Source organism: Mytilus californianus, unplaced genomic scaffold, assembly GCF_021869535.1.
Source record: "Mytilus californianus isolate M0D057914Y unplaced genomic scaffold, xbMytCali1.0.p SCAF_9, whole genome shotgun sequence".
In the NCBI taxonomy this organism is placed as follows: domain Eukaryota; kingdom Metazoa; phylum Mollusca; class Bivalvia; order Mytilida; family Mytilidae; genus Mytilus; species Mytilus californianus.
Window position 1 is genome coordinate 21,266,048 of NW_026262745.1, and position 72,089 is coordinate 21,338,136.

Below are 72,089 nucleotides of genomic sequence, written 5' to 3' on the forward strand. Positions count from 1 at the left end.
GTCCCTTTGGTATCTTTCTTCTCTCTGTGTCAACAAAAACTGGTAAACTTTAAATTCCATGAGAGTGGATATCTTTAAATTTAATAGTGACCATGGTGACTATTATTCCAGTTATGTAAACTTCTGAACAAATTCGAAAGTTTTTTTTTAATTGCTAATTTACCGGTGAAAGTTATTTTCTATGCTTTTCAATCACCATTTTGGTGAATGTGTACTAATGTTGTTTAATAATGACTACCCAATACTATTATTTGGCATACCACAGTCATTTTCCTATCACTTGTCCACATCTCGACATCTTTTTATTGTGTACTTTAATATTAAGCTTCTTTACAGAAGGGATTTGCTAGAAGATATTACCTGGCCCTAAAATATGCAAACAAAACCGTAAAATTCCTCAATCCTTTCCGGTTATTGTCAGTTTAATTGATAAATGAATAAGCTAATATAATCTGGACTTAACAGAAATGTCAGTTGTGGTATCACTGTTATTGTATAAACATGTTGAAATTTTTACCTTAAGTTGCCATTTTAAACATAAGGTTTTGGAAATATTAGATATAAGCCCAGGCTGACCTAAAACGGTGTTATAACACAAATGACATCTCTGTATAAGACATCATGCAGCAAATTATTTATGATAAATCATATGCCCTGAAAATGGGACTGTCTTAGCGTACGATAAAGAAAAAAGGTTTCACGTTAATTTTTCCTTAAAATTTTGACCCAAAAAACGTTTAGTATACACGATCGCGCTATATGCAAAGACAAATATACCTTTATGACCTAATTTTTTAGATACTTCCGTTTGAAATTTGCATGTTTCATGAAAAAAAAAGTTAAAATTTTGAATACTTGTCCGAAAAAGATAACACAACTTTCAAACAGAAAGTGATATGTTTACCCGTTTTTTCCAAAGTTTAATTTACTTTATAGAACTTTACGGAAGCCCCTCTACATGAATACTGTTTGCTATAATCTTATTTTGAAATCATATAATAATTGTTGATAAAAGCTGTAAACATTTTTCTCACACATACAAATACATATAGAAAAAATTCTCTAGTTAATTGTGTAACAATTTCGATACAATAGTCGTTTGCAGAATAGACAAAATGGGGTCTATGTGCTCCTTCCTTTGGCTAGAAACAAAACTCGCAGTTTTATAAATGCGAGAGATCTCAATTCCCCTTTTTTCGTGGAACTGTATTTTCAAAGCGCAACTTCGTTATGCAGTTATTCCCACCGTACAAAAAAAAATGTTTTAAAAATTACTGACATATTCGGATATACTGACGATAAAAATGCACAGAGTCTTCATTTTTCTCGAATTTTATGCACCCGCAGTAGATTTCATGAACATTTACATTTGCAATCTACAACATTTTCGTTTTCCGGTGCAAATACATTCAAATTTACGTAACCAATTTGATGCTTATAATTAGAAACCAATGCGTTAAATTTCGATGAAGTATTAGCACTACAAAAGTCCAAAAGTCTGAAAAGACCAATTTTTGTCTTGATTTGCATGAACAATTACTCGACATTCTCCAAATGTATGACTTGTGTCTTAATTTTTCTTGACAAATTCTCATTTATATTAAATTTGTATGAAATTTACTCGACAAATTCTCGACATTCTGATTATGGTCTTAAAATTTCTTGACAAATTCTTGACATTTGAATGCTGTCTTGAAATTTCTCGATAGATTCTCGACATTCTTATTTTTTCTCAGTATGGCTTGACATATTATGAACATTTTTAATTGTGTCTTAAATTTACTTGACAATTCTGAGTTTTACAAATCATGACCAATATACATGATATAACTTTATCTTTATTTCTCTTTATATAATATGCTGTTGTTTCAGTCACACTTGTTACAACAAAAACAAAAGTTGGGCATGTAAAATAATTGAAAATTTGGGTGCATAAATATTTTTATAAATACAAATATGGCAATGAAATTTAAAGTATTAACAATACAAATGTGGGTATGTTGATAAAAACCAATTCAAATGTGGGTTTGTAAATAATTACAAATGTTGATTCCTAAATCTTATAAATAATTGCTAAATGATTAATACCAATCATACTGTAGACATATGTCATTCTACATGAATAATATTCAATGTTAATAGGGTAAATAAACAATTATTGTACCAAAATGTGGTTTTTATAAATAGCAAAGTATTATTGTATATCCTAATTCTTCCAAAGATTTGTATAGTCTTACTATATTAAACCTTGCATCAACAGAAGAAAATTTTTTTAAATGTCATCTGTTGCAATATATATTAAGTATTACACGTGGACAGGATGTTCCCCATACAATTAAGGTATTCCAAATAAGTTATACACACCCCAGGGTACACCCCACTGTCATATGGAAAATTACTGCTTTACCTGTAATCAGCCATGCAACTTATCAGTTGACTGACCATGCCACTACAATTTAAAAAGTTTGTTGATAGATAAAAATGAAAATCATCATTTTAATTTAAAAAATTTGAATTAAAATGGATTTTCTTCATCAGAAATTATGCAGCGAAATAATTTAACATAAAAACAAATTGGATAATTTCCCAAAGATTAAAAGAAAACTATTATCTACTCCAGGAATAATAGTAAACTGTATTTATAAAGGGTCCCATCAATGATTTCTCTAGAAATCATTGGTCTTATGAAATGGATCTCAAATAGACACGCATAATTAAGATCTAAACATTTTTTTTGTGCTATGATTTCTTAAGAAAAAAATCAGGAGGGAAGTATAACAAATATTTAGTTTTGATAAAAACATAAAAACAAATTGGATAATTTCCCAAAGATTAAAAGAAAACTATTATCTACTCCAGGAATAATAGTAAACTGTATTTATAAAGGGTCTCATTATGAAATGGATCTCAAATAGACACGCATAATTAAGATCTAAACATTTTGTTTGTGCTATGATTTCTTAAGAAAAAAATCAGGAGGGAAGTATAACAAATATTTAGTTTTGATAAAAACATAAAAACAAATTGGATAATTTCCCAAAGATTAAAAGAAAACTAATATCTAATCCAGGAATAATAGTAAACTGTATTTATAAAGGGTCTCATTATGAAATGGATCTCAAATAGACACGCATAATTAAGATCTAAACATTTTTTTTGTGCTATGATTTCTTGAGAAAAAAATCAGGAGGGAAGTATAACAAATATTTAGTTTTGATAAAAATTATGAAATTCAACACTCAATTTTGACTAAAAAATGTTTTTGGTTGTTCTAAAAAAAATGAATAAGTTTTTGAATCAAGATGGGAACAAATTCTTTGTCCCAAACGAAAGTCACCCCTTTTTTAGCCACACACACGCACAAGATGAATGATGGGGTCCAAAAGAGACACATGGTCACATTTTAAAACTGCCTCAAGTCACCCATTTCAGTAAAGCAAATTTTGACTGGCAGTTTTTTGACCGGCAAAAATCTCAAATGCTGTTTGTCAGTAACTTCGACATATATTCCAAATGAAAACAATTTAATTAACCATTTAATACAAAATTATTCAAAATTAAACTACATGGGGGGTCATTCGGGGTTTTCCACATAGGTGCACCCAAAGGGTATCTTACTTTACAAATCCTTGATTCTTCTAAGTTTAGTTTAGCGATAATAAAAATGAGTATATAACAGCAAAAGAAAGTGTTTAAACAGTGCGGAATGTGTCTATACACAATTCAAGCGAAATTTATACTGTTGAGATAGTGTCAAGACATCTTTAAGACCGTCAAGAATGTGTCGAGATATATTCAAACAGCTTTAAGACTGTCAAGAAAGTGTCAAGACATATTCAGACATTATTAAGAATGTCAAGAATATGTCAAGATATATTCAGACATTATTAAGAATGTCAAGAATATGTCAAGATTGATCGAGACAAATTTAAGACATCAAGAATTGGTCGAGACTAATCAAGACTCTTATCAGATGATAAAGAAAGTGTTGAGAAATTTTTAGACAATTTTAATACTGTCAAGACACTTGTCAAAAAAAATCAAGAACCTTATTAGACAAATTCATAATATGTTAAGATTTTTTTTAAATAATTCAGACAAAGAAAAAATATCGAGTAAGATCGTGCAAATTCAGACAGAAATTGGTCTTTTCAGACTTGTTGACTTTTGTAGTGTAGATATCCTTGCTATTGTATCGTTTGCCCTTAATAGCAGCTTGTTTGTATCCCGAAAGCAAATATTTAAAACGAACCTAGAACTGATATCTGAAAGGCTAATTATGTCTTGGGAACACCTGGAGAATGTTATTTGATATATATACCATATGTTTTACTTTTCATATTTAACGGACCAAAAAGGTGGCCTTATCATACCTTCTCCTTTATACAGATCATTTCAAATTACTTATTTATATACGTAGAATATTGTTTTAATTATATGAATGTTCTTTATATGACCATTAGACCTTTACTTTTCCGACGGACATTATACTTAAAAGCTAAAGTTTAGGTAAACTTTAATGACTTTTAAAACACAAAACCGTAAAAGGTGGTAATTCAAATTTTAATGAAATTACATAATGAATACATGGTTCCTCTTACAGGACGTTCGTCCCTAGGAATGGATTACCTTAGTTGAATTTGACAAACATACATACTTTTGAGTCCTCGAGGCTCTTCAAATTCGTATTTGATTTGGACTTTCAATTTTTTTATTCGAGCGTCACTGATTAGTCTTTTGTAGACGAAACGCGCGTCTGACGTACAAAATTATAAGCCTGGTATCTTTGATGAATTATTTAAGTAAATTATTACAAAATTAAACATTTTTCTCTCGAAACACTAGAAGTTATTCGTCACTGCTTTAACGCTAAAAATAAAGTGATGAAACATTACTGAACGTCATTGCACAATACTCATGATGCTGTAACACAGTGGTAAGAAAATGGTCGCTTTTATATATCAGACTCACTACACTCGTAATTAGGTTTTACTTTTTTCGAAATCTTTATCTATGATGATTGTCACATATTTAATAAGCAGTCTTACAAAATGCTTTTATTATCTTGTTCTGTATTAATAATATACAAATTATGTTTGCAAATTTACTGACCTGCAAGTTCACAACAATCTTATAGGTACTTACTGTTTCCTAGGATTTGATCAAAATTTACAAAGAAGAAAAATTCTAAAAGCCCTGCAAAAAAGAGGAAAGAAATAACACAGAGGGCAAACATAACTATAAGTTTAGAAAGGACAAACAACAGTTAATTAACAACTACTTGGAAAACCAAAATATTGCGCAAACTAATGAAAACCTGGTACAAAGCCATGTTTTCCGGAAAAAATAGATGAGACGCTATCCTTGCCACTAGAAGCACTTTTCGTTAAAGATAAGCTGTTTAAATCAAACATCCTTATTAGGTTAATATATAATCAAGGTATAAATTATAATTTTGAATTACTAAAATTGTCCATAAATTTCATGGAAAGGCGAAAAATACCAAAAGGATAATCAAACTCATAAGATGAAAATAAACTGGAAATGTGATGACAAGAAACGAAAAACGACATAAAGATAAACATCGGTATACAACACACAACAAACAAAGCTTTTAGACTGTGCAACTCGAACAAAACGGGGGTGATCTCAGGTTCTCTGGAAGGTTAAACAGATCCTGCTCTACATGGGGCACCTGTCGTGTTGTTCATGTAAGTACAAACCCGACGATAAGTCTAATTTGGTAGATCACATTCGACTACACAGTTTTTTTAATGTCCAAAATGATTGAAATTGACTACATCAACACTAAGAATAAGAGTTATTTATACCAGTACAAATATGTAAAGATTATCTATTTTCGAGACATAAACAAAGTTACAATAATATGATAAGCATTGATGAAAAAACTACTTTCGGTTTTCTTTTTTATCTGGCTATAAATGTGCTAGAAAAGAATTCATCCAAAACTTTGGTATTCCCTAGACAGCTAAGCTGCAGCTAATTATAATGCAGTTACTGGATTATCTTTGCAAGTTCTGTTCTGATTGTCTGTCAAATCGAAGCAAAGTCCAGCAGCTCCATACACAATCTTTTTTGAATTTTTAACACAACCATTAACTTAGAACAATATAATCATTCGAAGAAGCTCGTAAGGCTGCACACTGACAACATGACGTGTTTATGTACTGAAATGCAAATTCAGAAACATCGCTGAAAATACCGATTGAGTGCGACGTTTTAATGTTATCTTTTTTTTTCGAATGCTTTCACTTTCTTGTATTCAGATATTAAGGTGAAATAATGAGGTTTTTTTTTAATTTTCAATGCGGCCATTTTGGCTTTCTTTTGCGATGGCCATTTCAATAGGATTTTACATGCCCGAAAAAAATGCAATGTTCAAATTCGTAAGTCTCATCAACAATCCGTGTACAAGTGAATTTTTCACTTTTTAGTCTCCTTTTCACACATGAATGAAAATTGCGATCTTTGAAAACGTTCTGCCATTTTAGTTTTTATTTAACGGAAGCGTAGTCCTCTAACAATTGCAATATAAAATAATCTAAGTTCGTGAAAAATTCAGATACAAAATACGAATAAATATACAAGTAATATACGAAATTATTCATGATTTGTCTGCATGTAGGGAAATACCCTGGAGGTTGAAGTTTTAAGGTAGATAACTTTAATCTCAAAGGTATTCTTGAATTGAATTTTGTCGACCAAATCTTTTAAACACCTGACGATATCATGTTTTCCGTTGATTAAATATTCGAAATTTCCGCCAAAAAAATTATTTCTTAACTTATTTTAGATGAAAGACGGTGGATGAATTGCTTTATTATAAGTACAAGACATAAGGACAAAACGGCAAATTTGTGACCGAAAGCCTCCCTTTTATTAGAATACTTACGTCATATTTTCCACTTAATACTCAAATTTTTACTTATCCGTACAGAACCCAGTCAAAAACCTTTTCTATTTCGAATGTCACATTAATAAATACCAAGATATGAATGAACTGGCAAGTAGTTAATGGAAAAAGGCAAAATCATAATCTTATTATTTATTCATGTCATTGATCGAGAAACAAGAACAACCCATATTTATCTACTAAAATATATAAATATATGAATATTACAGGAACAGGAAGATCCGCGTTATATATTTTAGTATATTTGTTATTACTCTAAAAGGCTTCCAAATCAAAAATTTGATTTATTGCAAACGACAAAATTGCAGTTTTCCTCTTGTCAACTTCTCATTATTAAAATATCAATGTACAAACCTTTTTGTGTTTTTTTTTGTGTTTTAGCTGTTTCGGCATACGTAAATGTTCTAGTTAATGCGATTGCACTAACAAAGAAATACTTTAAACTCAAACACTATTTCAGCGAGCTTATGCAATTTTTATAACTCAAGTGTTATGTTTGCCATAACGAATTGTTTGATCTTTACATAATATATTTCTGCACTTACTATATGCATTTGTATTGATCGATTCATTTATTTCAAGTCACCGCCTAGCTGTTGATGAACCAAAATTCAAATTTTAATTTTGTTTTTCCAATTCATATTTGATATTCGCAATCATACTTTTTCGATTAAGTTCAATGAATATCTCCTTAAGAACACACAATATAAATGTCTTTTATTTATCAATGATTCACGAAATAGGTTAAAATCTGATTTAAGCTTTACTTAATATTAGCATGTTGAAATGGTAATCGTTTTCATTCAATCATGGCTATTTTTCAAATTTGAATTGATAGACATTAAACGATGATCTCAGCATGTATAGGTGACAATTTGCTACATTATTTGTACCTGTGTCAGATTAAGCTTCCTTTTTAAACTCCAATTTACCATGTTAAGTACATCTAATGATAAAATAACGATTGCATATTATCATAATTTATTGTTGCCTACCTGGATGCAGGTGCAAATTTTTGTATTTTTGTCATGTAATAAGACAATTTCAAAAGAAAGATCAACAGAACATATGATATATTGTATTCTGAGTATTTACTACCAGTCATTGTAAAAACAAGAAAGTCACTGTAGGTCTTGTTTTGCATCAGAGAAAAAAGAAAAATGATAGTTACATTGTTGCTATTACAGCTTGTGCTTAACTGTGAAACTGCAAATTTGACAAGGTAACTTTTGTTGATCTTTTTATTAAATTTGATAGGTTACTCTTTTTTTTATGAAATCTTAAATATAAGATATCATATGTTTTTTTTTACATTTATTTTATTTTATTTTATTTTATTTGTGTGTTTTATTCTATTCTATTTGTTTGTTTTTGTACATTTATTTTATTTCATTCTATTCTATTTGTTTTTTTATTATTTTTTTTAATATTTAGTGCCGACTAATTTTCAGTTTTAAATCGATTTTCCGAGCGAGGCTACGGTCAAAATTAAACCTAGCCGCAACCAAAACTTTATATGTGTTTGTTTTAAAAATAGAAAATGTCTGTTTACAGAGAAGAAACTTTGCGTGAACTGTTTAGGAATTATGACTCTACAATTCCACCAACATTTAACGATGGTAAGTTATCTGTTAACATACAAAAAAACATATTGTTTGTCGAAATAGTAAACTCAATTGTTGATTTTGGATAATATGAATGGCTACAATGTAATTCAACGCCAAGACTTCGAATAATTTCCAATATAGAGTCTTGATTATCTATAAGATATCTTCACCATTTCCCAAAAAAAAATTCTATGCGCGTTCACTTTTCTTGTGAAATGTATATTTGCAGATACCTCTTTCAAGGTGCCTTTATGATAATTACAAAATAACAGACCAACGACGTTTTCATGATAATATGCTTTATTATATACTTAGTAGTAAACACAGATAAATTGTATGTGTAATACGGTCAACATCAATCGAGCTGTATCAGCCATCCGTGATGATACGGATGTGATATTGAAAAAGCCATATGATATTCTCTATTTATGCTCTTTTTAACTGGTTTTGTCTCCTCTTATTAACTATTACATGAATGATATGATTTCAAACTTAAGTCTCATTTTTCGTGATATACTAATATTTCAGATGAACCGGTTAAAGCTCTCGTTCAGTTGTACATTCTAGGTATAGACTCTGTCAGTGATTCAGCAATGGTGAGTGGTTTACTTACATTCTAACCTGTGACAAATATATTTAATTGTAATGTAATTAATTCAATAACATTATAATTACAATGTTAAAAAAAATATGTTTCTTGTATAAATTATTGTGATTTCCCTTTAACTTAACAGTCTAAAATACATACAAACTATGTCGTCGTACAATTTTTTTTATCTAAACCCATGTCTGCTAGACGGAATTAAAAAAATAATTCTTATTTTGATAGAAATTACGAGTCAACTAGACATGATTGAGATGGGAGCTATCTCTGTGGGCCCCGCTGTGAATAACATGTGGTAAAACATTTATATCTTTACCATAGGACATGGGGTTGTCAACTGAAACCAAAGTTTTTGACCTTGACCTTTGACCTAGGAAAATGTACATACATTATGACACACCCTCTGGTGTTGGTTGATATACATGTCAAGTATAAACTTTGCAATCATAACGGTTCAAGATATAGAGCGGACACGATCTTTAACATAGGAAATGGGGTCGTCAACTGAAACCAAAGTTTTTAACCTTGAAATTTGACCTTGGAAGTTGTACAAACATTATGACACACAGTCAGGTGTTGGTTAATATACATGTCAAGTATAAAGTATGAAATTATAACGGTTCTCTATATATAGAGCGGACACAATTTGTTACGGACGGACGGACGGACAGACGGACGGACAGACTAATCAATATAGGGCGACGCGCCATTCGGCGGAGCCCTAAAAATTCCAATTTATGTATTTATCTATAAAGAAAAATAACAATATATTTATCAATTGTTTAGAAATCTTACAATTTGTCTTTTAAACGCGCTTTTAAACTAAGAGCCAATGTGTTAACTCAACATAGATATGTCCTTGCAACAGGTATGTTCATTAAAATTGTAGACATTTTGTTCGACACCATATTTAAGTTTGTAGGATTGATATTTCAATGACAACCGATATTCAGATGGGTTCTACTTGTACTCATATGAAGCAGAATTAATACAAAATTTCCTCAAATACAAAAAGAAAAACCATCTTTCTCAATTCTTTAATTTTAATTTCAAATACATTAATGATATTCCGTCAATCCAAGATTTTGACACAGACGGACAATTCAACTAAAATCTTTGACAATCGTGATGATTTCCAGTTCCCAACAACTCGCTTATTAAAAATTTGAAAAACAAATATATAATTGAGCTATTTTGTTTAAATGCACATGGACGTCTTATGAATTTGAGTCTTTTGAACTCCAGTATGACAGATAAAGATAAATTTAGCTGTTCACTTTCGTACTTTATTTGGCGTTTTTAAATTTTTTTATTCGATCGTCGACGAAACACGCGTCAGGCGTACAAAATGTTAAATCAGGTATCTATGATGAGTTCATTAAGAAACTGTGGTGTGCATACTGAAAGCATTATAACATAAATAAGATTACAAAGATTAAGTTATGTTCCCTGCAGCACTGGAATTATGTTCACAAATTTTCTTTGGATATTGCAAAAAATGACGCACGTGTGTACCCTTGTTTGTGTCGTCTGTTATATTTGTATTGAGCTTGTATTTACTGTTAGTGCCGCTATGTACTGTTTGGCATCCCACTGAAACCGATCATAAAGGATAGTGTTTGAAAACTGATTAAATCCCGCTTATGTAAATGTACACGTCATAAGTAGAAAACTCGTAATTGGTCTGGATTTTTTTTTAATTTATATCTCCGTGCTTCTTGTCCTTTTAAAAACATTTTTTGTGTTAATAGCATATTTTTTTAGTAATCTGTTAAATTAAACCATAATTTTATATAACCCCGGCCTGGACTTTTTAGAGCTTAGTACTAGTATTAATATAAAATTGAGAATGGAAATGGGGAATGTGTCAAAGAGACAACAACCCGACCATAGAACAGACAACAGCAGAAGGTCACCAACAGGTCTTCAATGCAGCGAGAAATTCCCGCACCCGGAGGCGTCCTTCAGCTGGCCCCTTGGTTACACTTGGTTACTGCAGTTGAAGTACATATTACCTTGTAGATATCATTTGCGATTTAATGTGTTCTAGGATCGATATCACGTTGACGTTTTTCAAAACGCCGTTCTTAGGTTCGTTGTTCTTTATTTATATATAAGTATATGATACACTTCATCGAGTTATATCAAATCAAAACTTTCGGATATTTTGGCTCTAGTGTGGCCAAAGAACAATGGATATAAGAATGGAAATTATGTCAATGAGACATCAATCCTACAACAGTAGTTTTGGCAGTATCCTTTACCCCGAGTTCACTTGAATATATGAAATGCAAGCACTCACTAGAATGTTTGTTACTGATTAACAGAACATCATCAAAACATCTTAAAGTCAAATTTCAGAACTGAGCAAGATTCTTTTGTTTGTCTATGAGGAAATTGTGTATGAATTCTGCGTTATATGAGTACAAAAACAATTCGGCAATCAGGGTAAAATAGTAAAATTGAGAATGGAAATGGGGAATGTGTCAAAGAAACAACAACCCGACCAAAGAACAGAAAACAGCCGAAGGCCACCCATGGGTCTTCAACACAGCGTTAATCCCGCACCCGGAGGCGGGCTTCAGCTGGCCCCTAAACAAAAATGTGTACTAGTTCAGTGAAAATGGACGTCACACTTAACTCCGAAACATATAAATGAACTAAAATTAAAAAAAACATACAAGACTAACAAAGGCCAGAGGCTCCTGACTTCGGACTGACAATGATACATAAATTAACAAAGGACTAGCAGTTACTGACATGCCAGCTCCAGACCTCAATTAAACTGATTGAAAAATTATGTCTTCGTCTTATGAAAATCAAGTACAATCCCTTCCGTTATTTGATGCGACTGTCATACAAGTGAGAAGTTTAGCGCTATAAAACCAGGTTCAATCCACCATTTTCTACATTTTAAAAATGCCTGTACCAAGTCAGGAATATGACAGTTGTTGTCCTTTCGTTTGATGTGTTTTATCATTTGATTTTGCCATTTGATTAGGGACTTTCCGTTTTGAATTTTCCTCGGAGTTCAGTATTTTTGTGATTTTACTTTTTAGGGGTTTAGTATCATACCAACATAAAATATATGAGAAGAAAATAACCCGTATCATGCCAACAACTGTTTTAGAATAAATGTGTTTATTTCCGATGCAAAGCCCCTATGAGTGAATCAATATTAATTCCAACATATGCAATTTTTAATGAAATTAATGACAACAGTAAGATAACTATATCCCTTCTGAATAAGTCTATTCAAAGGTTTGGTTAGCTTTTGAAGTGAATGACGAAATTTTTGTGATTTGTATAGAATATTACCATAAAAGACTGGATCTGAAATACCTGAACGTATAAGATGTGTGCATGTTGATTTATATTTACGAATGATGTCCTTGTACCGATGATGAAATTTAGTAAATGTTTTGACTACTTTGTGATATCAAAAGCCCTGGTGTAATAATTTTTCCGTTATACAGAGATTTGTTTTTGTTAAAATCAAATACGTTGTTAACTACACGAGCGAATCGAACAAGTTAAGATGTATAAACACCATAAGATGGTGACAAGGGAACGTCACCATCTAAAAATGGACCATTAACAATAGGAAATGAAAATTCATCTCTTTTATCGTAACTTTGGTATTAAGCTTTCCGTTAAATACATAGATATCAAGATCCAGGAAAGGGCAGTGTTCATTGTTAGTATTAGCTTTATTTAAAGTCAGATCAGCAGGATAAATCTCTTTAGTGTACATACTGAAGTCGTCATTATTGAGAGCCAATATATTATCCAAATATCTAAAAGTGTTCTTAAATTTTTGGATCAAATGTTGTTTCGATGGGTCTTTGCTGTTTTTGTCATAAAATGTAACTCAAAACAATACAGAAACAGGTCCGCAATAAGTGGTGCACAGTTAGTCCCCATTGGAATTCCGATAACTTGACGATATACGGAATCTCCATAGCAAACAAAAATGTCATCCAGTAAAAATTCAAGTGCAGTTATCGTATCAAAGCAGGTCCAATTGACATAGTTCTTTTGTTTGTTATTACTAAAAAATGACATAAAAGAGTTTGAATATATATATATTCGCATTCTGACTTTTTAAAAAGAAATAAGAAGATGTGGTATGAGTGCCAATGAGACAACTCTCCATCCAAGTCACAACGTGTAAAAAGTAAACAATTATGGGTCAAAGTACGGCCGTCAACACGGAGGCTTGGCTCAAACCGAACAGCAAGCAATAAAGGGCAAAAAAAATGACTAGTGTAAAACAATTCAAACAGGAAAACCAACGGTCTAATCTATATAAAAAAAAAACGAGAAGCACTTAAGAACCACATCAACAAACGACAAACACTATAACAGGTTCCTGACTTAGGACAGGTGCAAATAAATGCAGTGGATTTAAACAGGCGCCAACCTTCACCCTAACCTAAAATAGAAGTACTCAATCAAAAAGACATATCAACAAAAACAAGAAAACATACACTGAATGAATAAATTTGATCTATGACACAATATAAATACAATATTAAATAAAAAAGGGGGATGTAAAACAATGTCAAAAAGACAACTATAACCTTGGATAAAATTGCGTTAAATAAAATAACGTACACAGGTAAAGGAGAGGGTCCGGTAAGGGCTTATTTTGGCCTAAAATTTAAAGTACATCTGATGTAACATTTTTGACATTTTTGAAACACTTAAGTGTCTTCTTCAGTCAATTCAATTAGTTTATGTAAAAGAATTTATCGGATTGGGTTATTAAAGACGCCTAAATTCAGGCTTAAATATGAAAAATCTATCACATATGCCACAAACTGTCACTTTTCAGAAGGTTTTTGTCTTAAATGGAAGTGGCCGCATTCGTGTTCATTCTCAACCTTTATATATGTTAAATTTCATCATCAAATTCAACATACTGTGGATTCATTTATTTTCATGGGTACCAATTTTCGTGGATTGAAGAAAACTTACATGTTCGTGGATATTTAATTTCGTGGTTTTGCCGAAGTATGCATGCAAGCCTATAGAAAATTTGGTATTCGTTGAACATTTAATTTCGTGGTTCACTTGTTCCCACGAAATCCACGAAAATTGGTATCCAACGAATAATAATGAATCCACAGTATATTGAAATATTAAGACTGAACACAAGTGCGGCCACTTCCATTTTAGACAAAAACCGTCTAAAAATTAGCACAAATGCTGAAATTGTGAAGATTTCAGTAATTTTGCATGAATTAATGATGCTAGTTCCTGATAAATGTGCAGTGTAATGTCAAAAACAGTCCATATTTATGTAATAAAAGTATTTAACTTTCCAATAAATAGCTAAAAGTTTACATTTTTAACAAATTTTTGAAGTTATATATTTTGGGGCCAAAAAGGAGTCTTACCGGGCCTACTCCTTTATATATATTAATTTTGCTGTTAGTACGGAGATATTCTTTACAAAATAAATAAATTTGTTGTTCATAGTACGAGAACATCAGTGAAAATTTATCGTCATACTAAATACTTATCAAAGATTCTACATATTAAAAATAGTGAGACGAGATATAACACAAAACAAGTAAACATTGAATAACAAATATGTATTACAAATTGTATCAGCAGGTCAAATTAACACGAAAGTACGATTTGAGAGTACTCGCAGTAACTGAAAGCTAGTTAAATGCCAAAAACAATTGATAATAAAAAAATCATGCATCAGAGACTAAAATCAACTCAAACACATCCCAGGGATTTAGTGTTATAACGCCATGGACAGTCAAAGATTACATGACTTGTGCAATGCCAAAATAAAAGTATCGACAAGCAGAAGGATAGTTTGGATTTAACCTTATAATAAATATGTATAATGTTATATATAGATAATGAACGTGGATGTGTATTTATACATCCAAAAAAACATTTGAAAAGAATGCAAATTTAATTATGTTTTAGTTTGTTGATGACAAAATCGATATTTGTGCTAAATGCCAATTTAATTAGGTGTGTGATTTTTAGCTCACCTGACCTGAAAGGTCAAGTGAGCTTTTCTCATCACTTTGCGTCCGTCGTCCGTCGTCCTGCGTCCGTCGTCCGTCGTCCGTCGTCCGTCGTCCGTAAACTTTTACAAAAATCTTCTCCTCTGAAACTACTGGGCCAAATTTAACCAAACTTGGCCACAATCATCATTGGGGTATCTAGTTTTAAAAATGTGTGGCGTGACCCTGTCAACCAACCAAGATGGCCGCCACGGCTAAAAATAGAACATAGGGGTAAAATGCAGTTTTTAGCTTATAACTCAAAAACCAAAGCATTAAGAGCAAATCTGACATGGGGTAAAATTGTTCATCAGGTCAAGATCTATCTGCCCTGAAATTTTCAGATAAATCGGACAACCCGTTATTGGGTTGCTGCCCCTGAATTGGTAATTTTAAGGAAATTTTGCTGTTTTTGGTTATTATCTTGAATATTATTATAGATAGAGATAAACTGTAAACAGCAATAATGTTCAGCAAAGTAAGATTTACAAATAAGTCAATTTAACCGAAATGGTCAGTTGACCCCTTTAGGAGAAATTGCCCTTTATAGTCAATTTTTAACCATTTTTCGTAAATCTTAGTAATCTTTTACAAAAATCTTCTCCTCTGAAACAAGTGGGCCAAATTAAACCAAACTTGGCCACAATCATCATTGGGGTATCTAGTTTAAAAAATGTGTGGCGTGACCCGGCCAACCAACCAAGATGGCCGCCACAGCTAAAAATAAAACATAGTGGTAAAATGCAGTTTTTGGCTTATAACTCAAAAACCAAAGCATTTAGAGCAAATCTGACATGAAGTAAAATTGTTTATCAGGTCAAGATCTATCTGCCCTGAAATTTTCAGATGAATCGAACAACCTGTTGTTGGGTTGCTGCCCCTGAATTGGTAATTTTAAGGACATTTTGCTGTTTTTGGTTATTATCTTGAATATTATTATAGATAGAGATAAACTGTAAACAGCAATAATGTTCAGCAAAGTAAGATTAACAAATAAGTCAACATGACTGAAATGGTCAGTTGACCCCTTTAGGAGTTATTGCCCTTTATAGTCAATTTTTAACAATTTTTCGTAAATCTTAGTAATCTTTTACAAAAATCTTCTCCTCTGAAACTACGTGGCCAAATTAAACCAAACTTGGCAACAATCATCATTTGGTTATCTAGTTTTAAAAATGTGTGGCGTGACCTGGTCAACCAACCAAGATGGCCGCCACGGCTAAAAATAGAACATAGGGGTAAAATTCAGTTTTTGGCTTTTAACTCAAAAACCAAAGCATTTAAAGCAAATCTGACATGGGATAAAATTGTTCATCAGGTCAAGATCTATCTGCCCTGAAATTTTCAGATGAATCGGACAACCCGTTATTGGGTTGCTGCCCCTGAATTGGTAATTTTAAGGAAATTTTGCAGTTTTTGGTTATTATCTTGAATATTATTATAGATAGAGATAAACTGTAAACAGCAATAATGTTCAGCAAAGTAAGATCTACAAATAAGTAGCATGACCAAAATTGTCAGTCGACCCGTTTAGGAGTTATTGCCCTTTATAGTCAATTTTTAACAAATTTTCGTAAATTTTTGTAATCTTTTACAAAAATCTTCTTCTCTGAAACTACTGAGGCAAATTTAACCATACTTGGCCATAATCATTATTAGGGTATCTAGTTTAAAAAATGTGCCCGATGACCCCGCCTTTCAACCGTCATGGCCGACTTGGTTAAAAATAGAACATCGGGGTAAAATGCAGTTTTTGGTTTATATCTCTGAAACTAAATCATTTAGAGCAAATCTGACAGGTGGCAAAAATGTTCATCAGATTTAGATTTATCTGCCCTAAAATTTTCAGACGAATCCGACCACCCGTTGTTGGGTTGCTGCCCCGAGTTAGTAATTTTACAGAAATTTTGCAGTTTTTTGTTATTATCTTAGATATCATTATAATATCTAATATCTAATACTATTAATTATGATTTTAACCTTATTTTACATGATTTCCAAAGTATCAGTAAATACAGGTGAGCGACACAGGCTCTTGAGAGCCTCTAGTTTTCTTAACGAGATTATGAGGCAAAATGGTATATAGGGTAGAAAAATCAAAACTCTGAACGGATTCGAAATTCAATATGAGCATGCAACTTAATTCCAACGAATTTTTTGACACTCCAAAAAAAACTAGTTCCACTATTTTCAAAGGCATTATTTGAACAATTTATTACCAGGTTTTGTACCAAGTGTACTAGTAAGTAGAATAGACAGTTTAGTAGTGGAACAATGGCTTGAAGACGAAATAAATCTATATTTGTAAGGTGTTTTGTGCAGCTTCGGAAGCCAGTACATAGTTGGAACTTTCATTGTATTTGGTTCTGCTTGTAAAGAGGAAGCTAAAAGTTTATGTTTGTTACAGATGTCATTTTTTCGAAAATGGAGTCAGTTGGAATGTTGGTGAATTCGTGATTTCCTTTTGCAGAACCTCAATGTAAAATTTACGTCAAGCAATAATGATATTATTGGCAGCCTTATCAGCCGGGAAAAAACAAATTCCTTGGCGAGTTCTTTTAGCTTATGTTTGATATGAGAAATAGGGCTATTGTGGTTGTTGTTAGGAGTAAAATGTTCTTTAAAATGTTTAATACGAATGTCAACTATGTTCATTACTGAATTAAAAAAAGAATCTAAGGATTTTGTGTCAGCTTTTTCTCGTTTTATCCATTTCGTGCAGTAAGTACGTAGTGAGTCGTGGATGATGTTAAGACACTCATTCCAATTAATAACTGACGGGAAACGATATTTAGGTCCTTTACTGAGGAATAATATCAACTCTCGGTCCTGGACGATGTTAAGGTCTCCTGTTATAACATGGGAACTGGGGCCATAAATGTTTTCGGAATTACTGCAATTTGATGACAGGAATTTGTTCTTTTACGGAATGATCATTAAAAATACCGGCAATATTTAAAAAATCAAAACCTTTATTGAAATATTTGATTTTAATGAAATGTTTATTTATGGTCTTCGGGGCGATCAAATTTGGGAAACAGTTTAGAATAACAATATGCAATTATAATTTGGACGATATCATACTTAGGACTGCAATATGGAATTGTGTTGCAATCCTTTAAAATTGAATGTAATTTATTAACAGGTAAAGAACAGAGATTGGTTAACAGATAATGTCTGCCGTTGTTTTTTGAAATAGTAATTAGGTCCGAAATATTTGTATTGTTAGTACGAAATTTTGTCTGATTACGATTTATTCTACGTCCATGAGAACGGTTTTTGCGAACAGTTTTAGAAACTATATCCAAAATGTTAACAGAATCGGTTCTTGATACATTACCAATTCCCATGATATTATCATTAAGACCGAGAGGATAGAATGTCTGCAATTTTTTAATCCAATTTAATTCAATTATATTCCGTGATCGTACAAACTTTGTATGCGATTCCCCAGGCTGCTTATTTACTACTTCAAAACAAGGTTGAACTAGTGCTTTCTTACATATTGACGAAAGGTATACGAACGAACGTAAAGGTAGCATGTATTACATTTCCATGATAACACTTCGAGTTTTTTTGTATTCGGTTAAACATAATTCTTTTCTGAATCAAACGTATCTTTAAAAATTTAAGCATATCGCAAATAAAACACGCTCTTAATATCTGAATAAAGAAATATAGTTTCAAATACACTTACGTCCGATAAGTTACTTACAAATGTATGTTAACCACGATTACACACATTTGCGCGGGAATTGTTTAAGCATGCGTTTCACCATTAACATTTCAATGAAATTATTGAGTATGATACTCTAAATTTTACGGAAGCCGATAAGGGTCATACGAAAAAAATAATTTATGTCGTAATAACGACATCACTATGTCGTAATAACGACATCCTTATGTCGTTATAACGACATCGCTATATATATAAACAAAGAGTATGTATTATGATTGCCAAGAGACTAAATGACACAGAAATTAACAACTATAGGTCATCATAATGCCTTCAATAATGAGCAAAGCCCCCGCATAGTCAGCCATAAAAGGCCCCGAAATGACAAATGTTAAACAATTTAATTCAAACGAGAAAACTAACGGCTTTATTAATGTACAAAAAATGAAAAAAAAAACAAATATGTAACACAACAACCACTGAATTACAGGCTCCTGATCGCTTTGTCATAATTACGACAACCTTAGCGTTGTCACTTTTTGAGGCGATAGAAAATTCAAAATGGTCGTCAGTGAGGGCAAAGTTTGTAGCGTAAACAAATTCATCTTTTTTTGGAGAATAATGAACACTAAATGCAATCAAGCTTAGTTAAAATTATTTACTTGCACATACTAGAACTTTATTTTATAATCAAGTCAAATGAGACCCAGTTGAACAGGGGAGCGATTCAGGCTCCTTGGAGCCTCTAGTTATGTTTGGCATGTACAGATTCGTGTAAAATATGACTGCATTTCCATTGCAGATTCTGAAGAAGATGAATTTTAAGCTTTTCCAAATAAAGACTATGTTAAACTTTGGACTCCTAGTGCTCAGACCCATGGACCTATGTACCTTCATTTGTACACAATTGCATCTTAATGGCCTACTGATGCTTGATGCAAATTATAACTGCATTGCTACTGTTAGTTCTTAATGAGATTCTTACAGCGTCCTCCCCATTGAAGCCTGTATTAAACTTTGAACCCAAAGTTCTTTAAACCAATGTTCCCCAGGACAACTATTCCTACAAACTTAGGGGAGGGTTAGGATCCCGTTAACATGTTTAACCCCGCCACATTCTGTATCTCTGTGCCTGTCCCAAGTCAGGAGCCTGTAATTCAGTGGTTGTTGCTTGTTGATGTGTTACATATTTGTTTTTCGTTTGTTTTTTGTACATATAGTTGTTAATTTCTTTTGTCATTTGGTTTCTTGTGGCAATCATACCACATCTTCTTTTTTTATATTTAATCCTCATCATATAAGGATCATCCATTCTCTAAGATTGATCCAATATGGCCTGGTAGTTCTTAAGGAGAAGATTTTCAAAGCTTTTTCCATTGGGGCCTATGTTAAACTTTGGACCCCTTATAATCGAGCCTAATGGATCCCCTGACCTTCACCTATCACCTAAGGAAGTTGTGTCTCGTACTCGAAGTGGTATGCGAGCGATTGCCATCGTTTGTTGTCCGTCGTCGTCTGTCGTAAGCGTGTTTTAAAAATCTCCTTTGAAACTAATGTGTAAAATTCTTTAAAAGTTATAGTTTGATTTTTCCTTGTTAAATGCTTCCTTCACAAAAGACGTGCTTTGATTTTCGACTCCTTAAAACCCAGCCGCTGTTATTATCTTGAAAAAATAGGACATAATGGTCACACATTAGTTTTTTGATAATGTCTCGAATATCGTTACATTTATCCCAAATCTGTTGAGGATTCATCATGAAAAATGGACCTATGCTGAACATTTCAGAAAGATCAGTTTGACCCATACCTGAGTTGTGTCCTCTAAACATTTTTTGGGATAGCTACATGTATTGTCATCACTTGAAGTCCGTCCATTTTGACCGGCAACCAACAGCATGGACACTGTTACTAAATAAAGACAACAGTAGTATACCGGTGTTCAAAGGTCATGAATCGATTGAGAGAAAACAAATCCGGGTTACAAACTAAAACCGAGGGAAACATATCAACTGTAAGAGGAAAATAAACGAACAACAGGAACACTAAAGTGAACAAAAATAAACCCTTAAAATACATAGAACGAACTATTTGATAACAACTGTCATACTCCTGAATTGGTACAGGACATTTTAAGAACAAATGGTGGGTTGAACTTGGTTTAATGGCTAGCCAAACCTCCCGCTTTATGACAATGTTAAAAATGTCGCTGAAATGATAAAACTACGTGACAGAAATACAGATCAAACACACGCAAGAACATTCATCACAGAGAAACGCACAAACAAATAATATACTACAGTGTAGTAATAGTCGCAAAACATGTAAACTGCAGAACAACAACGAACATATTTCATCAACGACAAACACCACAGGATATAAAAAAAAGTTACGCGCTTACGTAACTCACCTGCAATCTCGAACTTTATGCAATTATTTCCACAATACTATACAAATAGACCACATAGCGAAATAACAGATGTTTGCCTTGCCTGCGATGAACGTCAAAAATAACAAAACAAAGGAATTGATTTTTCGGCGACGGTGGCTAAACTTTTATCAACATTTTGTGATTTTTGTAATCTTTAATAAAAGTTTAATGGTAACTACAGGAGACGACGGACGACAATCGATTGCAATAGCACACATAGTCCTTCGGGTACTAAACACATCTTCTTGATGTGATCTACATACATGCCAAATATAAATAGAGGCTCCAAGGAGCCTGAATCGTTCACCATTTCAATGGGTCTCATTAGACTTGATCATGAAATAAAGTTCTATTATGTGCAGACATATGGAGTAACTAACTTTAATATTAATTAAGCTTGATTAAATTCAGTGGTTATCATTCTCAAAAATGAATATGTTTACGATAGGTTTTTGATACAAACTTTGCCCTCACTGGTGGCCATTTTTAACTTTGGATCAGCTCAAAACGTAAAAACTCTTTTTAAGGACCTGGATACTAGGTACACATTGTATATTTATACTAAGTTTAAACTCAAGTCATTTCAGCGATCTTGAGAAGAAGATTTTGAACATCGATGTTTTCAAAGTCCCTTGGCGGTCATGTGTTTAAACCAATGGGTAACTAAGAAGCAACACTTGAATAGGACCATATAGTGCACACGCATATCAAGTTTGATTCAATTCTGATAAGTGGTTGTTAAAATAAAGATGCAAATGTTGTTTCCCATAGTGTGTCGATGCTCACAAAGTAGCAATTCTAAGGTTGTCGTTATAGATGATATAGCGATGTCGTAATTACGATATAGATGTCGTTATAACGACATAAGGATGTCGTTATTACGACATAAGGATGTCGTTATTTCCACATAATATGTCGTTATTACGACATAGCGATGTCGTTATTTCCACATAATATGTCGTTATTACGACATAGCGATGTCGTTATTTCCACATAATATGTCGTTATTACGACATAGCGATTTTTTTTTGAATGACCCTTATCGGCTTCCGTAAAATTTAACGACAAGATTCACAATTAATTTTATTTTCAATGAGTATGCTATCATCAAATTATCAACGTGGATCATCGAGATTTGCAAGAAAAGAATGCTGCAATGTTTTGAAAAAGTAATGTGAAATAAATCTTGGAAAAAAAGATTTTGCGATGAAGTTTTTTTTCTATTGATATTAAGGTTAAATGTGAAAAAAAGTAATGTGACACTTGCTATCGCAGGAAACAAATGTGAAACGGAACAAATACTATACCCCCCCCCCCCCCCCCCCCCTTTCGGGAAAATTAATGGTCGTTGCCTTAGTATTCCACAGATGATTTTCATGGTCTGTTTTTCAACTAGTAATATCTTCAATTAATGTTTGATACGCAACTGATTTGTGATCATTCTTTTACACGTCGTTAATTTGTTTTAATTAACTAATAATTGTAGATCAATCAGTTTTGCATTTAGTATTTACAGAAGATGTAAACGCGAACATGTGAAATCCAATGTCAATTCCATGGGGATTTGGGGGAGGGGGGGGCAATTAACACACACACACTCACACATACACCTCACAAACAGCTTTGATTTAACTACTAGTAATTAGCTATCGGATAAATGTCCACGAGACAACAGTAAGCCAACAAATAGTTGATAAATGATACTTTCAAATTTATGGGGTCTTTTAAAACGATAAAGATTTTCTTGTGTGCGTTTAGATAAATAGCGTCTGGTTTCACCTACGTACTGAATACCGAATCCCGATTTATTTCATGTAAGTAAATAGATAATACTGTTATTTTTTCAATTGATGTCAGTTTCAAAATTTAAGGAAATGTGCGACCATTAAACGTGGACCTTGCCGTATTGTTGGTTGAAAGACGGTGGCATGTAAGTCATTTTTTAGCATGACACTTATCGATAGAAGCGTAACCACGATTTTTATCATTAAAAATGTAAGCGATTGTGGTATTTTTAGATAAGCGATTTTGAAGATTGAGATGTGTAGATACCCTTTGAACGAGTTTGGTATTGAGTATTTTTTCTTTTCTGAGTTTCATTTTTTTGTTATCCCTATTTCCAATTGACAGGAGCAAAGACTGGCGTCCAGAATATGAACCAGCATACAGAAATTGAATCAAGTAAAAACAAAAAATGATAAAACTGTTCGGCTCAAGACGTCAAGCACTATCCGTAATCAAGTACCCGACAAAATATGTTTACTACAAAACTTGGGGACAAAAACAAAAGAAAGGGTATATAAGGGTAGCGCCTGACGTCTGACTCAATAAAAGAATAGGCTGAATAGTTAAATATGAGTTTTAGATAAATATTCTTAAAGTAATTTATTTAAGTTAGAGAAATTCTCGCTCGAACACTCACTCTATTATCTTGTATATATTAAGAGCATAAACCTGAAGTACACATTTGAATTCCGACTGTCATTGAAATATCAATCCTACAGACTTAGATATTATGATAGTGTAGATCAAAAAGTCTAGCATTTTGATAATATCTTTGTTGTATTTGTTGTTTAAATCAGTGTGGTTCTTCACAAAGTAAGATTGTTCATGACTTTTAAAAAACAAAAAATCTACAATTGCAATTTTTGTAGAAATGTTCTTTTGAATAATATGTAGTCTATATACTTGATCTGTCAATTGAGCATGTGGAATAGTAGTATAAAGCGTAGGGAAATTAAAAGTTTTGGTATTACCGCAAAATTGTAAATATTGTGGTTGAAAATCTTAGAATAGATCTAAAGGAAACGTCGTCACGAGATAAAAAATTAAGACCCATAAAAAGAAAAAAAGTTATCATTTCAACGCTGAATTAGTTGGACCAATAATTCAATATACATATTGAAAGGCTGGCAATACTTTTTATTATACTTCATGTCAAAATGCAAGATTTTGATTGGTTAATACGAGGGTGATAATTTACTATACTATCCATTCATTTCATTGGACACGCGGCATTTGTTAATTTCCACTAACCTTTCATAAGCCCCGCCCACCCATAGCAACATGTGATAATATTAGCAACGGGTGTTAAAGCCTAAAATTAACACCCGTCTGAGCCCGAAGTTTCCCGATTCGAAACAATTAACACCCGCTACGGCCGAGGTTTACCGATTCTTATTTCTACATCATTGCCGTCGTTTTGTTGTTGTTATTAGTAAACTATCTTAATGTATGACGTTATTTTTTTACAATTGTCCTTCAAATAACATAGTGCACACTTTTAAATCAAAAGGCATTCAGTACAATAAAAAACATACTGCCCTTGGATGAAGGTGATAAGGTGAACAAATACCGGACCAAGGTATTAATGACATATGAACTTATTACAGGAATACACTCTGTTTATGATACTGAGACAGAGATGGTATGATAAACGTCTTCAGTACAACAGAATTCCTGGTGTTCGGGCGCTTGAACTGGACCCGAAGGCAATGAATAGCGTATGGGTACCTGATCTCTATATGGTAAATGAGAAGAGAGCTAAGATCCATGATATCACGACACCAAACAAACTATTACATATCTACAGCGATGGTCAGATTGTTTATAGTATGAGGTGACTACATTTTTCACCCCTTTACCTAATTATAAGATATTTATTTTAAGCTTACTCGACAGTTTAGTTGATATTTTAGTATCAGAGACTTTTATTCATTTCATGGTAAATGAGTGATGTCGTAGGTTTTTATAATACAATGTTTAACTACCCTCCTTCTTCTCCCGGTTACAAGTCGGACTCTGTAATTGAGTGTACGATTTCTCGATCGTATTTAAAGCATACAGATAACAACTTAACTAACCGAAAGAAATTATCAATACTGGATGGTACATGTATGTACAGTACAATTAATATGTTCTGTACAATTAGATATCCTGATGTCTACTTGAGATGGATTTGTCCAGCTAGTGGTATTCACTTAGCCCTGAAGTGCTCCCGAGAACCGGAGTCCACTAGAGACTCTGGTAGTGTGTTCCATTTTCGCGTTGTTTTGTTGGATGAGGGAATAATAATAAAAATCACTGATCGTTCTAGTTTGTCTACATTTAGTACTGCTACGGTTTTACTGTCACCTAAATTATAGTTCTTGTGTCAATTGGAATCATCTGCTGTTGGTTGTTTTCATCGGCTGTGTTGCAGTAAATCCCACTGAATTTGGTCCAGTTAAAAGGGTAACATGTCCTGGAGAGTAGTCCTGTTATTAGTTGAAGACAAAAACGTGCGGCTAGTATATGTACTTGTTCTATTCTCTTGTTATGAGGTAAGGGGCGGGTCCAATAATCGAGAAGCGTATTCTAAGGCTTATATTACTATGACGGTGCATAATCTGCCAACTGTTACCGGTGTGCACCTACCTAGATTTCTCGGTAAAAAGCCACGTTTCTAAGAGGCATTACCAATGGTAGGGGTTGATACGCCTTGTCAAAGTTAGAAATTTGTTGATAGTGAGTCGTACGTATTTCTCACTATCTACTACGTCGAATGTGTGTCCATGAAGTGCGTTTGACTTCTGATGGTGATGAAATTTGTTTTCACTTATTAATAATCGATTGATGACTATTGAACAACGGTATACTACTGTTGCCTTTATTCCAAATAGATAGGATCTGTTTGCAACAATATTGCATCTTCGGTCTTTTCGATACGACGGAAATGAAGAAAAGTGTAAATGATATAATTATTTGGAAAGCAAATAGTTTAACAAAAATGTTATCTCATTTACTTAAATCTATTCAAAGAGCTGTAAATGGACATTGCAATAGATTTTGCACACAACTAGTATATGTTAAATGGTTTTGGAAGAATGAGGTTTCATACACACAATTCACATCTTAGTAAAACCACAGGTACAAGGCGAGATCTTTTTTATATCCGTATATATATTGAATACAGTGTATTTAATATATTCATGTATAAAAAAAATCTCGTCTTGTACCTGTGAGTAAAACTTGTCTATCCGTATTAAGAGATGAAACTAAAATTTGTTCAGTTTTATTCACTTTTAAGCCATTTCTTTCTCGCGTTTATTGATTTTGTTTTATGTAAAGAAGTAAAATGTCATGATAAGATTTACTATTTGCCAATTTTTCAGACTATCCGTAACTTTATCATGTCAGATGAACCTCCTAAAGTATCCTATGGATTTCCAGATTTGTTCTGTTGATTTAGAAAGCTGTAAGTAACATTAAGTTTTAACTTGTATGAGTTTTATGAAAATATATATAAAAATAAAGAGATGTGATATGATTGCCAATGAGATATCATTCACCAGAGACCTAAGTCCAAAGGTGTAAACAACAATAGCTATCATACGGCATCCAACAATGAACCCATCACATGCCGTACGTTGAGCTATACATTGTCTCGGGATGACAAAAGTGGAAATCAATGGCTTGGTTTATATTAAATTAGGCAAACATATTACAACTTATACGGGCTCCTGACTTGAGACAGGTATATATAAATATCGCAGGGCTAGACATGTTTGGTGGCGCTCAATTCTCCATTAACCAGGGACAGCAGTATAACGACACAACATTAAAATAGCTACTATAACAGTTACATGTATTAGGAAAAGGTGTTATTTTATATATGTATAGGGTCAAAACGTTAAAACTGCTTAAAAAATAAAATAAAAAGTTTAACGTGGGTGTTATCTTTTATGCAACATTGCCCCATTTAAAGAATTATATTCATTCAACATTAGTCAAATCAATTAATTCAATTCGATGTCTTATTTAAGAAACAGACTTCTGAAGTTCAGACGTCATAAACTATCCATATCTACTTATCACTGTGCTGGTTTTTTTTAGAGGTACGGCATTAGAGGTGGCAAAAAAACAATATTCAAGAAAAGTATACGTAATAGTTCATTTGCCAATTCTGAGTAATTAGAGATTTATTTTTACTTGTTGTTTCCCGTTGGAGGGACAAACATTTTCATTTACAATGAAGAGTTAGTGAAAAGAGCAAATTTATCAGTGCATAATGTGTGTAAAAAATGTTCAAATGTTTTAATTATATTTAATCTTTTGTTAAGCTAAATAAACTTCTGATACCAGTGGTTATTTTTTATTTCAAATTGGTGAAAACCCCCTGCATATCAATTTCAAAGTACTATGCTTTGAATGGACAGCAGCTTATTTTGTCCGGTTGAGAGTCTATAACTGACAATGTGTGCTAAAAGTGTTTCGTAGTGGAATCAAATCGGTAAATGGCAAAAAGACTATATATTGAACGATATTTCGAATGTTGATGAAATTGTGTACAATAATATTTAGAACTCGTTGAACTGAATATAAAAATTATATACTTATCATCTATAATTTCAGTGATACATTGAATCTGACATTTATAATTTAAACATAAATATATACAATGAAAGTAAAGATACGAATTTTATCACTTAAGATTTTGTTTTCTTGAAAATTATTAAAATCAATGGTATTGCTGTTAAAATTTCCGGTTTAATGGTATAAAAATATAACGGGGTTACCGGATTCGTTATTTCAGTAGAAATCAATTAAATGTCGAAATTTAGCGTGAAAAAAAACCAAAACGACAAATAATCGTAACGTCGTGACAGCATCGCGCTGCAAAATCGTATTTTAAAATGTATTTTCATACACAACTCATACTTTACTGATAAAGACAGTAAAAACGAATCCGGTTGCCCTATAATATTTTCATATCTGTAAAACGGAAAGATTTACAGTTACTAAACATATTTTTAAACAAAATTCTCCGGACGGATTTTTGAAAATCACATTTTTAAGTAAAAGCATACATTTTTCGCCGATATTTTTCAATTTACTGATTCTCTGGACGCATACGTATAAATACTACATTTATATGTTGTTTTTTTTTTATATTTAGATGCAGTTAAACGAGCCTTAAATGCATACAACTAGTATACATTATTGTCATTTAAATATCCTTTTCATATTTTATTCTTGGTTTATACTTGTCTGAATCATAATAAACAATAAGTTATTGTAACCAGAGACGTATATATGTTGTTTTTCTTTACTTTTTAAAACAAATTCTTTAAAAAAAGAAGATGTTGAACCTCCCAAAGAAGTTCAATATCACGAGTTTCGAGCCTTCTGTCTCATCCAAAGTACAACTTTAAACTAGACCATCTCTTACATTCGTTTATAGATGGTTACAGTACCGACAGGTTGATGTTGAGATGGAACAATGTACCTGTAGAATTGGCAGCCAATATGTCCTTACCACAGTTTATACTGGATGATATCAACACTGCTATCTGTGACAGGTTGTATGCTGGCAGTAAGTATCAATATATATATAGACTGGTACGCCTTCAAGTCTTTGAATTTTACTAACTTACAAGTAACATTGACACTAGTACAACATTTACCCGGATTGAATAGGAGAGAGAAATACAGGACCAAATGCAAAATTGTCTTTAAAGAGCGACACACATATTATGTAGTGTAATACTGAATTTCAAAGCTCCAATATATTCAAAACATACGAAATGAATAATACAATAAAACGTTTGAAACAACAAGGGTACTACATGTATCAGTACACATAAATCAAGGGACAGAACTGGTCATCACTGAAAGAAGAAAAACAGAAAAAAACAATGTGCCATAAAACAAAACATAGAAAAACATGATTTACTTGGATAGGTTGAGATTCCCATTGCAAATTAGGTAAACAGTTCTTGTGTCATTTATGGCACATTGAAGTCTTCCAAAATGGTGTTATATTTTTACTGTCACGCATACAGTGACCTGAAAATGACAAAACGATTATAAGAACAATGTATTTAACGAAAAAGGGATAAGCTCTGTTTTGCTATATATATATATAATATTTTCTGTCTGTTACAGTCAAATATACTTGTATCACAATGAAAATACACTTCACAAGAAAATATGGATACCATCTGATACAAGAGTTCATCCCAAGTGCTCTTATCGTCATGCTATCCTGGGTGTCGTTTTGGATCAGCTTAGAAGCAGTACCAGCAAGAATATCAATTGGACTGTTGTCTGTTCTCACTATGACAACACAGAGTTCAGGGTCACGTACAAAGTTACCAGAAGTATCGTATATCAAAGCTATAGATATTTGGATGAGTGTCTGCATGCTGTTCGTCTTTGCTGCACTGTTAGAATATGCTCTTGTTAATGTTTATGATAGGAAACAGAAGAGACGTGAAACATATGTCGAAACTAATGGAGTGGGGAAAGAGGTATGTACAATTGTAATGGCTTATTAGTTAGTGGAAAGATAGAGAAGATACCATGGGAGCAATCAAATACAGGACGTTGAAGACAACTAGGCAACATCATGATAAAAAAAAGAACGACAAACATATAAACAACGATCAACAAAAACACTTAACCGAAATCTTAAACTTCAAAACACAAATTCCACCAAAAATTAGGATGAACTCGAGTGCTCAAAGTCTAAAACAAACTTACAAAAGTGTGTAGAATAACTGATACTTGGGAGCAATCAAAATGAATAGGTCGTATAAAACCACAACACAACTCTCATGGCCTAAAAGAAACACGGCGAAATGACGAAAGACAATAACAAATCACTACACAGAAAACACGAATCACATCAAAACCAGGGATGAGGTCAGGTACTCCGGACGGGTAATCAGTTCCTGCTCCACAAGTGGCACCCGTTGTGTTACTTATTGCAAGTAAAAATACGGTGATAAGTCGCATCGGTAATTTCACAATCGAGAAATAGAGGACGGCATTGTGGTAATGAGAAGTACAACATATCTTTGGAGTTTTCTCAATTAAAGAAAAAAATATAAATAATATATAAACGATATGCACATTTGCTCTTATTTATACGGAAGCCGATAAGGGCCATTCAAAAAAAAAATATGTCGTAATTACGACATAGCATGTCGTAATAACGACATCGCTACGTCGTAATTTCGACATAACATGTCGTTATTACGACATCGATATGTCGTAATTTCGACATAACATGTCGTTATAATGACATCGCTATGTCGTAATTTCGACATAACATGTGGAAATAACGACATCGCTATTATCATTATAACAACCTTAGCCTTGTTACTTTGTGAGTAACCACTGAATTAAAAACTTGGGACAGACACATACAGAATGTGGTGGGTTTAAATATGTTAGCGGGATCCAAACCCTCCCCCTAAGTTTGTAGGAATAGTTGTCCTGGGGAACAGTGGTTAAGAGAACTTGGGGTACAAAGTTTTTATAAGGCTTCAATGGGGAGGACGCTTGAAGAATCTCATTTAAAACCAACAATAGCAATGCAGTTATAATTTGCATCAAGTCTCAGTAGTACATTAAGATTCAATTGTGTACAAAGGAAGGCACAGAGGTCACACTATGAGTCGCAACTTAACATAGTCTTTATTGGGAAAAGCTTAAAATTCATCTTATTCAGAACCTGCAATGGAAATGGAGGACTTCATAATTTCTGTACATGCCAAACGTAATTAGAGGCTCCAAGGAGCTTGAATTGCTCCCCTATTCAACTGGGTCTCATTTGACTTGATTATAAAATAAATTTCTAGTATGTGAAAGTCTTGAGGTGCAAGTAAATAACTTTAATTAAGCTTGATTGCATATAGTGTTCATTATTCTCTAAAAATAATATAAATTTGTTTACGCTACAAACTTTGCCTTTACTGACGACCATTTTGAATTTCCTATCGCTTCAAAAAGTGAAAAGTTGAACTCTAAGGTTGTCGTTATTATCACATAGCGGTCAGGAGTATGTAATTCAGTGGTTGTCGTTTGTTGCTGTGTTACATATTTATTTTCGGTCTTTGTTTGTACATTATTAAAACCGTTATTTTTCTCCTTTGAATTAAATTGTTAAACATCTGTCATTTTGGGGACTCTCCCTCTGGTATCTTTCATCCCCCTTTTATAGCTGACTATGCGGGTGCTTTTATCATTATTGAAGGCATTATGATGACCTATAGCTGTTAATTTCTGTGTCATTTAGTCTCTTGGCAATCATAATACATAATTTTATATATATATATATAGCGATGTCGTTATTACGACAATAGCGATGTTGTTATTACGACATAGTGGTGTCGTAATTACGACATGTTATGTCGAAATAACGACATGATATGTCGAAATTACGACATAGCGTTGTCGTTATCTAACGACATGTTATGTCGAAATTACGACATAGCGATGTCGTTATAATGACATGTTATGTCGAAATTACGACATAGTGATGTCGTTATAACGACATGCTATGTCGTAATTACGACATAATTTTTTTTTTGAATGGCCCTTATCCGCTTCCGTATATACACAATACCAGGTGTTATACTAAATGTTTTGAAACTTATAAAAGCCGTTGTTGTTAAAAGTATTCAAAAAAGCATTGTGAAATTTTTTTTCTTAATGTTTTTGTGTACACCTTGTTTTACATTTCTAGGGAATGTGTAGCCTGTTTTTACATTTTTAGGAAAAGACTGATAAAAGAAATTTTAGATGCTGTTGTCTGAAAGGAAGAGAAAGGGCCAGGATAATTGATAAGTTTTCCCGTGTCTTGTTTCCTACGACTTTTACTATTTTTAATATGTTTTATTGGTCTGTTTATCTGATTTGGGAACCAGTAGAAACACTTCAGCACTGAGAAAACAAATATTTACATTCAAAAGATCATTGTTATATTATATTGTAACAAACCTCGTGTAATAACATTTGTCCACAAGTACAATATGCCCACATCGTTGTCAATATCATGGTATGCCAACAGTTTACATTAAATGGAGAAGTTTGCAAAAAAATAAAAATGAATGTTTTTGTATAGCATATTTATTGTTGATAGTATTTTGCCATACAGCAAGATACTAAGTAATGTTTTGTTTGTTTATTTGTGAAGAGAGAATTTTAAGCCATTATGCAGATTTAAGAATTATTTAATTGTTATCAGGGACTATTATACTGTTGGTATAATAATCCTAGTTGTTATCATTATAGTGATATTTAATGCATAATTGTATATAATCATAATAATATAGTGCATTATACTTATTATTTAAACTGTTATTGGCAGAGTTATTATTTTTACCCTTAAAAAATATAGTTCCAGGCCGCCTTCCATTGAAGACGTGTCCGCGCATGTTACACACTTTATGTAGTAAATTAAAGAAAACATTACGTATCTAAGGAAATATTGTGTATACTTCAATAAGACAACAACCAAACGACAAAAATAAAAAAATTTGAGTTCAAAAAACGGCCTTAAAAGGAAAAAGATATTAATACAATATACTATAGTCAAGCTCTAGATCGACTGAAGTCTACAAAAACTATGCATAGTTTCAGCCGAGACTAGGCATGATCTGTCATAAAAAAAATCCTAAAAGCACAAAACAAAAATCCATTAATATATTTACTGACAAAGACACCCATGGACCACAGACGAGTTATTAACATGTGAGCACGCTCACAAATGTTTAAAGTAGATTTATTTAGCTTGCAGTAAGTCCTGACTCCTATTTTTAATGTCGATTAGTAAAATAACAATCGAATATATAAGAGCTTATTATCCAGAACCAGTTAAGGAGATGAAACATGTAGTTACTGAAAACAAGCTACACAAGAACATTTCGCCGTCTTATATCAATCTAATCATTAGCGGATTCACCTCTATACAGTAACGACATGAAAGGTGCAGTTGGGTATGACTGTCCTCATCTAACTCATCTGTACTAACTTGAAATTTATAGATAAATTGTTATTTTTTTTACTGAAGCAGTCAATTTTTTGAAAATATTTGAAAATATATATACATTTTTTTTAATGTTCGTGAAACAAAAAATTCTAAACAATTAATTTTTACGACAATTTGGTCGATGATATGCTCAATATACGAGGAACAACTCAGATATATTTCGTGAAATATGGAGTTTTTTCCATTCAGTTCTCGATTGCGGAAATAATATTGTTTTTGTTTTAAGGGTTTTTTTTTGCGGGCACACCATATTTGTCTTGTCTAATGCCGCGGCGATTCAGAGTTTGTCATAAGGTGTAGATATATTTGTTCATTGTCCATTGTTTTTGTGCTGTGTCCATAAATCATTCAATCCAGGCCAAACAGATAGCGTTTAAAAATACATTTGTTTGCATACTAATTAGAGGCATATCCGTAATTTTGTTTTTAGATAAATCAACTTTCTTGGAGTTTTTTCAGTTTGACAAAAGTTTCCAGTCTATCAGAAAGAAAGATTTACTTTTGTCATAATAATTGAGGCCCGTAAAAATTTGTGCAGAATTAAAGTGACGTTTTTTCCCCATCATTTTAGTGTTTGCAACCCAAAAGTTTCCCCATAATTCGCAATGATAATAAAACATCTGGTCTGATTAAAGTGAACTAGTTTTTTTTTTGTTGGAAAAAGTAAGCTCTACTTTGATTTACGTAGTACACTTAGGCCGAGGTATACGTTATTGGTAGGATTTACGAAATTACACGTATGTCTGCATTTAGACAAGGATTTCAAGAAATCCATGATTTAGAACTTGTAGAACTTATTCATATTGTAATGATAGGGTCTCTTCAAAAACAAAGTAAATCTGAAGGATTTTTTTTATCAATTTGTTAAACAGATCAATACAATGATGTAGCTTATTTGTATATTTCTGACAACATATATACAATAACTAGTAACTATCTAATTTCTTCTGGATCTGTTTTATTCAGTCATTGTCAAAATCTAAAAGTTGTCAAATCCTATACTGAAATTTGAATAAGAAATACTCTTAAATATACATCATAATTATACTTTAAAACATTTTCCAACAATTTTACATGTTTCCATAAATCAAAATGTTATTTAGCGCTATATATTGACGTTGACGGACTGGTGTTGTGGTATAATATTGAAAATCTTTCGTGTTTTTTTTTTCATTTTTTTATTGAAGCTGAGACAACTATAACGTGTGTTATATTAGTCTCAGATTGAAGAACGTCTCTAACAAAATGAATTTATATTTCATTTTTTTTTAAATTGGGTTTTCCCCGTTTGTTTTTGAATGACTTATATAAAGATGAGATCTAGTATAACAAGTTTTGCAACAGTACTCACTATTTGTAAAGTTTGATATAAGGTGCATGGGGCACGAGATAAGTTTTAACGGTTTATACGGGTGGAGTTAATGGTACTATATAAAGTTTTGACGGTTTATACGGGTGGAGTTTTATGGTACTATATAAAGTTTTGACGGTTTATACGGGTGGAGTTTTATGGTACTATATAAAGTTTTAACGGTTTATACGGGTGGAGTTTATGGTACTATATAAAGTTTTAACGGTTTATACGGGTGGAGTTTTATGGTACTATATAAAGTTTTGACGGTTTATACGGGTGGAGTTTATGGTACTATATAAAGTTTTGACGGTTTATACGGGTGGAGTTTATGGTACTATATAAAGTTTTGAAATAAGATGTATTAATATCGAAGGTGCTCGCAGTTACGTAGAAGTTAGTCACATAAGGATATTTATAGTTGCAGTTACGTTTATGATGTTCGTGATGATATGAGACCGTTAAATTACAAAGAGAAGAAATCTAGACTTAAGTATTGTCTACTGATGGTGCTGTATCGTTGTTTTCAACTGTTTTAACAAACGCTCTAGAACAGCAGAAAGTTAATTTAATCAGCCATGCATTTCGAAAGACATGTTGTACAACTAGTTAAGTCAATTGGTGTTTCGACTCCAGATTTCGTATTGAAAAGAAAGGGAACTTACCAATGGAGATATCCAAAAAATAGATCTGTGATACTGTGAATTTTAGTAAAGATTATAACATTTCTGAAAATGTCCCTGGTGTAAAATACATTCAATGTAAATTGACCATACATCTTTCTTTTCAAATGATAATGCCGGGCAGTCTTTCCTTTTGGATTTGTAATAAACTCTAAAGCTTTGTTAAGGTTACTAGTATTGAACAGCTTCTGTCAATCCTTGTTTTATCAGTTGTTTCTTGGGGATAATTTTAATTTATGTTAACATGAAAAGCTGACAAAAAAATTAGGAAAATAATGTCAATGGTTTATATGGAATCTACAGTAGCTGTATAAGCCAATCAGAGTTCTGAATTACAAGTATAAATTTCTTATCTGATTTGCATATCTACAAATACTTGAATCGGATAGGTCCGTTAGTAATTATGTAATATAAAATTTAGATTAAATAAAATTCTGCCCATAACATGAAAGATCTTGGCGCATTAAGATCGTGGCAAAACTTGAATTTAGTCTATGAGTTAATCACCACAGTTTATACATCAATAGCCTCTTGAAAAAAATGAGTTTAATCCAATAGTAACATTTCTTTTATAAGCATTTTTAATAGTTTGCTGATATTTAAGAGTCACCTGGTTGTTTACATTTATTATAAATTTGTAAAGGTTGTTTCGACTGAGATAGCTTTTGTCAGTGTAAAAATGTTGAATTAGCAACAGTCCTTTTATCAGTAAGATATGAAATAAAAAGTCAAAATCTTTTTTTTTTCTTCCGATGCTTTTTCTTTATCATGAAAATGCTTCTATCCAAGTTTTCAAACATTCCATAAAGCTTTAAGAGGCATTAGATATAAAAAAAATGATTTTTTTTTGTTCAATTATAAATGAAAGTGAAAAAGTGAAATAAGAATTCGCTTTTGGCAGCCAGTCTGGTTCAATTTTGTCAAAATAAAATATTGAGAAGCATCGCTGATGAATTATTCACTTGCAAGTGAATAATATAATTCGACCTCATTGAATCCGTATTAATGTGACCTTCATCGTAAACCCCTTTGCTGGAGATAGGTTACGCACGTATTCAGCTATTAAAAGGAAAAGAATGTTAACATTGAAAGTGAAAAAAGGATGAACCATTTGGTTGTCTGATTCGATCTGCCAAAAAAAAAACATTCTTATACAGGTAAAAACGATGATAAACATACTTTTTAACCTACAATATGAAATCAAACAGACCAAGAAAAATCCAATTGCACGTGATCGCTATCTATGTATATCTAAACTTATGTTTATATCGGGTTATATGACCGTTGGCAGTCTTCGGAGGTCATGGCGATGTGTGGTAATTATTAGATGACGTCTAGACAAAAATACACACGAAATGTTGATACATGTTATCGAGTCCTTGCATTGTTAATTGTTTATTTTAGACTTTTTGTAATTTGGATATACGTTTTAGTATGTTAGAAATCAAATATGAGAATTTGAGTCAAATCAGTGATCAAAAATTTGACAGCTAATGCCCATTTAACAAAGGACTTGATATATAATACTTACTGTTGACACAGATATATATCTTGCCTGTATGTGATTTTGATAGTGAATGTAAATGTTGGAATCAAAATGGCATTGTGTTAACAGGAAATCTTTGCAAAACATATAGTCAATGAACCATGACAAAATATATAGCCAATGAACCATGACAAAGATACGTGACCAAATCAACTCTGTGAAAAAGGGATATACCAATGCTGATACAACTGTATAGTAAGTATACCAAATATCATTGACTTCTCCTTAACGTCTAGCTAGTTCCAAAGTTCAGATTAAAGTCATATGAAAGGATAAAGAAAATTTTTCAGCGAATTCGAGTATGTGAAGACAACAATTCAATAGCAGTACATTTCTAAAGATTTTGGTAAGATAAAGGATTATCTTTTAAAAGAAAGTTCAATACAAGTACACATGTTTTATAGTAAAGCTTAGTCATTCGAGTATATATATTCATTTTTTTTAATTTAAAGTATCATATGACTTTAATCTACTTCATCACAAACTTCAACATGAAATTATGCAAAATTTTCAAAGTCAGTAGACCATGACTGAGAGGTGGTGCCATGGATATGAGGTGGGCTAATGTTCAAACAATTTCATACCAAATACCATTGACTTACCATTCATGATTCCAATTAAACTGACCTAATTACAAACTTTAACAATTTTTTGAATCTGCAGCTATCGGACACAGCATGTCATCTTCTGGACGTTGTTGAGGAGTGAATAAAAATAACCCCTGACTGTATGTATGTGTAACAGTTAACTGCAAAAATCATAGTCCATTTTCAAAAATCCCCCAAATCCTGCAAAAATACTGAAAAATGAGAAAAATATCTTCAAAATTTTGCTTCAGATGTTTTTTAATCATAGAAAAAACTACAAAGGTTAAAATATTTTATAGAAATTTAACAAGTAATTGTTGTATAAAACTTAAACCCCAGACTGTATCTAAATGTTGACTGCAAAAAAACTATTTTTGTCAGTCCATTTATGTCTATTTTTAGTAAAATACAGGAAAATGACATGAAGCATTCCCATGTTTCTTGTCACTGGTTTGAAAAATGACAAGATAAATGAATCCTCTTAAGAATTTGAAGTGTTAAGGCTAGTAGTTGGTTAAAAAAAAGTCATACCTTATGACTACTATTCATTACACTGAATAGTACCTGATTTCACCACATATTTACAGACACCATCAATATTTGGTTGACAGTCATGCCACAGATTCCCACAGATATATACCACTTGTTGTAGCTCCAATTCAATTCTCTTTTCCTTGATTTTGACATCACCAAATGCAGCTTATTACCCATTTTTTACTTGCAATGAGCAACACAATATACATGTTCTGTGTAGCTTTTGCTTTAGCTTTTAGTGATGTTTTACATGCTATTTTATTTTTTGATGTCTGTGTTGTTTCTATCAGTAAGAGTTTTGATATCCTTCTTCTTAAATATCCTTATTTACATTTCAAACTATCAGATTCGGTTAAGTGGTTAAGAAATTACATGTACAAATTGTTTTTGTATTTGTGATGTCTTAGGATTTAACTCAGGCAAGAGACATTCAGCAATCTGCTATTGTATGGTGTGTTCACATGATATGACTCACAATTAGAAGTTCAACACAGCAGTAACAAGGTTGGGGTAGCTTGTGTAGCAGGACCAGCTGACCCTTCTTATACACTTTTTAAGATTGGATTTGTGTTGCTCAATCTTAAGTTTTCTGTTTAGTGTTTTGTTGTGTGTTTTTTTGTTTGTTTGTCTTTTTTTTCATTTGGCCATGGTGGAACAAACAAAAGGATATTGGATATCTATCCATGACACAGAATCTGAGTGAGTACATGCACAGTGAAAACACCAAAAGCATTGGAACAGTGCTTTAATTGCTGTTCTTCATCTTAAAGTTACAGTGTGGCCTTCAACATGGATAAAAAAAACTCTCATCTCACTGCAACTTTAAGACGCCCCCCAAGCACAGATTTGATTGGAATGTCTGTTTTCTTCATCTTAAGGTTTTTGATTAACCCATAGAAAATTACAGTCCCATTTCTAATTCAAAAGTCTTCCTTCATTGGCAAGTTAAAGAATGTAAGATTTTTTTCATTTTAATTCAATAAAAAAACTTTGACTCTAAAATAAAATAGACAGTGCAAAAATTCCAACTGTATCTTCAATACAAATAAAATCAATAATGATAAAAACATAATACCATCACAATTACTGCATAAGATTTTTCTAAAATAATAATGAACAATGTTTCTTGAAAAAAAAATTATTATGGTTTACTGCTGTATCTGTACATATATAATAAACTGTTTTCTTATTGTATACTGTCAGTGAATCAGTTGTTGGCAAAAAAGAAATGGGTGTTATAATGGCATTGTTTGGTCTAATTTATCGAAAAAATGTAGAACCTTGATTCTGTTTATGTCTAATATCAACAAAAGTTTAAATAATATCAAATGAAAATAAATGACCATGAGAAAAAAAGCATACTATAAATTCAGCATGTTGACAAAGAAATTGTTTGAGAAATAGAAACAAGAGTGCAAACGCTGAAATGTCTAGCTACTATACTAACCATTGATTTTATGTTGATAGTCCTACATATACAGTTTTACTACAAGTATCACATTAACATTTATGATCCAAGAAAATGAGGTCAAGGTCAGATAAACAAAGCTGGAAATACATGTACACCTTTAATACAATCATTCCATACACAGAATATAGATGACCTATTGCTTATAGTATAAAAGAAACTGACCAAACGATGGAAATTCTATACTGACCAATGAACCATGAAAATGAAGTCAAGCTCAGATGAACCATGCCAGACATACATGTACACCTTAAAATCATTCCATGCATCAAATATAGTTGACCTATTGCTTAAAGTATCTAAGAAACAAAGTTGACCTGGAAAACTGAAAATTGGCCAATCAACCATGAAAATGAGGTGAAGGTCAGATGATACCTGCCAGACAGACATATACACCTTACAATCATTCCATACAACAAATATAGTTGACCTATTGCTTAAAGTTTAAGAAAAACAGACCAAAACACAAAAATTTAACATAAGCAATGAACCATGAAAATGAGGTCAAGGTCAAATAAAACCTGCAAGACTGACATGTACATCATAAAATATTTCCATACACAAAATATAGTTGACCTACTGCATACAGTATTAGAAAAACAGACCAAAACACAAAAACTTAACATTGAGCAATGAACCGTGAAAATGAGGTCAAGGTCAAATAAAACCTGCCAGATTGACATGTACATCGTAAAATATTTCCATACACAAAATATAGTTGACCTACTGCATACAGTATTAGAAAAACAGACCAAAACACAAAAACTTAATATTGAGCAATGAACCGTGAAAATGAGGTCAAGGTAAAATAAAACCTGCCAGACTGACATGTACATCGTAAAATATTTCCATACACCAAATATAGTTGACCTATTGCATACAGTATTAGAAAAACATACCAAAACACAAACTATGACCACTGAACCATGAAAATGAGGTCAAGGTCAGATGACACCTGCCAGTTGGATATGTACACCTTACAATCATTACATACACCAAATATAGTAGACCTATTGCTTATAGTATCTGAGATATGGACTTGACCACGAAAAACTTAAGCTTGTTCACTGATCCATGAAATGAGGTCAAGGTCAAGTGAAAACTGTCTGACAGGCATGAGGACCTTGCAAGGTATGCACATACCAAATATAGTTATCCTATTACTCATAATAAGAGAGAAATTAACATTACAAAAAATCTGAACTTTTTTTCAAGTAGTCACTGAACCATGAAAATGAGGCCAAGGACAATGGGCATATGACAGACGGAAACTTCATATCATAAGGCATCTATATACAAAGTATGAAGAATCCAGGTCTTCTACCTTTTGAAATATTAAGCTTTTAAGAAGTTAGTTAACGCTGCTGCTGCCGGATCACTATCCCTATGTCGAGCTTTCTGCGACAAAAGTCGCAGAAATGACAAAAATGACAATGCATCAAACTAAGACTAGAATTAAACAAAAAGCTCAAAAAAGCGTGTATTTTTTACCTGAAAATCTGTCCACTGTCAACAAAGGACACTCTACAACCCTATTAAAACCTAGATGGTCTACAAAAGATTTCAAGCTAAAATGGATTTTCAGAAATTCTTCATTGCATTTTGCAAATAAATAAGAATTAAGATTAAGCTCCAGCTATGGTATTAAGTCTAGGAGATTTTTGTAAATGAACTTTATTTAATATTTTCAATTTTTATTTTGAATTACGATGGCCATGTTTGAGAAGATTGGGTCATATAAACAAAAAATGTTAATGGAGGATCATAATGTAATACTTCACAACTGTTTGGAAGTGATTGATCTTTCCCTAAATAAAATGATGTGGGGCATATGTCAATGAGACAGGAACCCCACAAAGCAAAAAAAAAAACTTTGAGAGGTCAGCATATGGTTATCAGAAATAAGCAATTGTCTTTACAATATGCTCAGCTATAAACTCCCAGATTACAAATTATTTCAATGAATCTTTTGTCAAATTTCTATTTTTAGTAACTGAGGTGGCCATGTTTGAAGCCAGATGTATAGTCATCAACCACAATTCTAAAAGAGGATCATAACCATATTTTTTAATTGATGTTTTGATAGTTATAAGTTCTTAAAATTTTATTGTTCAGAGTTTTTTTTATCCTTGTTTCAATCTTTTTCCATTTCTAATAATAGTTAGAAAGCCAATTTGGTAATTAACCAAAAATCGTTAAGAGAATAAAAAAATACATTATCTTACCGAAGTTTGGTTACAATAAGTCCTTAACATGATTTCTCAGAACTTTTTATATGACCTATTTGTTAAGTAACACTGGTGACCAAAATATATAGGTAATGTTTAGGTAAGAGTCCATAATTAGTCTTAATGAGGATAACATAGGTTTAATTTCACTGAAGTTTTTTTAATTTGGTTCCTTAGAGAAATCAAAATTATTGTATTGTACACATTTTTAGTTGTCAGGGTTTAATATGAATTGAATTACAAGATTTTTATACTATGTTTAGTGGGTCATTATAAAGTTTGTATGCTGACATTAATTGACATGTATGGAGCACTTTTTAAGGATTTAATCATTACCCCACATTGTTGATTCTTCAACATCTGATATAAAAAATATAATTGCATTTAATAAAATTCCTGTAACAAAAGTTCTTTCTCAGATAAAAACAGATGATATAACAAAATAGAATTCCTTTTAAAAATGAATGAATTACAATATTTATTGAATAACCTAACTATATAATATACACTGCATTCGAAATAGGAATGCCTAACAATACAAATAAAAGAATGTAAAACTGAATTTTTGATGTATTCTTCCATCATGTAAAAAAAAATAAGGAACTCAATACTAAAAGATCCTAATACGATTGTGTATCATGTAGTAGTTTCGACAATAAATACTGAGATGAACAAGAAAACAATTGGTTTCACATTAAAATCATCTTGTGTCAATGTAATCATGGACCTTATCAAGTTTTATGCTGACATTAAGAAACTAGCATGTTTCAAGCACCAGTTTTGAAGAATTATAAGTATATCCTAACAGTGTTAAATTCGATTGCACTATATTAAGTTGTCAATTATAAAGAAACAATATGTAGCATGCTTAAGCACAATTTTTGAAGAATATAATCATCTCTACATTGTTGATTCTTTAAAATTTGATCTATCATAAAACAAACAATCCAAAGGCATTTACAAAAGTATATGTCAACAAGTTCTAAAGAGAAAAAAAAATCAGATGAACAACAAAATAAACAGTTACCCCTTTGACCCCAAAAAAAAAATAGCAACCAGTGCATAATGTCATAATTCGATGTGTGTTGAATATTCACAAACTTTACATAATTTGTCTTCTTGAAAGAGATTACTACAAAAGACAGTCATGGTATTTGCTATTATTACCCAGTATATAAAGTCCACATAACTATGAATATTGCACAAAATAGGTATAAACAATGTCAAAACATTATTACCAAAGTACAAATAAAAATGGTTTTATATTAATGTCTAATTTGTTCTTTAATTATGACTATTTCCATTTTATGAATTTAAACAGTGATAAATGTAACTGTTCTGTTGCTATGGCTACCAGAGGACTAGATCCATCATCTCCTATGGCAATATGATTCACATGTTCAGCTTCTACTGTTAGTTTTGATGCAGGTTTTGTGAGATCCAAACTTTTCATGTCTTCAATGTCTTTAACAAAATATATATATACCACTCCTGAAACAAAAATTATTACAAAATCTAGTTATATCTGAATTAAATTTTATAGATAAATACAGTCAGGATACATTAAGAGATTGAGGTATAATCTTCAATCTATTTACAAACTAGAGCTAATGCCAGCAAAGCTCATAAAATGATACACCCTTCTTTTACATGATTTGTTAAGGAAAATAAAAAATAATTTAGATAAATAACAAAAAAGAGCCTTAGAGGTGTGTAATGGCATTATATGATTAAGATTCTGAAAAGGTATCAATAAATTCTGATAAGGGGTTCAGAAAATTTAACCATGTCACAGTGTATACGTGCCTGTCCCAAGTCATGAGCCTGCAATTCAGTGGTTGTCATTAGCTGCTGTCTGTTATATTTGTTTTTCATTTATTGATTTGTCATAAATCAGGTAGTTTTTGTTTTTTTTTTCAATTTTCAATTATTTCACAATTTGTCATGATAAGGCATTTTAATGTTGACTACACAGTATGGGTTTTGCTAATTGTTGAAGGCTGTACGGTGACCTATAATTGCTTAAATCTGATTCTTTATGACTCTTTAAGATAGTTGTCCCCATTGGCAATCATACTCCATCTTATATTATATACCTTTTTTGTTTGTTTATATTTAATATACAAATGTGCAAATCTTTCTAATGGAATTCTAATATTTCATGATGTCAAAGATATCCATTGGAAGATTTTAAATTACAACATTATAGAATTTTTCCATATTTTGTTTACAAACCTCCTTTAGTCCCCAGAGCAAATAAAGGTCCTCTCCATGCAATACTTTCTGGCTGTCTCTGTAATAATTCATAAATATTCCACTTTTTGTGGTAACTAGCTTTACAATCTGTGACTTCTAATTCACCATTTTCTGCAAACAAAATATTAAAAATTGATAATAAGTGTTCTTTAAGTTTGTCTTAAGCTCTTTTTATTCCTAATACAAATTTGAGATGAACCGAGATACAAATTTTTGGGGATTTATTATATGGAGGAAATAATTTACTGCAGACAGGGTAACAAAACTAATATCAAATGACCAATATTTGGAACATTAAGGCCAAATTCAACTTTGTCCAATTAATCATTATACAATTTGAAAATATTTGTTTCAATAATTTCTATGGTAAAGTAGTCATCTGAATAGGCTCCAAAGACCTGATTTCAATACAGGAGGCTAAAAGATTAATTTTGTTCAAGTTTTAATTAAATGTTGTGTGAGGTTTCAGCGGAGGAGAGTTCACACAAACTCTTTGGGGAATAAATATATTACAGTTAAAGTGTAAAGTCTACACAATACAGCACAATTCTGTAAAGCCTATAACATTTCTTATTCAATACTTATAAGAGATATAAACAAATGGAAAAGTAAGGTATACCCCAATGAGGCAGCAACCCTATAACAACTAAAAATCAAATGACACCAACAGGCCAACATAGTCTTCAACAACATTTCAGCATCTTTACAATATGTCTAGCAGGAAATTGCTTCCAAATTTAGATCGGTGAATGAGGTTAACAGAGACTATCAAAGATCTTCCATCAATAGTTTAGCAGAGATTTAATAAGACATGTTCATTCATCTACTAGATAGTCAAACAAGAGGTTTGTGCAAATGTAAAAATGTTTTTACCCCATCACATTGTGTGCCTGTACAAAGTCATGTTATCTGGACCATGTGACATCATTTGTTTGTTGTTTTAAAATTAGTTTAAACATACTTTATTTTATTATCCGAAAGATTGACAAAAGCATCAGACAAAAGAAAGTCTTCTCAATAGTTAGTTGCTTGTCTTTCTTTGTGATATAATTTTCATTTTGTAGTCAGGTGTCGGTGGCTGTTGTGGTCTGTTGTATTGTCAAATATCTTAGGGGATTCCAGGTTTTCTTTTTTTAACGTATTATCTTACCAAGAAGACAGACCAGACAATCATCTTTACATATAAGAGATTTAACAGGACTAGCGAAATTTGTAATGACAACAGATTTGTTTGGTATCCCATCATTCCATGTCCATCTGTATAATTCTCCATTTTCTTCAACTACAAATACCTATATCAATAAAAGAAGTTGTTTTACTTCTATAAATTTTACTATTGTTTAATAAATAAACAAAATAATATTTATCTTTTCTTGTCTCAACCAGAAATAATTCATTTGTCTTTAATGCCAACAAGCACACAACATGTATAAATATAAATTTCCTTGTCAGATATTGTCGATGTTCTTATACACTGCTTGTCTACTTATGAAATTGTTGATATTTGATTCTTCTCTGTGTTGAAGGCCTCCCAAAGACTTTGACCAAAAAGAATAAAAGCTTTATAAAAATAAGGAGATTGGAAAACAACTATCCACTATGATGATGTTTTATTAAGATAGTGTGTCAAGAAATAAACCATCTCCCATTTTCCCACTGTTTACTTCTGCCTTTGTAGTCTTGTGGCAGTGTGGTAGTCGTGGGTTAAAACCCTGGCTTGGTCAAACCAGACTTGAGAATTAGTATTTGATGCTTCCCTGCTAAACACTCGGCATTTAGGAGTAAAAGCAAAAAGACTGGTTGGAGTCAAAACAATGTGTCTGTGTAGGTTGACATGTCTTCACACGAACTGTTACCTTGTTAACTAGAATGCTAAAAATTCAGATCAGCCTGTCGGTCAAGTACAAAGTAACAAAGCAGGGTTTATAATCATTTCACATTGCCATGTTCTTTTCCAGAATATGCATTTAACTTGCCACTAGACATCAAACAGTCATCCATCCATCCATCCATCTATGTTTACAGATTCTTGTTAAGTTTAAAATAAACAATTTGTTCTCACCTTATCCTCTGTTAATGCTACATGTGCAGGATTAGAATAGTTATCAGGTGGTTCTAATTTACTTTCCTGGGTTACTGTCAGGCTGCCTTCAGTTGATACATGCCACACTGACTGACCTTGTACAAAGCTACCATTAGCCACTGAGGTAATGTATGGACCAAAACAGCTTAAAACAAAGCAATCAAATAATATTACTGGTAACTTTGTAGTTTAGTTTGTCTGGCTTTTTTGCTAAAGTAATCTTTATGACAACCAATATTCTGCATGCTCCTGTCTCCTGACAATCACATATAAGTGTGCAGCAGAACTAGTAATTTTTTTGTGTGTTCAATTTGCCTTTCATGAGACATTTGTGTAAAAACAAAACAATATTAATGTAACAATTGAAGTATTCTATTCATATGTATGTGATGTGCCAATACTAATACAACTGCATACCATGAGTATCACTGACTAACGATTAGTGGTTCATCTTAAACTTGCCTAAACACAAACTTTAACTTATAAATTAAGTAGATGTTTTAAGGTCAAAAGACCGTGACTGAAGGCACAGGACCAAATAATCTCCTTTGAAATGACATGTGTCAATACTAATGCAACTGCATAAAATATCATTAACTTACCATTAGTATTTCCCTTTAAATTGACCTAATCATGCTAATCATATACTTAAAACATATTGTTGACGTCACCAATGCTGAAAACAGCACATCTAAGTCTTGTCTTCTTTAGTTCTTTGAGGCAAGACAAAAATCGAAATCTTTTGGCAGGAAATGACTACCAGGTTAAATATTTTACATCATTTGATTTTCATTAAGTTGACCAGGATGACTTTTTAAATTGTGTTCAAAATGGAAAATATGTTCATATTAAAATGGAACTGAAATCAGTCATAAAATATAAAAATGAATTGACCACTATTTATAAATTCAAAGATGTAGATAAAACATCACAAAAGATCTTTTTTTTTCTATTTATAATTAATAGGAGACCATATCTTTTAGATAAGGAATAGCAACAAAAGAGTTGGTGCTTGATTTTTATCAAAGGCATAGAGTGACTTTGTTTCAAAAATAAATACAAAACATCCATGTAGTTGTGTTCCAAATATGAAAGAAGACAATGTATCAGTGTAACTTCAGCATTAGCATCTATCAGTTAGAGCTGATATGTCAATGATTTCTTACCTTACGGAGTTAATTTGTAGGTTGTAGTAATCTATCTCTGTAGAATTTGGCTTGGTCATGTCAGATACAAACACGCCATAATCTTGTGATCCTGTCACTATTAAGGTATGACATTTACTGGACAAAAGTTCTGATACATCTGTGCCTGAAATATATCACAAACTTTAGGTAAAAAAAGATAAATAAAACAATTTACTTTTATCAAAAAATTTGTACAGTGTTCCACTGAAGTCAGGACCCTGTTTCTTGCCTGACATTGCTGTTCCACTGAAGTCAGAACCCTGTTTCTTGCCTAACATTGCTTCTGTCAGTGTAAAAGTGTAATGTTGACTTAAAAGTAGGTCCATTTATTGGTCAAATACAGATTTATTTATTTTAATCAAATTTTTTTCTTCAAATTCTGTTTCTTTATCTTGAAGATAAGCTTCTGCCCCGGTTTCATAACAATCCATGAAGGTTTACAAATTTATCATGTCAAAACAATATAATACCAAATTGTCTGTAAATGCTAATTGAAAACAAAAAATAAGTCTATCTATCCATGAAATACCACATTTACTAATTTTGTTGATGTATTTATTTTTTTATTATAAACTTAATAGGATATCTATATTAAACTTTGTCTCCCTGTCAGAAAACCATGGCCAATCACAACAAAATTTTCAATTTGACAAAATTTGGCCTTTGCATAATAAATATATTACCTCACTAAATCATGCACATACACATACAAATATAAATAAGGACCCAGGAAAATCAGTTCAATTAATGTCTTCTTTGAAATATAGATTTATTAACATGATTAATGTAATTAGAACAGTCAAAACTATAAAAATAAGAAGATAGGGTACGATTGCCAATGAGTCAACTCTCCATCAATGAGCAAATGACTATTTTAAAAAAAGAAATTAGGTAAACCTAGTTATTCTATTTTCCAGACCTCAATCAAGAAGGCTATAATGATAAATGGTATTTCCATTTTATGTTTTTGGTTATTGTATATGATTTTTCTTAATAATATAAGTCCTAGCAAAAAGTAAAAAATCTCCTTAGTTAAACCTGATAAAGTAATCAAAATTAAGTATACACTTGATTTTACCAGTTATATTTACACCTTCTTGGTGACAGCCATGCTAGTGAACCTCCTTATCTTTTATTTTATCAGTTATATTTACATGTAGTAGTGACAGCCATGCAAGTGAACCTCCTTTCCTTTTATTTTACCAGTTATATAAATTTACATGTAGTAGTGACAGCCATGCAAGTGAACCTCCTTTCCTTTTATTTTATCAGTTATACTTACATGTAGTAGTGACTGCCATGCAAGTGAACCTCCTTATATTTTATTTTATCAGTTATACTTACATGTAGTAGTGACTGCCATGCAAGTGAACCTCCTTATCTTTTATTTTATCAGTTATATTTACATGTAGTAGTGACTGCCATGCAAGTGAACCTCCTTATATTTTATTTTATCAGTTATATGGTCCAAGGACACAGTTATCGTCCTTCGATTTTCGTTGTCTACAAATATAGTCCCTAGTGTGGACAGTGTATAACTTGCAAATTTTTTTCATACACTTTCCAAATTTATTTCTTTATATTTTATGCATGAAATATTAAGTAAGGGGATGAAATTACATGTTAAAAAAATTTGGGTGCTGAATCTCTATGTTAAGTAGTGATTTGGTCCAGTTAAAAAAGGTCAAAAACTAGTATGTCTGAAGCTGTCAAACTGAATTTTAGACCCCCTTAACATAGAATTGTCAATATTTTGAGTTAGAGCTGGTAGACTTTTCTATAATTTTGATATTATTTGTCCCAATAGTAGTACACTACACTGTAAAAATCTTTTTGAGATAGAGCAAGTGCGATTTTTTTAATTTGACTTTATTGTCTAAAAGAAATGCACTACGAAATAACTGTGTTCTCGGGCCTAAGAGATGAATTCAGGAAATGTAGATTCTGTACTTTGGCAACGTCCCTGAATGGTTTGCTGGTTTCAATTTGTCAAACTTAATTTACATCTTTATTTGAAAGAAATCCTGTTAAAATGTCCCATTTTGACAATATATGGCTAAAATAAGCATTTTAAAGCAGTTCCCATTTTTAAGCCTAAGAGGCATGCTGACTTTCTATCTGACAGCTTTTTATGCTTTGATATTTGTGTTTCTATGATTAATTCAAATTCTATTTATCATTTGTGAACTCTGAATAAAGAGAAAAGTAGATTATCACAGAAAAAATGTGCAAAATGTGTTGTATTTAGGCCCTGGTCGAACGGCCTATTTAATTAATGTGAAATGTGAAGAGCTTTGTACATAGAATGCGTAGTCCATCATAAAAATTTCACTAAATCTGTAAAAAAAGCACTTGACAATGATCTGTGCACCTTATCCATTTCATATACTACCTTTATTTTCTTCTGTAGAATAGTATGTGGTTCAAATATATGCCAGTTGAGACTAAAACTACATGCAAGTTTTCCATTGAAAAGTGAAAAAACTGTGCATCAGACCATACTGTCTGCAAAACAAGTTGAATGCAAGAGTTCTGTTGCAATTAGACTTCTTGTGTCATGACATCTTAGCATAGAAATCAGCAAAAAGTAACAAATTTCCATTTCTTATAGCTATTGTATGAATTTTTATATGTAAATATATGCTACGGCCTAAATTGACACTAAATAATGTTCAGTCTTACATAGCCTAAGACCATTTTATACTCATTTGGTATGCTTTTTGTAACTTTTCTTTCCATTTAAAGTACATTTTATATATATGAAAGAATAATTTATGGTAAAAAACTTCAAAAACTTCAAATTGGTTGAAAAAAATGCATGTTTATGTAAGGCTCCCCTTAATTCGAAAAGATCTATTTTCAGGCACATGCTCATATAAATTTGACTTTTGAATAATTGTAATAAATCTGATAAATCAAATGAGTGTTCAGTTGCTTTTAATACTTAATATATTATATTTAAGAGCATTTCAAAAGCAAATTTTTGCAATATTTAAATTTTTTAAGCCCAAATCTTGATAGTTGATATTATTTAATTTAAACGTCAAAATTAAAGACTCAAATTTCAATATTAAAATTGCCATAGTTTCTATAATATATATCCTATGGCCATGACACTTGGCCAACTATCTTATAATTGCCTAAGCTTAGGTCATGCAAAGTTTAATTAGAATTGGTCAAGTCTTTCTATACTATTAGGTCCAAGGACACAGTTATCGTCCTTCGATTTTCGTTGTCTACAAATATAGTCCCTAGTGTGGACAGTGTATTAACTTGCAAATTTTTTTCATACACTTTCCAAATTTATTTCTTTATATTTTATGCATGAAATATTAAGTAAGGGGATGAAATTACATGTTAAAAAAATTTGGGTGCTGAATCTTTATGTTAAGTAGTGATTTGGTCCAGTTAAAAAAGGTCAAAAACTAGTATGTCTGAAGCTGTCAAACTGAATTTTAGACCCCCTTAACATAGAATTGTCAATATTTTGAGTTAGAGCTGGTAGACTTTTCTATTATTTTGATATTATTTGTCCCAATAGTAGTACACTACACTGTAAAAATCTTTTTGAGATAGAGCAGGTGCAATTTTTTTAATTTGACTTTATTGTCTAAAAGAAATGCACTACGAAATAACTGTGTTCTTGGGCCATATTTACATGTAGTAGTGACTGCCATGCAAGTGAACCTCCTTATATTTTATTTTGTCAGTTATATTTATATGTAGTAGTGACTGCCATGCAAGTGAACCTCCTTATCTTTTATTTTATCAGTTATATTTACATGTTGTAGTGACTGCCATGCAAGTGAACCTCCTTATATTTTATTTTACCAGTTATATTTACATGTAGTGGTGACAGCCATACAAGTGACCCTCCTCTGATGTTTATGGATAAGTTTCAAGTCAAGACCTTCCATTGCAACATTCTTCCAACAGAACACACTACCATCTTCATGTCCTGTTAACAATCTACCATCTGAAATAAAAAAACTGATTCCTTCTTTGTTGGAATTTAATTCTATGTGTGATGAAAGAAATGATGTGATTTTAAATTAAGAATATAAAATAATACAGTACCAAAATACACATTTTTCAAAATGACAGCTTCCCTTTAAATTACAATGGTTGTTTAATCCTACAAATGTACATTATAAATTTTTAATTCTTTTTAAATGTTAACTGAAGCCTTATCCTAAAGGCACTGAAGAACAGTTCTTTTTTAATTGATAAATCAATTGTCCCTGTTAAAAAAACAATATTTCAAACTATGAGTTCTACTGGCAAAGCTGAAGGTTTACACTCCATCTGGACAGTTTTCTGCAATTATATGACTATACACCTCATATGAATTAAATAATGATAGAAACATTACTGCTTTTATCTTTTTTAAATCATATGGAGTGAATGGTCATATAATAAGTAGTTACCGTACATATCAAGTTTGAGTTTTGTTCTAGTTGAACAATGTTGCCACACTTTCTTCTGTTTTCAAGGTTTTGCGTAAATCAATTGATTAGATTAGATATTAAAGTCATATATCATTAGAAATTGCAGACATGTTAAAGTTTTTTTGTTTTTTTTTTTGCTGAAGTTGTGGTCTCAAGAGATAGAAAATTCATGAAATTGTTGTAAAATAGATTTTTTCAGGAATTGGGTTGTACTGTGTCAGTTGTTGCTGAACAATAACCACATTCATGACATTTTTAAATATATCATAAAGACCCCTTCATTGATAAGATGTAAAGTCCTAAAAAAATCGGTAACTATTGAATGATTTTAACACATTTAATGCAAATGTAAACAGCTGTTAGGGGACATTGCATTGCATGTAGTACATGTATAATATCCTCAGAATTCTTGGTATTGTAAAGTTTGTAATTCTTTGTAAGTGTGTACTGTATTGATATTGGTCTGGAGAAATATAAAGTATAGGCAGAAATTGAAAGAGTGCACACATTCATGTTGTAACTTATGTTTTGTCTGTGTATCAGACAACACACTTGTGAAATTCTTTAACAGCAAATTTTTCAGTCATATTTACAAATAAAATTTATCAAAAAGTCACCTTTAATAGCTAATGAAGTAACCATACTGTGAGCTTGATCATAATACAAATCAGCCATCTTCATCTTTGCCCATTCTATGGTAAAGGCTCTCTTATATTCAGCATAAATCTCTCGCCAAAATATCCATGGTAACTGTTTATAGGACTTTATTAGACTTGTGTGATCTGCTTTCTTTTGATTATATCCCATTATTTCAGTTAACATAAACAATGGTATCTCATTTAAACAACACATTAGCCAAATACCAAAGAATTTCTCCAAATTTTCTATAAGACAAGCCCACATTTTACATGTTCTTTTGGCTCTGACTAGTGATTGTCCATCCAAGCGACTGAGGATAAACATGTGAATTTCTTCTGGGATGTCTGATATAGATACCTCCATTGTACTTTCCATTATTGCCTATTAAAAAAAATAATAAACTGTTGACAAAGAGATATGTCTTGCCTGTATGTAATTTTTATAGTAAAATGCAAATGTTGAAATTAAAATGGCACTTCTTTAACATGTAAAATATGCAAAATATTCAAAGTCATGGTACAGTGTCAAATAATTTCCATGGAAATAAGATATATATGTTGCTAAGGACTCTGAACCATGATGGTACTGTGAACCGCGATGGTCCCGCTGAAGTGCCATGGTTTGATGCTTCAGGTGTATTTTTGATCACGCTGAAGTGCTATGGTGGCATTGTGACGCTATCTTGTTGATAGCTATGTACGCTAAAGTGTGTTGGTGGTAACGCTGAAGTGCGATGCACTACATAAAATTTATTTTCAATGTTTTTTTCATTTTCACATCATGACAATGTAGAAGTCAATTTGTTTGTAAGTAGCTGCTTTTTATGTTTGTTAGTAAATCATCCAGAGTATTACCCATTTAATATAAAACAGTCACGGTAAATATTCATTACATTTCCAGCAATAACTGTATTGTTGTAGCTCACATTGTAAATAGGCTTGGAAAAAAATAAGCCAACATTCATACAATCATTCAGAAACTGACTACTATATATATTTATTTTCCATTAAAACTGGTATTAAAATATTTCAAAGACTGAAAATCATGGAAGTATAGTTTGAAATGCAAATACTTCTAGATTACTCAAAACGAAACAAATTAAACAACTGATCTATTCGACTGCTGTGAATATTATGAGAGAGAGGAATAAGATAGATTACTGTAGATGGTTTCTATGGAGTGTTTGGTTTTAGGGAGCTACCATTTGATTTTTAAGGGGGGGGGGGGGGGGGGCCTTCACGCACCATATAGACCATTGCACTTCAGAAAAAGGACCATTGCACTTGGGTGCAGACAATCACACTTCAGGGTCCTACATATACAAGGAGATCATAAGTGGTTCTCCTTAAACTGACGTACCTTATCACAAACTTTAATATTTGAAATAAGCACCTGACTCCTCTGAAAAAACAGAGGAACAACCAAAGACAAACAACATAAAACACATGGTCCAGATAAAATATAGCCTGACTTGGTACCAGTACCAAATGTTTGCATATCTAGATCATGTCATAAAACTAAAACAAACAATGAAATAAATGGGGAATGTGTCCATGGGACACAGATGATGCCCCCGCTTGCATATACGTTATAAATGGACAAAACTCAAGAACTGTGAAAGTGACACTACCCAAACAATGCCAAAGTTGTACTTGATCTGAGTTTTGTGGTAATAAGCATTGTGTATACGTTTCATAACATTTGTTTGAAACAAACTTAAGTTAGAGAACAGAAACGAAAAATTCAGCAATTTTTCCATTTGTAAAGGGGAATAACTCTAGAACGGTAAAAGTGACGCCACCAAAATTCAATTTGATCTGTGTGTTAATGTAGTAATTAGCATTGTGCATAAGTTTCATAACATTTCGCTGAGGCAAACTAAAGTTAGAGAACAGAAACGAATATTTCAGCAATTTTTCCATTTGTAAAGGGGCATAACTCTAGAACAGTAAAAGTGACAGCACCAAAATTCAAACTTGATCTGTGTTTTGTGGTATTAAGCATTGTGTATAAGTTTCATAACATTTGGTTGAAGCAAACTAAAGTTAGAGAACGGAAACCAATTTTGGGACGTACAGACAAGGGTAAAACTTAATGCCCCCTCCGCTACAGCGGGGGAAATTAAAACAGAGTGCAGCCACCAACATGACCAACAGGATGACCAATAACTTGATCAAGGATACAAACTAGGGTACATCATTTGGGATGACAAAGTCAAAATGTCTTCACACCTGTATGAAGCTATCTAGGTGTAGTGTATATTTTACTTAAAAATATGAGTGAGAGTGAAAAAACAGAGAATGCTAATTCACTTTCTAATCAATCTAATTAAAATTAGTTCTCCGCACATGCTCCTCATTTTCATTCGGTTGTTTATATGTCATATGTGCGACATATTTATACAACTGAATGAAACTGAGGAGCAAGTGTGGAGAACTAATTTTAATTAGATTGCTTTCTAATGAAACCATTTATAACCACTAAAAAATGGAGAAAAAAAACTTACATATATATGGGGAAAAAATTCAGTCAGATAATTACTTATCATTTGATAGTTTACATGGCTCAGGATCTTTTCAATTCTCTGAAAAGGAGTAGATCCGATAAGGGCTGATTTTGGCCTCAAATTTCAGGTTCATCTCATGAATGATTTTGGACACTTTTTAAACACTTAAGTGTCTACTTCAGTCGATTCAATTAGTTTATGTGAAAGATTTGAACCCATTTAGTCATTAAAGACGCTCAAATTCGAGCTTAAATATGAAAAATCTATCAAATATGCCATAATATGTCACTTTTCAGATGGTTTTTGTCAAAAATTAAAGTAGCCGCATCCGTGTTCACTCTCAACCTTTATATATGTTATGTATTATCATCAAATACAACTTACATTTAAATATAAAGAATGAACACAAATGCGGCCACTTCCATTTAAGACGGAAACCGTCTAAAATTTAGCTCAAATGCTAAAATTGTGAAGATTTCAGTGATTTAGCATGACTGAATGATGCTAGTACCCGATATATGTGCATTGTGTTGTCAAAAACAGCCCATATTTATGTAACAGAAGTATTCTTCTTTCCAATAAATAGCTAAAAGTTAACATTGTAACAATTTTGTAAAACTGCTGTATTTTGGGGCCAAAAAGGGGTCTTACTGGACCTACTCCTTTGTTATTGTCATAGGTAATGTACTTTGGTTACAAGATCTAATAAAGAGTTATCATCCTGTTTTAGGAATTTTCAAACAGAAAATGAAATAAAGAAGTCTGTCATTTTCTGACTTAGACAAGTCTGAAACTGTAAACACATTTTTATCAAAATACATTGAACATAATGCATAATCTTGTACACAAAGTCCTTTCCATCTTGTATTATATATATTCTTTAATATATTAAGAAATCACCAGTAGATATTTTTTTTAATACTGGAAAAGTATTTCACTTCTGCAGATTATTTTTGGGAGTGAAATAAATCCTAGTTTTGAAAATCAAAACACCTAAGAACATAAACATGAGTCTTTAATTGATAGATCTATACAAATCTTGTTTAATAAATAAATGTGAAAACAGTATTTTGGTTCTTGGTTCAATATTAATAAGTATTTAAAAATAACATACAAATAATCTTCATTAGGGGGAAAAACACGAAACCGAGGTTGCTATTTAGTGAATAACCAGTCGGTGACCCCTTTTTTTTTAATCTAGATATGGCCACAAACATGACAAAGTTTAATGAAAAAATTCACCTGTTAAATTGACAGGCAGTTTGGTGTTCAACATGTTCAATGTTAATATTGATATTCCCTGGATGTACTAAGTTAAATTAAATATTTTATTTGATCAAAAAAGAAAAATAATCTGACAAAAGAAAATGTGTATGCCTAAATTCTGACCTGAACAGCTGAACAAGGAAATTAAGACATGAAAGGACCTACAATTTTATGGTCAGATTTATTTAAACTTCAATAATTTTTTCATGTTTCAAAGGTAATTTCCTTCAATATAAAAATGAGGAGATGTGGTATAATTGCCAATGAGACAACTATCCACCAGAGATAAAATGAAATGATAGTAAACAATTATAGGCCACAATACGGCCTTCAACAATGTAAAAAACCAGTACAGTATAGTCGACTATAAAAGGCTCCATCATGAACAATGTGAAACAATTCAAATGAGAAAACTAATTGCCTAGCTAATTTATAACGAAACAATTTACAAAAAAACAAATATAAAATACATGAACCAACAACAACCACTGTACAATGTACTACATATGTACTACAGGCTCCTATCAGACTTCGAACAGGCACATAAAGAATATGGATGGGTTTAACATGTTTGTTGGTACTCAACCCTCCCCCTTACTTGGGACAGTTGTGTAACAGCACAATATAAGAACAAACTGTAATAAACTGTTATCACAGAGATATGTCTCACCTTTTTGTAATTTTGATAATGCAAATGTTGAAATTAAAATAGCAATACTTTAACATGTAAGTTATGCAAATATTCAGTCGATGAACCATGACTCAAGGTACATGGCTAAACAATCTCCATGGAAATGAGATGTGCCAATCCTAATACAACTGCAAACCAAATACCATTGACTTATTATAAGTCGTTCCCTTTAAACAGTTACCTAAACACAAACATTAACTTGTATTTTAACTACGTAAAAGTTTCATAGTCAATGAACCATGATGAGGGGTTGGGGCTATATAATCTCCATGGAAACGATACTTGCAAATGCCAATAAGTTTGCATACCAAATATCATTGACTTAACATTAGCAGTTCATCTTAAACTGATCTCATCACAAAATAATACATGTAAACTAAGCAAAAGTTTCAAAGTCACTAGACTATGACTGAGGGGGCGGGGCCAAATATTCTCCATGGAAATGAGATGTGCTAATGCTTATACAACTAAATACCAATTAACATTGCATGGCCTACCACTAATGGTTCCCCTTGAACTGACCTAATCACAACCTAATACATGTAAACTAAGCAAAATTTTCAAAGTCAATAGACCATGCTTGAGGGGGCAGGGCCAAATAATCTCCATAGAAATGAGATGTGCCAATATTAATACAACTGCATACCAAATATCATTGACCTACCACTTGTGGTTCCCCATAAACTGACCTAATCACAAACTAATACATGTAAATTAAGCAAAAGTTTCAAAGTCAATACACCATGCTTGAGGGGGCAGGGCCAAATAATCTCCATGGAAATGAGATGTGCCAATATTAATACAACTGCATACCAAATATCATTGACCTACCACTTGTGGTTCACCATAAACTAGACCTAATCACAAACTAATACAAGTTGATGATGCAGCGGCCACTGCCGGAAACAGCATACCTATGTCTCACTTTTTGACTCCGTCAAGGCGAGACAAAAATCAGTTGCAGTTGGCTAACTCAAAGATTGGTATGAGGAACAAAAAACAACTAACATAAAAACAATAGACACAAAACACCGAAATAAGAGTACTCAAAGTTACTGTCAAAGCAAGGTCAAAGCCAATAACAACTTATAAAAAATCATATTAATCCAAACTAAATGTTGTAGAGACGATTTCTATAAATTTTATTATTTTAGTCATGTCTCTTTACCAGTTTACAGTTAATCATTATTACTTATTGATCTGTTTATCTATAGATGTATTATTTAATCATCATGATCATTAGAGTATTTAGTATTAATCAGCTAGCTGTGCTTGACTGCACATTGGTAACTGTTTCTACCTGTACAATTTATATATATTGGGGAATTTCTCTGTGGTCGGATTATCTGTGTTCTCATTGGTTAATTGGGACATACCCCCAGATTTGAAATGGGTATTGTTTGATTGATTGATTGTTGGTTGCTTAACGTCCAGTGGTGGTATTGTTTGAGAAAAATGGAAAACTTACATTTACTTTAGTGTATGCTATATCTATATGGTTTGGAACTGAATGATCTTTCATTGATAGACATTTGCAGTATTTTGGACATATGGAATTTAGTATAATTTTTTATCCACTTCATAAGAACCCATTGATCATACAGACATATATTTGATGATAGATGTAGAGCATTGGTTATAATGCTTATGTGATGCTGTTGATTTTGTGTATAGCCTGATTCCACAAATTGGTAAGCCTTTTATAGCCGACCATATGGTATGGGTTTTTCTCATTGTGGAAGGCTGTACGGTTGCCTATAATCTCTTACATCCGATTCATCTGAATTATGGTGGATTGTTGTCTCATTGGCAATCATACCACATCTCCTTATTTTTAAAAGCCTTATATTGATCTCTATTAATTTGCATATTATTGACATGCTTTGGTACCTTTGATAGTGATGTAAAATATGTATTTGATAAGGGATGATCTCCCTTGTTACTATACACAGTATAACTCGAAGTAATGGTATCTTGATATATTTTAATAGAATGCTCCATTTGTTTGATAGTTAATTTATATTCAAATGTTGATCATATACTTATTATGTTTACATTTGTTCAGGCTATGATATTTTAACTTTGTACTAATTAAATGACGTTAACTATTGTAAATACAAATACATGATTACTTCATATGTAACTGTGATAAATAATAACCTTACTATATATATATTTGTTATTATTATTTCGGGGTTATATTTTTAAATTTCCTGAATATTAATAAAGTATGAAGAACCCTGAACAGAGTGTTGTTACAAGAGCCTGTTATATTAACTACCAATCAGTACACATTCAACGTATTTAGTCATTGTTAGTGTAAAGATGTCATAAACAGTCAAAGAAACGCATTACCTCATGCATGTTATGCACTGCCAAAATATAAATGAACAATATTGACTGGGTGTAGGATCATAAATTCCCATAACTGTTCACTTATAGAAATAGGTACACATCGTATTTAGTTATGTTGGGTTACACTAAAGACCTGAACATGGACCTGAAAAGACCTGAATAGACCTGAAAATATACGATTCTATTTATTCAAATTACAATAACTTTTTTGTTTTCCGATGGATTTTCTTGATATTTGAGTTTTATCAAAGGTAAAGTTCAGTATTTTCTAAAAAAGAACACATTAATAATAATAATGTTAATCTATATGCCAAAACTTGGCCCTAAACCTAGAAATGTAAAGACCTGAACGGACCAGATAATCTATGGTCAGACTTATTCAAACTTCAATAACTTTTTCAATGGAAATTTTTCAATATAAGATATTGTTAAACATGTTAAATAAGAAGTTTAACATTTTCTGAAAATTGTAAAACAAATAGTGAAAAATAATTTGTGGGTGCCAAAAATGAGACGAACGAGGAATAAAAAACCTAAATGGACTTTTAATTCCATTCATATATTTATTCAAACTTCATTTATTTTCTTATTTTTCAAAGAGTTTCCTTCAACATGTTCAAATTATATTTTGTTAAGGTAAAAGATAGATACTTAATTAAAACTGGGACCTGAACGAAGATTTTACATTTTAAATGAACCTGAAAAATACGGGTAGATTTATACAAACTTCAATTACTTTTTTTTATTTGAATCAATTTTCTTCAACTTTGGATTTTGTTATACAAATAGGTTATTTTTTTTTATCAAAAGGGAAAACAATAACGAAAAATATATTTTTTTACTGTTAAATTCGGACCTGAACGGGAAAATGAAAAGACCTGAATCGACCTGAATAGGCCTGAACATATAAGTTGGTTAATTCACTCAAGTTACATATGTAGCTTACATTTTTTTATTGTTAAGTTTATAACAAGAGTTGCAACTGAACAATGTTCAAGTCATGAAACAAGATTAAATGATCATCCAATTAAAAGATTAAAAAAATTAAATGGTTATTTAGGCCAAAATAATGATGATCCAATTATCACCTAATACAAGGTTTGAATTACAGCCAGCACACGTTCTCCAAACGACAAACACACGTCTTTAGATTATATGGTTTAGGTGCAAATGATTTTTTTTTTTATTATTTTAAGTATTTATCATGTTTATATAAAATAGTTTAAAATCTATTTTTATAGAAGATTACATAAATACAATTTAAACAAGTTGATTAAAAGTTTGAATTTTTTTTTCAAAGACAATCCTGTTTTTCCCCTTCAGGTCCAGGTTTCAGAATTACAATGGTATTTGTTATTTAGATATTTTTCTGTATATACAAAATCAGTCTTTTTCTTCAATATAATTTAATTTTGAATAAAATCAATCGAAAAATAAAAAAGTCCTGTCAGTTTAAATAAATCTACCTGTATTTTTTAGGTCCATTCAGGTCATGTTATTTCCCCGTTCAGGTCCGATTTTTGGAACCAAACAAATATTTTTCATAAAGTTCTTTGCCATTTCAATAAAATATTATATTTTTCTACAATAAAATTTAAATCTAAAGGAGATTGTTTGAAAACTAAAAAAGTTCAAGAACTTGAATAAATCGGACTGGAGATTTTCAGGTCAACTCAGTTAATTTAATTACTCGTTCAGGTCCGAGTATTGACACCCCAAAAATATTTTTCATGATTTCTGTTTAAAGATTAATAATATATTGATATTTTCATTTCACAAAATCTAAACGTGAATGAAATCCATTGAAAAATAAAAAAGTTATTGAAGTTTGAATAAGACTGGTCGTAGAATTTCAGGTCCGTTCAGGTCCAAGTTTTGGCATCAACAATTTGTATTTTATTTAAAACATTTTATTTTTAGTAAAATGATGATCTTTACCTTTAATAAAATTCTAATTTGAAAAAAATCCATTGGAAAATAATAAAGTTATTGTAATTTGAATAAATCGAATCGTACTATATTTTCAGGTCTATTCAGGTCTTTTCAGGTCCACGTTCAGGTCTTACATGTCTTAAGTATAATCCAGTTATGTTTTAATTTTTCCCATTGGATGTTAAGCAACTATCATTATATTTTTCAAAAACTACACTGTTAGAAGTTACAAAAGTAGAGGCTCCAAGGGGCCTGTGTCGCTCACCTGATATTTTTATTTACAATTGATGCATGAAATAATGCAACTGTTATACATTTGCTTTAGTTTCAGAGATATACATGATATAAGTCAAAAACTGCATTTTCCCCCCAAGTTCTATTTTTAGCCATGTCTGACATGTTGGTTGGCAGGCAGGGTCATCGGACACATTTTTTAAACTAGATACCTAATGATGATTGTGGCCAAGTTTGGTTAAATTTGTCTCAGTTGTTTCAGGAGAGAAGATTTTTGTAAAAGATTACAAAAATTTACGAAAAATTGTTAAATTTGACTTTAAAGGGCAATAACTCCTTATGGAGTCATTGACCATTTTTGTCATGTTGACTTATTTGTAGATCTTATTTTGCTGAACATTATTGCTGTTACAGTTTATCTCTATCTATAATAATATTCAAGATAATAACAAAAAACTGAAAAATTTCCTTAAAATTACTAATTCAGGGGTAGCAACCCAACAACGGCTTGTCTGATTCGTCTGAAAATTGCAGGACAGATAGATCTTAACCTGATGAACATTTTTATCTATTGTCAAATTTGCTCTAAATGCTTTAGTTTCAGAGATATTAGCCAAAAACTGCATTTTAACCCTATGTACTATTTTAGCCATATCCGCCATCTTGATTGGTGGGCGGGGTCATTGGACACATTTTTTAAACTAAATACCCTAGTGATGATTGTGGCCAAGTTTAGTTAAATTTGGCCAAGTAGTTTCAGAAGAGAAGATTTTTGTAAAAGATTACAAAAATTTACGAAAAATTGTTAAAAATTGACTATAAAGGGCAATAACTCCTTAAGGGGTCAATTGACCATTTTGGTCAAGTTGACTTATTTGTAGATCTTACTTTGCTGAACATTATTGCTGTTAACAGTTTATCTATATCAATAATAATATTCAAGATAACCAAAAACTGCAAAATTTCCTTAAAATTACTAATTCAGGGGCAGCAACCCAACAACAGGTTGTCTGATTCATCTGAAAATTTCAGGGCAGATAGATCTTAACCTCATGAACATTTTTACCCCGTCAGATTTGCCTACTGATGATTGTGGCCAAGTTTGATTAAATAAGGAGAGGATTTTTGTAAAAGTTAACGGACGACGACGACGGACGACGGACGATGGACGACAGACGACGGACGCCAAGTGATGAGAAAAGCTCACTTGGCCCTATGGGCCAGGTGAGCTAAAAAAAAAAACAATGCAAAATTGATAAGGAACTTTCCGATTTGAATTTTCCTTGGAGTTCTGTATTTTTGTTATTTTACTTTTTACGTGTTAATGTCATTATTAGAAAATATATTCTAGCAAACCGTACAAGCTGTTAAATGTATATAGGAAGGTGATTTTTGAGAAGGCAATGTTATAAAACAAGGTACTACTCACGAAAACAATCATAAATTGTGTGAAGATTTTGTTGCAAGATTATTATATAGGACGAGATTAATGTAGCAAAAATAAATCGGAAAAACAATGTTATATATCCGGAAAATTGAATGCGGTGGATCCTTTGTTAACGTATATTTATATAAAGGTCATATCCCTCCTAACAAACCGACCGTGCAAGGGCTGTATAGCCAGTCAAGGTCGTTAAAAACTTCCATTTGTTGTCTTACAAAATTTCCTCCAGAATTTTGTTTTATACAATGCTATAATAAATGTTCCTATTTAAACACATACTTTAGAATATTCCTTCCATTTGTAAATAATATTACAAAGGAACTGCTATGCCCGTATCTGTAGTGACGTTTTGTATTTCAATGAACGTAAAGAAATGTAAGTCAATGATTTACGACTGATTCGTTACAACAAATTTCTTTCAACATTTACTTTGATAGATACGAAGATTTGGTTTGGAAGTTTTACTGTACCGGAAGAAAACTTATTACAAACGGGATCATGAGCCAGCGCATCCTAATATTTACGGTGATGTTGTTTACCGAGCCCGTAAACTTGGATACGATCCAGGTATAAACTTGTCGATCCTTTAAATAAACTTATTCTAAAAGTTTACCCATTCAAACACTGAAATCATATCTTTGAATATTGTTTTTATCGGTATAAAGATTGATGTTGTTATCAATAAGCCAGTTAAAACCCAACTACTATAAATATTATTGTTATACCGATATGTACTTTGACGTCCTACAATCTGTCGATACCTATATTTTGGCATATATATATTGCACAAGGTCATGTAAACACTGATAATAAAAATCCTTGCATTTATTTTCAGAACACTGAACATTCATGTGAAACTACTGTTAAATTACTTGGTATAGATATAGGAAGGAGGGGGGGGGGGGGGGGGGGGGGGGCAATAGGTGGTCCATTAACATGTTAACAACACGTACCTCGATTTTGGCAAAAACAGTTAACAACAAATATAAAAGATAGTTAAAGACGAACATATGTACTAATTTGAAAAGGACAAAGAGACTGATCAATAATATTAAAAGACATGTAGAAATAAAAGACAAACTCTTTTGAAACTGTACCATGACCTTAGTACATGTATGACCAATGATGACTAGAACACGGGCTATTGACAGTTAACAGGAACCAAGGAGGAATACCACATAAAAACATAAATACAAATTATGAAACATTACCATCGCTTTTCTTTCTTATCTTCATCCTATAGTTACACTCATGCCTTCAATTGCAAATGTATCCCATGTAAGCACACTTAGTACAGCATTGAGATTGCATCATAGTTTTAATATAACAAGAAAATGTTTCGCTGTGGAATATGTTGCTTATTTTCTGTGAAAATAGGTTTGAGTGTAACTTATTCATTTATGTTTATGAAATAAGTACTTGTTCGTTTAAAACTTATTATCACAGGAACTTATTGAACTTTTTTAAAACTTTAAATATTAATTGGAAAAAATTCATGGAGCTATGATTTTTTTTCCGGAACTTATTTCACATTTAGTCAAAAAATTAGTTCCGGAACAAATTTTACAGTGCTGGAACATATTTTCTGTGATATTAATTCCGGTGGAACATATTTCCTATGAAATTTGTTCCCGGTGGAACAAATGTCACGCCGGAACAAATTTTTTGTTACATATACACACAAAACAATACATTATGATTTGTAACAGAAAAACATTTTTTTTTAACATTGAAATGAAATATTAAAAGTTCATACAGATGTTATCATGATAGAGCTACATACATTTCTTCATTTTATATAAATCATGTACATTTAATTCCAGGCAGGACCAGAACCATTAAAATCATTACAATAATTATCGTCATTACGCATATTAATTTACATTTCGTCTAACATCTAGACATTTAATAATATAGTTCCCTAAATATTCTAGGGCAGACAAATTTTCAATTTTCATTAGTAAATAACCAAACAAGTTTTGCCTCATTTGAGAGATATGAAAAATTAGTACAAATACTGTTTAATATAATTATGTCCTTGAAAAATATTTCCCTATCATCTTTGTATGCTGGACAACTAGTAATATAATTTTGTTCATCTTCAACCAAATTAAGGGTACATTTCTTACAAAGCCTTTGATCTCTTTCTATATATAAAGTTTTATACCGGTCTCTTTCTAGATCATGGGCACTGATTCTGATTTTACATAAGGCACTTCTCAATTTAAAATTGTTTAAAGATAGATACATTTCTTTAGAAAAACAAGTTTTAAGTTTGAAATAAGTATCTAATTTACCACTTTTTGTATCTGTTCTTTTAGTGTTTACAAATTTTACAAAACTATTACAAAGTTTTGTTGAACTGACTTGATAAAAAAGTTTAGCTTTACCTCCTAATTTTGAATATTCAGCTTTTTAAAAATATAATGTATGGATAAATATACCAGCATTCAGTATTATTAGTAAACATGTTTTTGTTACACATATAGATATCATACAGTAAACCATCTTTCATATTTTTTATTCTAAACCAATATTTCAACATTAATAATACAACTGAAAAATATAAAGGGAATCTACCAAGTTCTCCTAGCACAGCTAAGTTAGAAGACTTTTTGTTTACAACTAAAACATACTTCATATATCTTGAATTGGATTTATCTAAAAAGCATTAATATAAATGTGCTGTAATAAATATTCACTTTCTTTCTGGCATGTTGCAGAGCTAGTTTTAAACATACCTGTAATTTCACTGCCATACATTAAAATAGACTATAGTAGAGTAGAAATACTTGGATTGGAAGGTGATAAAGATTTTTGCAATTTGAATACAGCTGTTAGTGATTTTTTGTATAATTCTTCCTTTCTTTGCTTAAAAAGTCGACTAGATATAAATTTTAAACCTAAATACTTATAACTGTTAACACATTGTATAGTACCTTTCTCGAAATAGAAACATTCTTTTAAAAGTTTACCAGGTTTGTTGAATATAATAACTTTGGTTTTTGATAGATTGACCTCTAAACACCATTTAGTACAACATTTGGATAAACCATCAAGTCGTTTTTGAAGACCTGCCTTGGAACTAGACAAAATAACAATATCATCTGCATAAATGAGGTAGTCAATTCTACGGCCATTAATATCAACAGCATCTGAACTTGCATTAAATGCATCCGGTAAATTATTTATAAAAATCTTGAAAAGGTTTGGACTCAAAACATCCCCTTGCTTTACTCCAATTTGAGAATGAAAATTTGGAGTAAGCCCATTGTCTATTTTAACACATAATTCACTTTTATTGTACATATCTCTCAGGATTGCATAGAAATTACCACCTATATTTTGTTTTAATAACTCATATTTTAAACCAGAATGAATGACTTTGTCAAATGCTTTTTGGAAATCGACAAAGCAAGCAAAAAGTTTCCCACCCTTTATACTGGTGTACTTATCCATTGTAGTTTTTAATACAAACATGTGATCAGATGTCCTACTTTTACTTGAAAAAACCAATCTGACATGGATTTATGATATTATTTGTTTCTAAATATTTATCAAGCCTTTTGTTTAGTATTGAATTGAACAGTTTTCCAATACACATATTAATTTTCATACCTCTGTAATTTTCAGGTTTAGATGGATCTTCAGCTTTAAAAATTGGACAAATATATGCTGATGACCATTTTTTTTGGATATATTCCTGAAGAAAATACCATATTAAAAAAGTTTTTAAATGATGGAGCCAAAATACTGGCACCACTCTTCAATGTTTCATTTTGGAGGCCATCTAAACCGACTGCCTTTCCACATTTTAACTTACAAATAGTATCTAACATCTCTTTGGAGGTTATCCTAAAATCCAGTTCATTGAACGAGTGGCTTAATTCCATGTTTTTGTGTATCTTGTCTACTTCAAATTCTAGATTTATATTTATCTGGTATTTTATTAAGTGATTTAAAGCAGGTATACCATACATTTGTATTTACTGTTTTTTTTCTGGACCCTCCTTATTATCATCTTTGAGTGACTTGATTAAATTCCAGTATTCTCTTGGATTATCTTCCCTTAACCCATCAAGACTGTCCAATATTTTTTGTTTAGATTCTCTCTTCTTGATGCATTGTATTCTCTATAGCATTTGTAGTATGACCCCTTAAAAATTGGATCAAAGGGAAATTTAGCTAAGAGCTTCCCTTTAGAAATGAGTATCTCCCGTTTTGTTTTTAAGTCAGCATCAAAGATTTTTTTTATTTCTACGCTTTTTTATTTACCAGACTTTTTAAAGACTGTTGCTTTGTTAACAGCATTAGCTATTATTTCATGACATATATATATTAACAGCATTCTCAATGCCCTCGGATGTATTATCAAAACTTTTGTCGAGAATATTTTTGATACTATATTTTGCATCAGCGTGTTTTAGTGCATCACATAATTTTTGACCAGCCTTGGTTGACCAAATGTATTTACCTGGGAATGTAAAAATCATCTTTAAAGGGGAATAACTCTATTGGGAGTTAACTGGCAATTTTAGTCATGTTGTCATGTTTGTAGATCTTATCCTGCTGATATTTCTTTCCTTTTTTGAAAGTTTCTATTTATCTATTATAATATTCAAGATGATAGGCAAAAAATGCATAAAAATGTTAAAAATTATCATTTATAACTCAAATAACGAGTCGACCGAAGATTTCGGCCATTTTGGCTTATTTGTAGATCATGTCTTGCTAATCACTTGTGTTATTTAAAGTTTCTATCTATCTATTACAGTTTTCAAGATAATAGGTAAAAATGAGGAAAATCGTCATTAAAGGGAGTTTTTTTATTTTAACTACGCTTTTTATTTACCAGACTTTTTAAAGACTGTTGCTTTGTTAACAGCATTAGCTATTATTTCATGACATATATATTAACAGCATTCTCAATGCCCTCGGATGTATTATCAAAACTTTTGTCGAGAATATTTTTGATACTATATTTTGCATCAGCGTGTTTTAGTGCATCACATAATTTTTGACCAGCCTTGGTTGACCAAATGTATTTAGGGGACGACCATTTGATATTCTGGGGGGGGGGGGGGGGGGGGGGGCAGGAGGATTTGTTTTTGATCGGTTATTTATTTTTGTAAACTAAGAGGACAGATTATCTATTTTCTGCACTGTTGAAGCAAGATTTTTCATTTTCATTAAAGCAAGGGACTGATTATTTATTTTCACAACTATATTTTATAATATTTGAAAACATACAATTTTTAAATTCATTTTTTATTATAAATAATACATGAATAGTCCAATCATTATGTACCATTTAATCAGAATTAATCATCATCATCTGTAGAAAGGAATCTTCTGAATTCCCAACTGCATATACATGTATTGCATACATACAAGATATTAAAGTTTGGCTGTAATTAGTGTCTTTTAAAAGTATTGCAAATCATTTATGCCGAGCGGAGCGAGGCTAAAAAAAATTTGAAGGGTTTTGGAGCCGCTGAAGGCCCCAAATTGCTATAGAACTAATGATGCAAAATGTGTTTCCCATACCCTTTCTTAATCTGAAAATGAAAGTTCAGAATAATCATTTTTGACAATATTTTGGTCTCAAAGCAACATGTATAGATTCAGTGTAAGACTTTTTTAGGAGTTTTTAGGAACAACATCAAAAGACAAAGATAAAGCAAAAATTTAATTCACATAGTTGAGTATGTGGCTGCTGTTTTTTTTTAAACTCTTGATCAAGTTAATAACAAAATTACTAAATTACAAAAGGAATGCAACACTAACAGAATACAGAAGGGCAATCAATGAACAAAAGACAAATAAATAAGAAACATTGATCCCCAAAAAACAGGAGCTACGTCTGAGGGAGAACAGAACTTGCTTCTTGCAAGACACTTGCCGTGAAAACAATTTGATATGAAGACAAGCTTTTGGTTTTGAAATTTCCTACATGAGGCATTTGCCTGAATGTAGTTACTGCCATATGTAATAAAAGTGAGTTAAGTGTTCCTGAGACAATATACCTCAAGTTAAATGAAACCCATTTTTCAGACATTTCAAGTATTTTAAATAATATTTATACTTTTATTATTCAAAGATTTGGGAAGTGATTCCCGATTTTTTTTGAAAAAAAAAGTTGAATTTTATGAAGAATCTGGTGCAATCTCATGCTCTCAAATAGACCTGCCGAGTTATTTATTTTTAATACATTGCAAGTCAGGTTATTTATTTTCAAACTATCACAGAACAAACCATTTATTTTTGTGATTATCAAGGCTGAGTTATTTATTTTCAAAATCCTCCTCCCCCCCCCCCCCCCCCCCCCCCCCAGAATATCAAATGGTCGTCCCCTTACCTGGGAATGTAAAAATCATCATTAAAGGGGAATAACTCTATTGAGAGTTAACTGGCAATTTTAGTCATGTTGTCATGTTTGTAAATCTTATCCTGCTGATATTTTTTTTCCTTTTTTGAAAGTTTCTATTTATCTATTATAATATTCAAGATGATAGGCAAAAATGCATAAAAAGGTTAAAAATTATCATTTAAGGGCAATAACTCAAAGAACGAGTCGACTGAAGATTTCGGCCATTTTGGCTTATTTGTAGATCTTGTCTTGCTAATCACTTGTGTTATTTAAAGTTTCTATCTATCTATTACAGTTTTCAAGATAAAAGGTAAAAATGAGGAAAATCGTCATTAAAGGGCAATAACTTCAATAAGGGTAGACTAACGATTTCGGTTATATAAAAATAAGAAGATGTGGCATGATTGCCAATGAGACAACTATCCACACCAAAGGTCAAATGGAGTGGGTGTAAGCAATTATAGGCAACCGTACGGCCTTCAACAATGAGAAAACTCATACCGTATAGTCGGCTATAAAGGCCCCGACATGAAAAATATGAAACAATTCAATTGAGAAAACTAACGGCCTAATTTATAACAAAACAATTTACGAAAAACAAATATGACAGACATGAACCAATGACAACCACTGAACTACAGACTCCTGGCTTGGGATAGGCACATAAAGAATGTGGCGGGGTTAAACATGTTTGTGGGCGCTCAACCCTCCCCTAACCTGGAACAGTAGTGTAACAGCACAACATAAGAACGAACTATAAAAATCAGTTGAAAAAGGCTATATATTGACGACTTTCCCCATTTTCCCCCATGTTTACCTATTATCTTGAAAACTGTAATAGATAGATAAAAACTTTAAATAGCACAAATGATGAGCAAGACAAAATCTACAAATAAGCCAATATGTTGACTAATTTGTAGATCTTGTCTTGCTGATCATTTGTTCTCTTAAAAGTTTCTATCTATCTATTATAGTTTTTGAATTATAAGGCACATACGAAGAAAATTGGTAAAAATCGTCATTAAAGGGCAATAACTCCAATAAGGAGTCGTTTGACGATTGTGGTCATGTTGATTTATTTGTAGATCTTGTCTTACTGATCATTATTGCTTTTAAAGTTTCTATCTATCTGTTATAATTGTCGGGATAATAGGCAAACATTTTTTTAAATGGTAAAATTCGTCATTAAGAGCAATTACTCCTATAAGAAGTCGTCTGCCATTTTTTACGTAAATGGACAATAGGTAGAGATCAACATTCTGAACATTTTGGCCCCCAGTAAGATTTTCTCTATTCATTGCGTTTTTCGAAATAATAGTCAAAACTTGCATTTTACCCCTATGTTCTATTTTTAGCCACGTCGGCCATCTTGGTTGACAGGCAGGGTCATCGGACACATTTTGTAAATTAATACCCTAATAATGATTGTGGCTAAGTTTGGTTAAATTTAACCCCGTAGTTTCAAATGAGAAGGTTTTTGTAAAAGTTTACGGACGACGACGAAAGCCTGGTCCGTCAGTTGCTGATAATGGGATAATGTTGGAAAGTAAGTGACATTTGTCAGTAGATAAGGGAGCTGTTTGAAGTATTGAGAGGAACGAGATGCTGAGGTCAAAGTTTTGGTCAGGCCTTAGTGATTCTTTGTTGAAAAATGCGACCAGTCGGTATAAATATGACTTGCATTTACTACGGAAAGAGATACGTGCTATTGAATTTGAATTAAATTATTTATAATCAAATTATAGAACTACAAGAATATGTCTTCATAGGACACCATTCCCCACAGCTCTATCCTATGTCCATGTTCAGTGAACCGTGAAATCAGCGTCAAAATATAAGTTTTAAAGTTCACTTCACAATGAACATATGTAATAAGTTTCAGGTTCATGTGACCAAATCTTCACGGTAAAATATTTTAACAAAAAAACTGAGAAATTCAATGTACTTATTTCAAACTTTCACATTTCTATTTTCCATGAAACTTGTAATCGGGGTCAAAACCGTCAATACATCTTTACTCAATACTTGACTTTTTTGTTTCCTTATTGAATTCTAATTTTGTTATTCATTATGAAATATACTTATGCACTTCCGTCTATAGGTATCATCTCGTGATTTCAATTGTTTTTCTGTCATATGTCAAGTTTAAGTATTTTCAACCATTCATGTGAAATTGTGAAAATACTTTGTTTGAAAGATGTAAAGTTTAACAATTATTTCCGCACTTGTTGAGATTTCCTGTAATTAGATACATTACACCTTGCCATTAAATCAAAATAGTCAGATTCCACATTTATAATGCCTCTGAGTAACATTTTGTTTAATATTCCTATAACAACGATACGTTCCAGTACAAATTGGAATCATGTAGGACCCAAAATATCCTCCTAGTACAAATTGGAATTCCAATATCTACTAGTAGAAATTAGAATTCTGATTTATACTAATAAAACTCCGATACAAATCAGAAATTACAATATATATACTGGTAGAAATTGGAATATTTTACCTGGGCATACAAAATTCATAACAAAAAAAAACTATATTTCATATATTATCAGATTATTACATGGCATTTTTCATATCAGATGTATTATCAGCCCAAGGTTCAATATCAGCCCAAGAGCCGAAGGCTGATAATACATCTGATATGGAAAATAACATGTCATGATCTTTTTATCATATGCTTCAACAATGGAGAAAAATAACAGTTTAATATATTGATCCTTTTAGATGGTTCTCAAGTAGAAGTTCAAAAAGTGAAAAGTTTACGGACGTCGGACGCCAAATGTAATACATCCGATATGAAATATTTCTATCATATGACTCAACAGAGGAGAAAAACAACAGTATAATATATTTTTATAATGACGATAAAAAAAATCAACAAAACATAATGAACACTGTTTGGAAAGGTCAACAATTGTAAAGTAACTTTCTAAATTATGCTGGAAACTTTGAAAAATGCATTTATTGTATCATTTGTTTTTTTTTTGCATTTTACATAATATATTTTCCTGTTTCCTAATAATTGTTTTATACCCTACTTTGTTATGTTTTTCACTGAAAACGTGCCATTGAGGTGTATTTTTTCGGAATTTGCCGAGTATTGCCGGAATGCCATGCGATAACGTTACGGAAAGGCATGTGATAATAGCCGGAAGCATGTGATAAATTTT

General features: G+C 31.8%; 2 protein-coding genes across 3 annotated transcripts; one reads left to right on the forward strand and one right to left on the reverse strand.

Moving 5' to 3' along the window:
- The first annotated feature begins 8,051 nt into the window (after nucleotides 1–8,051).
- Nucleotides 8,052–32,161, forward strand: LOC127716561 (glycine receptor subunit alpha-2-like). The gene is made up of 8 exons (XM_052222783.1): nucleotides 8,052–8,156; nucleotides 8,489–8,553; nucleotides 9,070–9,137; nucleotides 24,677–24,903; nucleotides 26,438–26,520; nucleotides 28,507–28,638; nucleotides 29,211–29,575; nucleotides 31,828–32,161. The coding sequence occupies exons 1-8, from the start codon at nucleotides 8,095–8,097 to the stop codon at nucleotides 31,996–31,998; spliced, it is 1,173 nt and encodes a 390-aa protein (XP_052078743.1). The 5' UTR covers nucleotides 8,052–8,094; the 3' UTR covers nucleotides 31,999–32,161.
- A 6,597-nt stretch (nucleotides 32,162–38,758) lies between these two features.
- Nucleotides 38,759–62,579, reverse strand: LOC127716559 (uncharacterized). Of its 2 annotated transcripts, XR_007989004.1 has the most exons (9): nucleotides 62,526–62,579; nucleotides 52,091–52,493; nucleotides 50,870–51,001; nucleotides 47,005–47,149; nucleotides 45,818–45,983; nucleotides 44,906–45,047; nucleotides 43,735–43,866; nucleotides 40,087–42,990; nucleotides 38,759–39,939 (listed from the first exon to the last, which is right to left on the reverse strand). XR_007989004.1 is itself a non-coding variant. In XM_052222782.1 (8 exons), exons 1-8 carry the CDS (start codon nucleotides 62,535–62,537, stop codon nucleotides 42,794–42,796), a joined length of 1,329 nt encoding a protein of 442 aa, XP_052078742.1. In that variant the 5' UTR covers nucleotides 62,538–62,579; the 3' UTR covers nucleotides 38,759–42,793. The 2 variants fall into 2 exon arrangements, 1 of the variants encoding a protein (XP_052078742.1); XM_052222782.1 differs by having other exon boundaries at nucleotides 38,759–42,990.
- Between the last annotated feature and the right edge of the window lie 9,510 nt (nucleotides 62,580–72,089).

Excerpts from the sequence above, each read along its gene's own strand:
- LOC127716561 (XM_052222783.1), top strand. The coding sequence starts at position 8,095 with ATGATAGTTACATTGTTGCTATTACAGCTTGTGCTTAACTGTGAAACT. Across the intron at positions 8,157-8,488 it reads GAAACTGCAAATTTGACAAG|AGAAGAAACTTTGCGTGAAC; the intron begins GTAACTTTTGTT and ends GTCTGTTTACAG. Across the intron at positions 26,521-28,506 it reads TTCTGTTGATTTAGAAAGCT|ATGGTTACAGTACCGACAGG; the intron begins GTAAGTAACATT and ends ATTCGTTTATAG.
- LOC127716559 (XM_052222782.1), bottom strand. Across the intron at positions 51,002-52,090 it reads TACTTCATTAGCTATTAAAG|ATGGTAGATTGTTAACAGGA; the intron begins GTGACTTTTTGA and ends TTTTTATTTCAG. Across the intron at positions 45,048-45,817 it reads TAGCATTAACAGAGGATAAG|GTATTTGTAGTTGAAGAAAA; the intron begins GTGAGAACAAAT and ends TTATTGATATAG.